This window comes from Lissotriton vulgaris, chromosome 10 (genome assembly GCF_964263255.1).
Source record: "Lissotriton vulgaris chromosome 10, aLisVul1.2, whole genome shotgun sequence".
Classification (NCBI taxonomy): domain Eukaryota; kingdom Metazoa; phylum Chordata; class Amphibia; order Caudata; family Salamandridae; genus Lissotriton; species Lissotriton vulgaris.
In genome coordinates, this window is record NC_141698.1 from 741,179,641 (window position 1) to 741,251,729 (window position 72,089).

The window sequence follows — 72,089 nt, forward strand, 5'->3', positions numbered from 1 at the left end:
GAGCATGCAAGAGTCTATGAGTGAGTCTGTAAGTGGGTACATAAGTGCTTGAGTGGATCTGTGAGTGGGTGCATGAGTGACTCAGTGAGTTTGTGGGTGTGTGAGTATCTGAGTGGGTCTGTCACTGGTTATATGGGTTTCTGAGCGGGTCTGTGATTGGGTGCATGTGTCTCTGAGTGGGTCTGTCAGTGGGTGAAAGAGTATCTGAGTGTGTCTGTGAGTGGGTGTGTGAGTCTCTGAGTGAGTCTGTAAATGGGTGCATGAGCATCTGAGTGAGTCTGTGAATGGGAACATGAGCATGTGAGTGGGTCTGTGAGTGGGTGATTAAGTGCATGAGTGGGTCAGTGAGAGCGTGCAAGAGCCTCTGAGTGGGTCTTTGAGGTGGGTGTGTAAGTGTTTGAGTGTATCTGTGAGTGGGTGTTCAAGTGTCTCAATGGGTTAATAAGCGGGTGCATGGGTTTCTGAATGTGTTTATGTCAGGGTGCATGAGTCTCTGAGGGGATCTCTGAGTGGCTGTATGGGTCTCTGATTGGGTCTGTAAGGGGCTTATGAGTGTCTGAGTGATGCATCTGGGAGTAGGTCTGTGAGTGAATGTGTGAGTGTCTGTGTAACTCTTTGAATGCATGCATTATTGTATGAGTGAATGTAGTAATATTTTTTTTAATTTGTTTTCGGCAAGATCCACCATTCTGCTGCGACCTCACACAGGTGGGCAACGCTGAACACTGTGATGCGGTTACGGCTCTTCGAGTGTAGAAAAAAAAAGTGTGCAGCATTTTCTAACTCATAAGGGATGCTCCACAAACCTCTATAGTACAGCTATGGAGTCAGGGTATCCCTACCCTTACCCCTTCTATGCATTTTAATCTACATTTTTATCCCTCGGGGCATCCTCCTAGTTGACAAAATGGCCAACGCAACTTTCTAGACAGGTTGCAGCCAGCCAATCCAAGTACATCTCGTGGCACGTGGGTGCGCAAACCTCCATGTGATCATTGCTGATCCTCCACATCCCTATATATATATAATAGGTTTTTTCCTTAATATCTCAAAAACTACTAAACGCATTTACGCCAATTTAGAAAACGGTCGCTTACTGGACCCACAGCTACCTTTCTGCCAAATTTAGTGTCAGTCTGTTCTGAAGTTCGTGCTGTAGTGATGTCTAACATCTCTATGGAGAATAACATAGTGAAAATGCGTTTTCGGGATCCACTTTTTATCAGCCCCCACTTGACAGATCACCCCGAAACTAGCAACACTGCAGCTTGAGTGAGCATCATACTAGGTTTGAAAATTTCACAAGAATTCATCAAACAACGCCAATGTTATTGGCAAATGAAAAAACGCTCCTCCTATGGAAACTACAACCTAACTATAACTACCTACTAGCGATCGTCAGTAGGTAATATATATATAAAAAAAGAGTAAATTGACGCTATGAGTATGTTAGGATAGGTACAAATGTAATTAAAAAGAACCACTTTCACCAGTTATAGTTTACTGGGGTAACAATGACTCGAGCACATCAATTGCGTAATTTCTGATGTCATCACTGATGTTACTAATAATGTCATAGAACATGTTATGAGTGGAGTAATATGTGAGGTCATAACCCGTGAATGAGGAGGGTGTGAGTTATAGTTAGTTCATTTGACTATAACTGGTGCATTCCCATGGTTTTTAGAGCTTAAAATGTTTCATTTTAACTGACATTTATACCTAACCTAATTACAACATCACTTTAATCTATTTGTTTGTGAATTACTGAGTTTTTTTTAACACAAAGTAACAGTTTCATTTTAAGAAAGGCAGACTAGAACATCAGAATATAGAAGGCAGGCCTTTTGACTTTATCAGGGGGGTCAGCTCATCAACATATATAAAGGAAACTCATTGTCTTTATCAAAAAGCCAGAATATGTATATGAATTTATCAGTGACCATAATCCAATAAATTCCTTATAAATACAAACATGGCATTGCTTAATAATTATATTTGATTCAAAAACATTTTAAATAAAGCCTTTTTATTCATAACAACCATCAATATGTGTTTCAGTCTTACTTTAATACTCTTCAGGCCATAAAATACAGCCATAGGACCAATAACAGGGACACAGTCAATCGCGGAGTGCTTTAAAAGTGATGGTAAACTTTCCCGGAGTCATGCACACAATGACCGAGGTAACCTACTGAGACATTTGTTTAAACATTCCTAGAAGGCTGCTGCGCTCCCTGCAGCCCCTACAACATTTAAAAAATTGGTTTGTGGTGCATCTGCCCCTTCTATGGGCACCACAAGGACAAACAAATTAAAACAAAAGCCCTCTCTGGGCATTTTGCGGGTGCTGCCCAGCAGGAACAATGAATATGAAATGAGTGGATACTCCACTAATTTCGCAGTCATGTCAGGGGTTATTTATTATTCATGTATTCACTTATTTATGTTTTGTTCCCATGGCCCTTCACAGGGCCTCCAATAACTATGACTAATGTTGGGGGCCAGGGGGGAAAGTCCATGGTCCTCGTAGCCCCGCAGTTTCCACCGCCAGCACCTACCCTGGGTGCTGGCAAGAGCCAGTATCCCTTTTTTTTAGGTGTTCCAATCGAACCCAGGGCACCCATCAACTCTATCTAACATAGCGTTTGGAGGCAGGCAATGGGGTCCACAGGTCCATTAAGTGGCTTACAAAGGGTGGCATATATGACTCACACAGACAGAAGGACACAAATGCAAAGTATAAAATTAACCTAAACAGCCAACGAGGGGGGGGGGGGACCAAACAGAGGGAAAGACAAACTATGGGGCTATTAACTGCCAAATTCGGCCCCTTTACATGTAGCACTTTGTGTGTTGTTCTGGGTGTACCCACGCAACACCCATGGAACCTGACACATTTCCAGGTTTATGAGAAATCGTAAACCTGGAAATGCTTCTGAATGCTACACCTTCCCAGTGAGGCGAAGGGAGGCACAACAAGGAGAAATGTATTCTTTTCTCCTTGTTTTTTCCTCTTTCAATGCGTGCTGATTTCTGCAGCACACATGGAACAAGGAACTCACCTCTGGCGATTGTTTATGTAGATGAAGGTGTCCCTTTCTGCACATAAAGAATTATTTAAAAAATTACGTATTGCAAGGTCTATGTGTGCTAATTCAGCACACTTATAAGTTGTAAAAGGCCATTTCAGATTGTTAATGTGCAGGAAGGGATCCCTTTGATTCCATCAGCTAAGGAAACAGTTACTCGGGCCCTGATACTTTCATGGTTTGACTATGCCAACGCATTATACGTTGGCCTACTGTGCTACCTACTTAACAGACTGCAGGTAGTCCAGAATGCTGCAGCAGGGCTGCTTTTTAGCATCCAAATATGAATCAGCGTAAGACAGCATCAGCGCATAATTCATTGGCTGCCTGTGGCCTAGCGAGTTAAGTTCAAAGCTGTGATCATGGCCCATCATGCCCTGCATGCCTCCGGTCCTATCTACTTGAGGAAGCGTTTCCTGTTCTACACTCCTGCTAGACACCACCATTCAGCCTCTCAGGTCCGAGTGCACATTCCACGCTTTCGGCATACGAGAATGGGGGCAGCTCCCTTGCTTTCAGGGCTGCTACCGCTTGGAATTTGCTTCCATTTGCTCTTCACAGCACCCAGGACTTCACTCTCTTCAGAAAAAGACTGAAAAAGGTTTCTCTTTATTTAATCTGCCCCTCTTCTCCTCTCTAGGCTCGCACTGGACACTCCTTGGAGTATCCGTGCATGCTACAAGCTCCAATAACATAACATAACATCACCGTGTCTGGTGTACCAACATGTTTCAGCCTATCATTGTTGCCCAACAGGGTCAAAGGCCTCCTCAGGATACAGATTCCTTACATCGTTATTACACTCACTCCTAGTCAATCAGTATATATGAGCATGAGGGAGAGTTTCAATGGCCATACATGCCCTTAGTAGACACACTGAATCTATGGGGGGGGTGGTATGCACACCGATTCCTTCTCTCGTTTTAGTCCTGGTTTCAAACTTTACTCATTGCGTGCGATCACTGGGCGTGTGCCTTGCCCATGGTGCACAAAATTTAACCTATGTTGTGGGGAGCGCTGTGACGCTCCACTCCCAGTCGCACTGCTGTGATGGATACAAGATCCTGCTGATAATTCCACTTTAGGCTTCCTCCTTATGAATCCATATTTATCCACTATTACAGAGTTTGGTTGGTGGAGTCAGGTGATTAATTACTTCGTTTTTTTGGGGGAGGTGCTGTTTGTTGGAGAGATTATGTTGTAATTAGGTGAATGTTTTATGCTATACAGAGGACAATTCAGTAATGTTTTTTTTTAATCTGTTAACTTGCAGTTTTCCCTGAGGAAGGGCGCAAAAAAAGCCTGAAATGCATTGGAATTTAAATATAGAACTGCTGTTTTGAACGATTCTTTGCATTTTGGTTCGTGTTCTTGAAGAGGTCTGGATGGACACACTTGGATATGTGAAGCATTCGAAATGCATGATGTCACACATATGGATTCATAAGGAGGAAGCCTAAAGTGGAATTATCAGCAGGATCTTGAATCCATCACAGCAGTGCGACTGGGAGTGGAGCGTCACAGCGCTCCCCACAGCATAACTTAGTAGACACACTTCATATGGCGTACCTATAAACATAAGACAAGGGAAAATTACAATTGTGATCTATCTCACTTGGAAACCACCCTATCACCTTTGCCAAATTTATTTAGCAAAATATATGGAGACCTAATATCACTCTGTGGACATCCACATATACCCAGATACACACCTTGTGTTTTGTGATGCACTCAATAAATTGCAAAAGGTGGCCCATTGTACTTTCCCCAAATAAATAATGTGTTGGGCCACAGCGAGTGGGGTCTCCAGGGCCATTACATGGCTTTGGGAGTCCTTTTCCAAATAAATACATTTTGTATCAGGCCCTGGGGTTTTGGGGATGGTACTCCCAAGGCCAATGTGTGACTTGGTCCAGGCCCCCTACCTTTTTTTCACTTTTTGTTAACACTAAACAATTCACTGACCCTTTAGGCCCTGGTGCAGTCCGGGAAGATTATAATTGAAATGGGTTGAAACACAACTGTTTAAAGAAATTTACTGTGCGACTGAATGTTTTACTTTTTTGTATTTGTGACCCCAAGGCCTGGGGTATGCGGGTATCCCTACCCTGCTCCCCTATATGTAATTTCTGTTTTCTAATACAACATGGAGACCAAGTCCCTGACTCCTAAAATGACTGCCAAAGATCTATGTAGATGTTTATACCAGTCAATCAGATCTTATCTTTTGATTTGCCATTCCCACTGTACTACTGTGGTCTGAAATAGCAATAACAGTCTAACCTTAATTTCTCAGAAAGTACTAAACGGATTTACACCAAATCACACAAACTATGCTTTCTAGGTAAAGAATTTGCATTCTGCCAAATTTGGTGACATTCAGTTCAACTATTTTAGCTGCAGCACTGTTCAAAATTCATATAGGAAATTGCATGGGGAAATCGCATTTTGGACACCCTTTTTTCTCATACTCCACTCAATGGATCACCCTAAAACTTTCCAGGAAAAAGCTGACGTGGATGAACCTTTTCTTTCTAAATGTTTCACTAAGATTCATGAAATGATGCTAAGGTTACTAATAAACCAAAAAATCAACTTCTTCAGGAAACGCAGTCCTAACTATAAAAACTATGTAATGTGTATGTATATATACATATATGTATATATATTAGATGTAGAAGTTATTTCATTTATTTCACATCATTTATTATGGGTGGTCATTTTATTTCCCTGTCTCCACTGTTTTCACTTTTGCATGAACTTGTTAGAGGCGGTGCTTGATGTACTCCAAAGCTGGGCGGGAGTACATTTGAGCCTCTTTTGTTACACCCTTAGGGTTGTTTTAACTTTAGAAGTGTAGTTTGTGAACAGCAGTGGTCTTACTCTTTTGTGGGTGTGTATAAGTAATATTATTTCTTATTTTCCAACCACTCCCTCAGTTCCTTTCATATTTACTCCAAAAATGTATCGTTATATGTGTAGAGATGTTTGCTATTGTGGCGGAAACTTCCAAACAGGAAAGATGGAAGAGACAGATGCAAAGGTTTACGGCTGTACGTTTGTGAGTAGCATTTTTGTAGTATGGGGTTAGTTCTACTATTGCACCACTTTATGCACTACATAATACAGTTTGTAAATAGTGCCTAAAGTATCTGCCAGGCGAAGGTATTAGCAAATCAATTATTTTTTATCCTACTATAGCTTTGCCCCTCACCTCTGTATTTGATGTGCATGAAACCTAAGATTTTTGCAATTGACTCAACTTTAAACTGTCAAATTCTGTGCATTTTGATTAAACAGATCCAAAGTTATTATCACATAAAAGCATGTTAGCCTTCCCTTTTAACTTTGTTCCCTTCATAGATCTGCATTAAACTTAACATACTTTTAGAAGACCTAACAAACTAAATATTTGCCAAATATCATATGCTGGCATAAATCAAAGGGTAGATGAGGCATTATTTCTTATCCTATATAAAAACTTGTAGTGTTTTTAATCATATCTGTGGTAGCCATACTGAAAGATAAAACTCTTTGGTATACCTCAAATTATTTTTAGTTTGGAATTGGACCCCAGCATTTATCCAATAATAATGTATTTGACACAGCAATATGGAAGTCAGTCTTGACCCTGCTGCTTATGAGCACAGTCAAGCCAAACTGCCAAGCTTGTCCTCCCTAAACAGGAGCAGAAGCAACCCAGGACCCGTTTTGCCCCAGTTATGGGCTAATCCACCAATTACAGCTTCTTTCCAGTGACACAGTGAGCATGGGACCCACATCTGGGCATACTCATGCCACTCAGGGCAATGCATGAAACACAAAAGGTGATGTTAGTGATGGAGCAAGTATACGCATGTGACGCGACTTGCTTGTATCAAGAACCTCGAATAACATTAATAAAACTAATTCAACATGTTTGTCTTACTAATAATTGCACTTTTATACTACACGGGGGTGTCCCAGCGACGCTTGCCTATGTGTTTACTAATAGTAATGAAGCTTGCTAATAATATGGTTGCTGCTTTGTGGGAATCTAGTCTGCGCATGCGTCGGTCATACCCACGTGATGTGACGCACTCGCAGTTCTGGAGGGAACTTGTCGCTCATGTGCAGTATTGTAAAATATGGCCGCTTTGTTTTTCACATGCTCCGTGCTTGCACTGCTGCTTTGGCAAAGCCGTTTATTCTGCTTAACTCCTAATGCTGTAGTTATTATAAAATAAGGGATGAAGTATAGCCATTCATGGGATACAGTGTATTAATTTTTTTCCTGTGTTTCTAAATTGTTTTCGCTTACTTTTCATGTACCATCCTCGGGGGAGCCTGGGAAGCACCGTTACTCCATCTTGAAGCCCGAATAGAACCAGTCGTGTGACAGGGGAAAAGAAAGTCATGCAGCAGTGGAACCCAGCCAGCTGGCAGCCAAAGCCAAGATGCTCCTGGGAACCTGCTCTCCGACCTAGCTAAAGAAGCTGACTTGTACCTGCAATTGCAACAAATGTATTAGATTTTGTGTACCCCATTGTCTGCTGAAACCTCTCTTGCCATGGGAACTGGAATGTAAGTGCTGGGTTCGAAAATGAATATTAAGTCTGAGAAAGTCTAAATTTTAGGAGGTACCATGACCTAACCTCCTCTCTTGCCCAATCAGAAATTAGGGAACCTTTCACTTGCAACATTTGTGGGTGGTACATTGTCCCGAAAACAGTATAATTTGCCTGGGTTAAGCTAGAGAATTTGTCCGACTTGTCCGAATAGCTGACCTGTCACTGACCCAACGAACTCTATAGGTGACTGATACAGAGAGCTGCGGAGCACTTTGTCCGTAATTTTCCCAGACTCAGTCAGAGTTTGGGAAACCTTAAGTGCTGGCGAAGCACTTTGCGGGGAGATTGGCAGATTCCTTGCAGAGAGGGGGTAGCGCAGGCATTGCATCCTAAGCTGCAGATGTTAGTCGTACCCTTTGATGAGCCCAGTCCTGATCCAAATCCTGAGGTTATCCTGTCCTGACTGTCCATGAGCTGTACCTGCTCGCCTACTGGCAGCCTAAGTCCTTGAGGGTCCTTTCCCGCCTTTTCCAACCGACCCGTGGCCAGGGTTGGTCTTCATTCTGTCCTAAGTAAATATAAAATTGCGTGGGTGTTAGTCTATCTAAGCTTCTCTTCCCTTTTCCCCAATAAAGCAAATTGCCTACTTGTCCTTTACCCTGTTTTTTTCTACAAATAGGTTTCTCGTATAAACTGGTGTATTAGTATGTTCCATTCTTTCCCTACCTTTAGACAATTTCCGAATCATATGCATATATAGTTTGTTCCATTCTTACCCTCCCGTTAGTAAATAAGAACATCTGGATGAATCAAATAAAGTTTCGTTTCTTATAGACAGTTAGTGATAACTGAAAGTCTGCTCTGACTAGTATGTTTCCTTTTCTTACCCGCCTTTAGTGAAGTTATGAAAGTCTGTTGATCTAAATATAGCGTGTTCCTTATTTTTTTCCCTTCCCTTTTTATTTCTAAACTTCTAAATGTTTCTTACTTTAATTCATTGTTATACTATTTTCTTAATCTTAGTGATAGATAGTTTGATTTGTATTAACCTGTGGCTCACGGAAACTGAAGAAAACGATAACTAGATACAGGTTTTTGAAACTTCCTGCGTTTGTGGTTATTATAAAGAGTACAAAGAAATTGAAATGGTATATGGTATTTGTGTTGTCTACTTTCTCCACAGCTAGCTCCTAGATCCATTGTGATCTTAGGTACCTGAGACGATGATTGGTAAGTCAGGTACACGGAAATAAACAGAAGGGAACCGAACTGCTGATAGTAGAGTGTGAGTTACCTGATTAAAGTATTACGAAAAATATTTTTATGGGCCCTAGTGTGCATATTTGGTAACAATGTTGGTCGGGAGACCTGCGCGCTGTATCAGTAGGAATGCTTGTAATTTGTCTAACCACTGGTAATCGCTCGGGTAGCATCCCAACCCATTGTTATTTTTGTTCACCATGTTAGTTTGGACCCAGCCATATGAAAATAAGTCTTCACCATGCTTCTCATGGGAAAAGTCCAGCCACAAACTGCCAAGCCAGGTCTTCCCTTAACCGGAGCACAAGCAATCCAAGACCAGCCTTGCCGCAGTCATGGGCTCATCAGCTGGTTACACCTTGGTTCCAGTGACACAGTTTGCATGGGACCCACATCTGGGCCTACCCATGCCACTTAGGGCAGTACATGAAACACACAAAAAGTGATGGTAAAGACGCTTGCAATTTGTCTAACCACTGGCAATCGCTCAGGGTAGAATCCCAACCCATCATTCTTTCTGCACACCATACCACCCCAGTTTGCACCCCGCCATATGCAAATCAGTCTTGACCCTGCTCCACATGGGAATAGTCCAGCCTAAACTGACAAGCCATGTCCTTCCGGAATCTTTTTGTATTTTCCTCTGGAGGAGCTGCTTAAATTTTCTGGTAATACTCTGCAAATGTTTAATTAATTTCTTTTTGACTGGTATGGACAACACACTACATTGTGTGGCTATCCCCAACAAGGCCGGACTGGCCGTAGTAATGGGCATTGGTCATTTCCCCAAGAGACTGGAAGGGTAGGGGCCGGTTTTGGAGCAGGGAGGAGTGCTTTTTTACTGAGGGACGTTTTTGCAGCGGTGCTGCAAATCAGTCCCCTGTAACAAAAGAAGCAGTGTTGGGGGCCGGTTTTGTCACTAGGGGCCAGTTTTACAGCGGTGCAGCAATATCTGCCCCGAGTTACAAAAGCTGCAGTGATCCTTTGGGTTACCGGTCCAACCCTGATCCCCAATTGGAGTTTCTAGTATTTTCCACTTTTAATAACCATGCCAGCTGCATGCCAGCCTGCAGTATCTCCTTCTACATGCTGCCATGCCACTTGTTCATGATAATATAACGTTTCCACTCTGTCTAACAGGGCCATATAGACACCCATCACTCTTCTGAGCTGTTAAGTGGTTTGCTGATTTCCTATGAATCTAACTTCTAGTCTAGTGTCAAAACAATGTCTTAATGCAATGTCCCCATGAAACAACCATGAAAGCTACTGTTTTTATCCAATGCTGAACTATCATATTTTGAAAAACAGTATCATATATAACATATATTCTAATTCAATATAGTTTTAAATGTTGTATCGAATAATGCCTCAGCTCACAATCCCCATGCAGAAATGTATGCTTGCCTTCTGCCTCATGCTATTTTCATTAAATGGGTTTTTGATCATACAGTGTTCATCCCAGGAACTCCCTTCCCTCCAGGTGCATCAGTGTGCACATGGCCTGCAATTGTCTGTCTCCTAAACACTGATTGAAATGTTGTGCCACTGTGAGGCACTTGTATCCTTGTAACGATGAAGTTGATCCATGCAATTAGGGACTTCTGACGCAGTTAAATGCCCCTCAAAAATACATGGTGCTTGCATGTATCATATCATGGTCAGTGTAAATGTATACATGACCACAGTTTTAATTAATTTTAGAGTGTACAGAGCTACTATTGGCAATGAATCCCCATCAGGTGCCCCCTCCACCACATCATACCAATTCTCTGGGTTTTTTACTTGTGTGCTGCAGTGCATGCAGCACACCTGGAGCAATCGATTTAGCATTCCCCTGGCATATGCACAATAGTTTGTGCCCTAATATTTGCCCCCACCATCTCCAGTTAGTTTAGGTAGTTCAAGGATCGTCAAGTGTGTCTCCTGCATGTACACTATGTGTATGCGTGTGTGTGTGTGTGTGTGTGTGTGTCTGCACTTAAAGTATGCATGAATTCTGTATCTTTTCATGGGGATGGCCATATAACATGTGTTCCAACTCAATATGTTGTATTTACCAATGGTGCCTCAATACCTGTCAGTCATTTCCCAAGCTGTTTAAATCACCCATATGTGTAGTCGATCAAGTCCAGCACCTCCTTCTAACAAGCTCAGTTGCTCAATATTTGTGAAATCGCAGCTTGGACCTTCAACCAATACAATCTCAACATGCTTCCCCTGATTGGAGTGACAACATTTACCTTGTCAATAAAATACAACATCTAACCTATTAATAGTAAATGTTTTTTCGTGAATTAGAGGTTATGTATAAGAACAGAGTACTTAAGGTTGTATGTTGGTTGGGTGTGTCCTTTACCCTCTCAGGTCCTGCCCCCTCCCACACACCCATCCCATTGCCTGATCTACACCAAATCAGCGCATGCACCACAATCTACACACAGGTCTACTAATATGCTTGTGTGGCACATAAGAGTCAGTGTAGTGTCAAATAGGACACCAGAAACAGAGTCCTTCCCTGTAGTGATTCTGAAGAAGAACATCTACCACTACTTGTGCTCTCTCCTTGGCTGCTTGTACTTTGGTGGGCTGCTTTTACCTTTTCTGATTTTATGGACAGTCCAGCCATTATCCATATCAGACCTGATTTCTGGGTAGGAAAATTTCCTGTGTCACAAGTCCCATCCACATGTCCGATGCCGGCTGAAAGAAATTAGTTTTGTTTTCACGATAACTCTAAGCATGGTCATATACATGAGAGCATAATGCAGACCCATCGATCCAAGGCGTTTCTTGACACCAAAAAGGATTCCCCTCAGCTTCTGTACTTTGTTGGTGCAGTCTGGAAAGACATTCCCCTTGCTGACCTGCACCATTAGGGGCCCATTGCTCCTTGAAATCTGTAATACTTGGCCTCTATCGTAGTAACTAAACAACTTTGCTACAACTGGTCTTGGCACAGTCCCTAACAGCACCTTGGCACACTGGGAGCTCTTTCAACCAAAAATAACTTGAATATGTTATCTTTCACAGCTGTTATTTCAGAAACAGTTCTACATGATCCTGTGCACATTCCAGGAGACCACCAAACCTGATGTTTTTGCCTTGGGAGCCCCTTACACATCTTCCACAGGCATCATTAAATGTTTTACATCACCTTTTGAAAAATGTGGGTTAAGTCTTTATTTCCAACACCATGGCCTTAGCGTAGCGAAAGACGATTCATTATTTGCAACTCTGCCCATTAGTTTTCTTCAGCAGTCCAATTTTGGTTGCTACTGCATCTATTATAGGTTTTAGGGTTGTTGTGTAGTTCCTAAAAATACATAGGATCTGCGCATTTGTTGGACAACATAAACTACGGTTTTGGTGTCTAGACTGATTCTGATAAACAAAACAAGTTGTCAACACTGCACAACTATTTGCACATTAGTTCAAGGTACAATGAAAAAAACAATTGCCCTTGCAGAACTGCCTTTTCAGTTAAATTTTAATCATCAACTTTTTCAAACATATTTAACAACACTTTTTAGGGCTCGCCTTTCCTATTCCGCAGGAATAGGAAAAGAGCCCTAATGCAGCCAAACCATACTTCAGGCCAAGCAAGGGCTCTCCAGCGGATTTTCAGAAGTGCACGCCTCGTGGACGAGCATGCCTGAGCCTTCCCACTGCCAGCAGTATTTCTCCACGGCCGCCAGGCCACATCAAAGGTTTCCCCAGCACTGCCCCGCCCATCAATCACCCCCCCACGCCAGCAGCTCTTCCCGGTCCGCTCCCTGCACTCCGCCCCCTGCTGCATCAAAGGCTTTTTTAGGTGCACAACTGTGCGCTAGAGACTCGTGAATGGCAGCTTGCCATCTGTGGGGGAATTAATCCTATCCCTCCTCTCCTGGTCTTCCCTGGCAGCCCTCACCCCTCCTCTCCCCTCCCCCAGCACCCACCGGCCCAGGCGCCTTATTTCTCAGAGCCCCGATCAGCATGCTGCCGTCCGCTCATACACTTCCAGCAGCTCCGGGCTCTCACCCTCTCCTTCCCAATACCCTCCTTCCCAATCTCTCCCGGCCGCCTTAGTCTCTCCTCTCTTCCTCACCTCCTCCCCCATATCTGACTAGCTTCCCCGTACTAACGTTTTCTCCTCAGTCACCTCTCACCCTAGTCCCCTCCCTTCGTCTCCTCTTCAGGCTTCCTCACACATACAGAGACCCCTTTCCCAGACCCATGATAAACCTCAGGCAGCAGAGCCTCCTCCTTGTTATTTTTTATTTACATCTTAAATAATTAAATAATGGCGGTCAAGCATCTAGTCCTGTGCGGCTTGTTTTAAATTTCTCTCACTCTGTTTGTGATCTCCCTCCTCCCTCTCTTTCCCCCCGCACTTCCCTCCTACTATTTACCCCCCAGGACGAATGTTATCTACATCTCTGACGGTGCCAGAGACTCTCGAGCAGACTGTAACATCTGGGCCAAGCAGGCAGTATTCCTCCCTCGCGAAACTGAGCCCCTTCTCCGAGCCGCAGGCCCGACCCTTCACAACCCCCCCACACACACAACCCCACACACACACATACACAACCCCACACACACAACCCCCCACACACACAACCCCACACACATACAGACAACCCCCCACACACACAACCCCCCACACACAGACAACCCCCACACACAAACACAAAACCCCACACACACACAACCCCACACACACAACCCCGCAGCCACACACACACAACCACACACACACAGCCACACACACACAGCCACAAACACACACAACCACACACACACACAACCCCACACACACAACCACACACACACAACCACACACACAACCACACACACACACACAACCACACACATGCACAACCACAACCACACACACACACACATACCCACACACACCCACACAACCACACCCACACAAACACACACAGCCACACACACAACCCCACATACACAACCCCCCACCCACAAAGCACACACACACACAACCAACCCCACACACACAACCCCCCCACACACACACAACCCCACACACACAGCTGCACACACAGACAACCACACACCAGAATAGCAAAACATAGCATAGCAAAACAAAACATAGCATAGCATAACAAAACATAGTATAGCATAACAAAACATAGCATAACAAAACACAATGAAACATAGCATAACAAAACACAACAAAACATAGCATAGCATCAGAAAGCATAGCATAGCATAACAAAACATAGCATAGCATCACAAAACATAGCATAGCATAACATAGCAAAGCATAACAAAACATAGCATAGCATAACAAAACACAACAAAACATAGCATAGCATAACAAAACATAGCATAGCTTAACAAAACATAGCATAACATAACAAAGCATAGCATAACAAACAAAACATAGCATAACAAAACAAAATCTAGCATAACAAAGCATAGCTTAACAAAACACAACAAAGCATAGCATAACAAAGCATAGCTTAACAAAACACAACAAAACATAGCATAACCTTCATTTCAATCTTTATTCGGTTTAAAAAACCTTGTAAGATACAATACATTAAAATCCTGGTACTTCATTATAATACATAGTAAATAGCAACAGTGGGTAAAAAATGTATCATCACATCTTATTTGTGCAAAATACGCAAAAGTCATCCACACCGGGATTGACTAGTTCCTGGTCGGTCCCCTTTCTATAAGGAGCACTAACTAAATATACACGAAGATAAAATAATAAGTTAAATATCTGTTATGTTTAAAAAATGATATACACCATAACAATGAGACAGGCAGCATTATACTGACAGACAGTCAATAACATGGTAAAATAGCCCCTTTATATTTAAGTTCTCTGATTTTTCTTTTTCCTAATCAAGGCAACACATAGGAAAAAACGGCTTAGGCTAAACACAATCGGTTGTGCAGTATCGCCTTTAAATATTCTTAGACCAACCTTTGTTTGTCTAAGGCCTAGCCTATTGCAAATCGGCTTGAGCCATTTTTTCCTTGCTTTAAGGTATGCTGGGCATATAAATAAAACATGGGACTCATCTTCTTTCACCCCCATTTCACATAACTCACATATGTTAGAGCCCGCAACCCCAGTCAACCCCTTATTGCAATTCCAGCTTGTTGTTCTATCTTTTAATAGCAAAATGCCATAGCGGAATTTTAAATATAGGCTTTTAGCCAATGGAGGGTGGATTTCGTCCATAAAGGGCTCTAGTTGCATGTTCATTTTAATTTCAAAAAATGTTGAAGTTAGAGTCCCTGTTCTGGGATTTGCAAGCACTGAGTCTCTAATATAGTCCCAGTACCTTTGCTTCAAGATATGTTTTGAACTACTTGTAAGGGAATCGGGGTCGAACCAGAAATCGCTTAACCCTAATTTTCCGAACCATTTTTTGACGTACTCTAGCCATGGCAAAGGCGTGGTATTCTTTATTGCCAATATCTCTTGCAAAGCTTCTCTATAAACAGCCAGCTCCTCAGTGGACCATAGACGGACCCAATAGAGTAGCGGGCGAAGAGAAGCATAGTCATCAGTACGCCTAAAATTAAGGTCCCATAATATGGGTGTCATTGGGGTTGACCCGGGTATCCCTAAGAGTTGCCTAATGAAGGAATTTTCCCTCACTCGGAAGGTATCCTTTAAAGCATAAGCCCAAAGGTCCGCACCATAAAGTGAAGAAGATTGCACTTTATATTTGAATAATTCAATAGCTGGTGAGACCGCTTTGTAATGGCTGTTCTTGTGTTTCCTTAAGATTGGTGCCTGATTTTGGGTTAGCCTTAGTTTTGAATTCTCCAGTTGCGTTTTCCATGTAACGTCACTGTCTAAAATAATGCCCAGGTATTTAAAATTAGGGACTTCTTCAATAGGTTCGTTATTTATTTTAAAAACCTTATTAAAACCTTTATGGGGGTTGATTGTCATGATTTTTGTTTTTGAGGAGTTAATTTCTAATTCCTTATCATGACAATACAAACTGAATGTGTTTAAAAGGTTTTGGAGCCCCCTAGGTGTCTGAGAGATTAAAATTGTGTCGTCTGCGAATAATAGTGCCGGAACGGCTTGCCCACTCAATTTGGGAGAGTCATGCTCGCAGCCCAAAAGAGTATCAGGGATGTCATTGACATATAGAGAAAATAAGGTAGGTGCCATTACGCACCCTTGCCTTACCCCTTTTGCTATTTTTATTTTCTCAGTGACTTCTCCATTCGGTCCCCATCTTACACGTGCATAATTGTTCTCATGGAGTCTAATTAAAATTTGAAGGATATTTCCAGGGACACCCATTTTATTTAATGTCTTCCATAGGGCTGCCCTAGGAACCATATCAAAAGCTGCCTTCAAATCAACAAAAGCCACGTATATATGGGAACTCCTTATGATGGTATATTTCCAGACTAAACATAAAAATCTAAAAACCTGGTCAACAGTACTTATCTTACATCTAAAACCTGCCTGATATTTTGTAAAAATAGAGTGCTCTTCAATCCAGGAGGTAAGCCGACCAAGAACCTGTCGTGCAAAGATTTTTTGTAACACGTCAATAAGGCTGATAGGTCGGTAATGCGAGGGATTTGACCTATCACCCTTCTTGAACAGAGCCACAATCTCTGCCCCCTTCCAGGTTTCTGGAATAGCAGCTCCTTGAGCGATTTCGTTAGATAATAAATTGATGTAAGGGGCCCAGATGTAATTTTCGTGTTTCCAAAGATCACCTGGTATTCTGTCAGGGCCTGGTGCTTTCCCTGACTTAACTGCCTTAATTGCGGAGATAGTTTCTGTTAAAGAAAACACAAGAGGTGCATCATGCGCTACCAAGGGGGCCTGCAAACTATCCCATCCTCCACTTTCACCTGAGCTTGTGCAAGAGTATAGCATAGTAAAGTGCTCGACCCATATTTTTTCCTCTAAAAATTTATCTTTACATTCTGTCGCTCCCCTGGTGCCTCTAGCAATGAGGCTACAGAAGATGGTCTGATCTTTGCATTTACATGCATCCAGTAGATCGGACCAAACCCTTTCGTCCCATTCTTTCTTGGCCTTTGATAAAATTCTTTTGTACTGTGCTCTCTTAGTTCTCACGATGTCCGTTGAACCCCCCCTGACCGCTATAATTAAATCTGTCTTGGCTTTCCGGCAGTCCTGGTTATACCAGGTAGCCCCGGTTTGTTTGTTCTTTTGGGCATTGTGTGGTCTTTTTATTGCCCTGGTCAGGATCCCGCCAAGTTGGTTAGTTAAATATTCATGGGATTCTATCAAACTGAGATTTTTAGTGACCGTGCTATTGCCTAAGAGAGAGGACATGTGGCTCACAAAAACATTATAAATTTGGCTAATGATTTTGGAATTGTCTAGTACTATTGGCCATTTCAGGGATCTGCGGTTGTTTGCCACTAGAGGATCTTGTGGCAAGGACATTGTACTATTAGCATTTTTATCAGGGGTTTTAAAAGTCTGGGTTTTGATAGATAAAATCAGAGGGTAATGGTCGCTTTCCGTGCGGTCGTCTACTAATAGATCGATAGTCATAGGCCACAAGTTCAGGGAGACTAGTAGATAATCTAAGTGGCTGGAGTGTGCCCCTCTAGTAAACGTTGGTCTACTGGGACAGTCTGAGGGCAACCGCCCATTACATGCACGTAAGCCTGATTCTAATGTCAAATTCAGTATTTGTAAGGCGCTCACTGAGCAGGGTGCTTTGTAATTTGTATCTACTAAGGGAATGTTGTTTACCATATCCTCATCCCTGTGGATATCTTCTAGACCTATTATGGGTTCAAAACCTCTGTTAAAATCACCGCCTATAATCACTTGTGCATTTTGATCAAATCCTGACACAAGGTTGCTCAGCTGGGTTACAATAGTTGATTCTTTACATGACCGATGTGGTCTATTGTAAACATTGATCACGTAAGTGCAGCGGCCCTTTGTATCTTTTAACTCGAGCAATAAAATGTCGGGATTATTAATATCAATTTGCTTAATGGATAGGCCACCTGTGATTTTTACCCAAATTGTTAACCCGCCAGAGGGTCTCCCCCCGTTTGTGTTTACTGCGGGTATAAAAAAAGATCTGTAGTTCACCTTATAGTAGTTTTCAAGCCCCCATGTCTCCTGGAACATAATGAGATCCCCACTTGAAATGTAGTCGTGCCAGGATGGGTCTAAAAGGTTTTTTTTCAGACCTGCTATGTTCCAGCAGATGATTTTTATGCTTCCTAAAACCTCTTCTGTTTCTGCTACCTGACAAGGTGGAGTTGCCCTAGGTATCTCTGGGAGCAGTTGTTGTGTTGTTGTTTCAACAAGATGTAATGGCTGTAGCAAGATTGTATTAAGTACAGTATGCTTTGAATTGGTTTCAGGACATGAGCTAGAGTATGTGTGGTAAATGCTACTTGGCGTTGTCAGGGCCCTTCCCTCAAGTCAGTCGCAGTCAGCTAAACCAGCTAGAGCTGCAAACCTATTCGACGTGCTAACTCCCCAGTTGTAGGGTGGGGCCCCAAAGCCCCAACCATTTACAGGGGCATTCCATCTAGGTGCCGGGGTAATGGGAGGGGGTGGGTTCTGAAAAGAGCCCAACCATCCTCCGTTAAAGTCAGCATTACCTATGGGTGCTGGGGTATTAGGATACAGTACATTCTGCTGCATGCCTGGCCATCCTCCATTATATTTAACATTTCCTGTAGGCCCACAGTTATTGGTTATAATGCCAGGCCCTCGTCTGCCCATTTGATTCCAATTTTGCCCTTGGGTAATGTTTTGAAAAATATTGTGGTGATTTGGTAGCCATGGGCCTGCCCTACTTTGGGGAGCGTAATTCATGTCAGGGGCTGATGAACCCCCTCCCCAACCATGATCTCGCATTGACCAAACAGGCTTCCGGGGTTTTTGGTTGTTGGCTTTTTGTGAATCAGTATAGAAAAATTCTAATGTGAGAGGGATTATAGAGCTACTTCTTTTTTGTGGTGGAAGGATATTTTGCAAAATATCTGGAAGAGCAGCTGCGGTCGAGAAATTTAATATCACACAGTCACCTTTCCATTTCTTTTGCTTATTTCCTATCCAACCTACCCTCCTTGCTGTTTTGATTTCATCAGCTAACCTCTGTTCACCCCCCTGTGCTAGCCTCATATTAATTGAGAGCCAATATAATGCCTTACTTTTAAGTGATGAGACTGACTCAGTTTGGTCCGGTAATAGGGTTGGTGTATTGGCTAACACAAGCACTAACGGTGCAGCTTCAACTACAAATTGTGTCTGGTTTTCATCAAAACTAGTGGGCGCTGTAGCATGTGTTGAATCAATTTGTCGGGCAGTTGGGGCTTCTAGTGGTAAGTTGTTAACATTTTGGCTAGAAGTTTGTGGGTCTTCTGCAGGAATTACTCCAGGAGGAATAACATCTGATGTTACCCTAGATTCACTATCATTCCCTGGGGGATCACTGCCTTTGTTGACATTACTTAAGGCATTACCTATTGCATTTACTAAAACATTTTGAGTGCTTCCAAGTTTCTTTATCTCTGCAGAAAGTTTGTCAATCTTGCTAATAAGTGGCTTGACAATTGTCTGTATTTTTATTTCTAACAGCTCCGCTATTTTTGACATTAAGTCCTCGTCCAAAAAGTCCCTCAAATTATTAACCTCCTTGATCTGGCAAATGTTTTTGTCCTTTAGTGGTGGTATAATCTTGTTTTTTCCAGAACGTGCCCCCCACGTTTACTTTGCAATCTACGACTGGCTCTGACTGCCCTTGAGGACTGCTTGGCCGGTGGATCATCCTCCGCATCTTCTTTGTCATTATTTTCTTCATCCTCAATGACTAGCTGTGCATCTGAGTCATTAACCGCCTGTTGTTCAGTGTCCCCCACATTCACTGTACTGACATCAGTGTTAACAGTTACTGGGGAGGCTAGTGCATGTAAGTCGTTGTTAGAGTCTAGCAACAGTGACTCATTGATTTGCGAGGAGGTGGGTGGGCTCATAGGAGGAAGAATAGGGGACTGGGACAGACCTAACGATTGTCTGCGTTCGCTGTTTATTTTGCTAACCACTTGGACAAGGTAGTTTTCCATGGTGTTCTTTGGTATTTCGGGTATCGTGTGTGGGTTTTTTTTGCGCATAATTTTGCAAGATGTGTGAAAGTCTTATACCCACTGTTCAGAGAGTTAGACAAATGTCGCTCCCAAGATTAAAACAAAATGTCTTACTTCAAACTTGTGCAGATATCCAGCTGACTCCTTTCCGCGTTCGTCAGTGTGGTGGCGTTTCACGTGGACCCCCTTCCCAACCCAGGCTCCTGGGCGATTCGATAGAAGCTGTATGGCCTGCTTACCGACCCCCGTCTGGATAGCCTGGGCACAAAGAAGGCGGACAACCAACGTCTGGAACACCACTGCTGCTATGATCACTCACACGATGATTTCCTGATGCACAAGGATGTAATATTAGAGGGGTGGCCTAGCCTGGCCGTTTTGTGCCGATGAGGGCCGTAGAGGGCCCGCCCTTTGCCCGGGCTTAGCCCCGGGCGTCCCGCTCGCGTCCCGCGGCGCGGGGGCTCTCCTCCCTTTGAAGGGCTCTGGCGCTCTCAGCAGCGCGACCCGCGTCACTGCGTACGCGCCGCCGCGAGGCCTGCCGGGATTTGTGGTCTCCCGGAGCGGCGGCGCGGAGTCCGGTATCCTGGGACTCTTGGCAGTGGCGGCGGAGATGGCGGCGTTCCCTGGGGCCTCTAGGCTGCTCTTGGCTGCTTACTGACTCGTGGCGGTGGCGGCAATCAGGTGCGTAGCTTTCCCCCGCTTTGCCGGGGCTCTCCTCCCTTTGAAGGGCTCTGGCGCTCTCAGCAGCGCGACCCGCGTCACTGCGTACGCGCCGCCGCGAGGCCTGCCGGGATTTGTGGTCTCCCGGAGCGGCGGCGCGGAGTCCGGTATCCTGGGACTCTTGGCAGTGGCGGCGGAGATGGCGGCGTTCCCTGGGGCCTCTAGGCTGCTCTTGGCTGCTTACTGACTCGTGGCGGTGGCGGCAATCAGGTGCGTAGCTTTCCCCCGCTTTGCCAGGGCTCTCCTCCCTTTGAAGGGCTCTGGCGCTCTCAGCAGCGCGACCCGTGTCACTGCGTACGCGCCGCCACGAGGCCTGCCGGGATTTGTGGTCTCCCGGAGCGGCGGCGCGGAGTCCGGTATCCTGGGACTCTTGGCAGTGGCGGCAGAGATGGCGGCGTTCCCTGGGGCCTCTAGGCTGCTCTTGGCTGCTTACTGACTCGTGGCGGTGGCGGCAATCAGGTGCGTAGCTTTCCCCCGCTTTGCCGGGGCTCTCCTCCCTTTGAAGGGCTCTGGCGCTCTCAGCAGCGCGACCCGCGTCACTGCGTACGCGCCGCCGCGAGGCCTGCCGGGATTTGTGGTCTCCCGGAGCGGCGGCGCGGAGTCCGGTATCCTGGGACTCTTGGCAGTGGCGGCGGAGATGGCGGCGTTCCCTGGGGCCTCTAGGCTGCTCTTGGCTGCTTACTGACTCGTGGCGGTGGCGGCAATCAGGTGCGTAGCTTTCCCCCGCTTTGCCGGGGCTCTCCTCCCTTTGAAGGGCTCTGGCGCTCTCAGCAGCGCGACCCGCGTCACTGCGTACGCGCCGCCGCGAGGCCTGCCGGGATTTGTGGTCTCCCGGAGCGGCGGCGCGGAGTCCGGTATCCTGGGACTCTTGGCAGTGGCGGCGGAGATGGCGGCGTTCCCTGGGGCCTCTAGGCTGCTCTTGGCTGCTTACTGACTCGTGGCGGTGGCGGCAATCAGGTGCGTAGCTTTCCCCCCCATAGCATAACAAAACATAGCATAGATTAACATAGCATAGTAAAACACAACAAAACAGCATAGCTTAAAAAAACACAACAAAACATAGCACAACAAAACATAGCACCACAAAACAAAGCATAGCATAACAAAACACAACAAAACATAGCAAAACAAAACCTAGCATAACAAAGCAAAGCATAGCATGGCATTTCATAACAAAACACAACAAAACATAGCACAGGATAGCATAACAAAACATAGCATAGCATAACAAAACATAGCATTACAAAACACAACGAAACATAGCATAACAACACATAGCGTAACATAACATAGCATAGCATAACAAACAAAACATAGCATAACAAAACAAAATCTAGCATAACAAAGCATAGCTTCACAAAACACAACAAAACATAGCATAACAAAACATAGCATAGATTAACAAAACATAGCGTAGCAAAACACAACAAAACAGCAAAGCTGAAAAAACACAACAAAACATAGCACAACAAAAGATAGCACAACAAAACAAAACCTAGCATAACAAAACAAAGCATAGCATGGCATATCATAAGAAAAACTTAGCACAGGAGAGCATAACAAAACATAGCATAACAAAACATAGCATAGCATAACAAAACACATCGAAACATAGCATAACAAAACATAGAATAGCAAAACAAAACATAGCATAGCATAACAAAGCACAGCATAACAAAACAAAGACTAAACCTAGCATAGCATAACAAAGCACAGCATAACAAAACAAAGACAAAACCTAGCATAGCACAACAAAACATAGCATAACACAACATAGCATGGCATAACAAAACAAAGCATGGCATATCATAACAAAACACAACAAAATATAGCATAACAACTAGTGCACTCTCTATCACCATCACTCCTATCTATCTATCTATCTATCTATCTATCTATCTATCTATCTATCTATCTATCTATCTATCTATCTATCTATCTATCTATCTATCTATCTATCTATCTATCTGTCTATTACCCTCACTCTAGCTGTCTGTCTATCTATCTATCGCCCTCACTCTATCTATTTGGCTATCTATCTATCACCATCACTCTATCTATCTGTCTATCTATCTATCGCCATCATTCTATCTATCTGGCTATCTATCTATCGCCATCACTCTATCTATCTGTCTATCTATCGCCATCACTCTATCTATCTGTCTATCTATCTATCGCCATCACTCTATCTATCGCCATCACTCACTCTATCTATCGCCATCCCTCTATCTATCTATCGCCATCCCTCTATCTATCTATCGCCCTCCCTCTATCTATCTATCGCCCTCCCTCTATCTATCGCCCTCCCTCTGTCTATCTATCGCATCACCACAGCATCACTCAGGGGCACCACAACATCACTATACGCTACCACAGCATTACTGAACACCACAGCATCACTCAACGCCACCACAGCATCAATCTGTGCAACCATTCAACAACAACTGGTTCAAATATGTTCTCTCAATGTTTCAAGCTTTATTACAAATAACACAATTTTTTTTCTGTTCCTGGATTTTCGTCACAATAAAATACACTGAACATAATCTTCACAAAAGTTATTTACAAAAATGTAAGCTATTGCCACTATAAATGACAATAACTTTTATTTAAGTATTCATTCTTAAAAAAAAATTAAAAGCCATTGTTATTTAATACCAATACATCTAAGTCACGTAAATACAACATATATTGCATTACAAATGCTATAGTTGTCACATTTGCGAAAGTTATAACTATTGGCATTGTAAATGACAAAGCTATTAATTTCGCTGTTTTTAAAACCAACACATAAATAAAAGATTTGTCATTTACAATACCAATAGCTCAAACTTTCCTAATGCGAGACCTATTGCATTGCAAATGCTTGTTCTTTTGTTGGGGTGTCTTTTTTGTAAGAACTAATCAAACTTGCAGATACAAATATACAAAATTGCTAACAATTCTCATTTTAATTTTATTGGAGCCCCATTTTGGATTAAGCGACACATTGACTTTCTAAAATGTGACCTATATTCACAACATATATACGGTGACAGACTCATACATTTATTATACTCATCCTCACATCCATCCATGTGATCACAACCCATACATACAAAAGTTCCCACCCTGGGGTAACCTAACACAACGTTTTTTCCGTGAGCACACTATTAAATCTTAAATACACGACGAAACCTTATTTATACAACAAGGCCATCTGCCCAAATGAAACTTGATCCCAATTTCACAACTGAATATATTCAGTTTGGCCTAAGAATACCAATGGTCTACGCATTTCGAATCTCCTGCATTTTGGGGATTCTCCTCAGGACCAACAAATTCTGAAAAACAAAAACAAAGACTGTCTTACTTCATACATTCTGCAAACCTCCATCATCTGCCCAACTCACACAGTACTCAGCTTCTTACCTCTTTGTCTGTGAAAGGTTGATTTCTTATCAGTGTCTGTGGACATAAAAAAACTTTATTGATTTCCACTCTTAGCGTTAAGTTGCCAAAGTGGTATATGGGGAAATGAGACTTTACTCTAATTGTTTAATAATGTGTGACAAAGGTACTGCTTGACGGCGAGCTTCACAAATGGGTATAGTCCAATTCCTGTAACAATATTCAGATTGGGTTAGTTTCGACATCACCTTCCATATCTGGTGAAAAAGTCCCAATTTTTAGGATGTACCTTCTTAATATTCAGACGCCTTTCGAGTCGGCGATATTGTCTTTATGTAAATCATCAATGTTTCTTCTTTGTGTAGTTCCTAAAAATACATAGGATCTGCGCATTTGTTGGATAACATAAACTACGGTTTTGGTGTCTAGACTGATTCTGGGCACTCCCACAAGATATGTCAGCCTATAGACCAGCTAGCTCACAGTGCCACTATAAGCCCTGGAACCTTACCAAGGAGTTAATAGTTTCTGGCAACCACTGAACATGACCACCCTTGACCCTTTATTGATCGTGGAAACAGTACAAAACTTTTCAGGCAGTCAATCGGGCTCACTTAGGGCCAGATGTAGGTAGCCTAATACCGGTTGGTAACAGACGAAATTAACTAAATTTCGACCGTTACCGACCGGTATTAGGCTTTTGAGATGTAGGTGGCCAATTAACGGATTCGGTAATTTACCGAAACAGTAATTTAAGAAATCAGTAAATTACCGAATTCTTAAAATACCGATTGGGTAAATTGACGAATCCTTAATGTAGGGAGCACTCAAATGAGTGCTTTTCCCATTTCAGGATTCGTTATTTACCACTAACTACAAGTTGGTGGTAAATATCTAAAACCCTAAAAGAAGCAATTTTTAGCAATTTATAACAGTGCCATGTGGCAGTCATACATGCCCTTAGGGCATGTATGTGTGCCACATATGAACCCATGCACTATTCAGGGGTGCAACAGGGTGTCAAAGTGACACCCTGCCACCCTTGATTGTGTTCCCCTTTTTAGCGAATCAGTATTTTACCGATTCTGTAATTCCCATTCATTCCTATGGGCCTGCAGGCCCATAGGAATCAATGGGAATTACCGAATTGGTAAATACCGATTTGGTAAAAACCGAATCGTACTGATTCGGTAATACTTACCAAGTTTTTACCTACATAACATTTCCAGATTCTAAAATATCGAATCAGTAAAATTCGGTATTTTAGAATCGGTAAATGTAGTTTACCTACATATGGCCCTTAGTCTCAGAGAGGTACGAGATAAATGTTGGGGATATTTTCAATAAGCATTCTAGTATATAACATGTTTGCTGCGACAATGAACAGACAGAAGCAAATGTAAAAGATTATAAGCACCAACAAAGTAAATACAAGGTAGATTTCTACCATGGTGCTAAAACAGTGAATATGTGCAAGCATATAAACATTAGGATAAGCAAAAAATGTCTCAACTGGTGTTATTGTAGAAGGCGGTTAAACAAGTATACTTAAAGTATTACGCGCACAGAAACAAGGAGACTCAATTAGCTAGATCATTTTCAAGACAGACATGGCGAGTCCATGCTTTCCCTCGCTGTTTCGATCAGCATGAGGTTCCTTTAATACAGGCATCGCCCACCAAACCTCTACTAATGAGACTTACGGGGGTATTCACCCAAAACAGTTTCCCAGCACCCACTTAGAGAAACCCCTCCATAGCCAGGTTCTCCCAAGACGCTAATCGCCCAACTCTACCGTGAGCCGTCCTGAACCCCACAGCTCCTTTCAGCACTGTTCTTATTTACAACCCGGTCCTGAAGATGATCCTGACCAAAGAGGATTGAAACGTCGTCGACCGTTCAGCGCAATAGAAGGCACATCCCCCAGTGTGGCTGTATCAAAATAATGAATCAAATCTTCCAAGATTTTCGCATTATAATTCATTTTGAGCCACATTGTTCAATTCATTTACTGTATATATTCAAGCACCTTGACACCATGCGCCGTTCCTGATGATCACAATTGTCACTTGTGTCGGCACTTTTAGTGTCACTTACACATGCTGAGCACCAAGTCCTATTCGGGTTGTTTTGTTATTTATTGACGTAGAGTGCTGTTACAACTGTATATTCCATATTTCTTTGTTCTTTAATTATACGATGCCATGAGCACGTTTCAAAAACTAATTGAGTCTCCTTGTTTCTGTGCGCGTAATACTTTAAGTATACTTATTTAATCGCCTTCCACAATAGCACCAGTTGAGATATTGTTTGCTTATCCTCATGTACCTACCCTAATCTTAACATGGTTTATGGGTCATACTCCTGTAGTCTTTTACAAGGCATATAAACATGAGCATACTCCTACGAGTAATCGAGCATACTCCTACAATGCAGACCCTACCTAAGTGTACTTAAGTGCACCTAGCATGTATGTGGGTGTAAAGCCAAGAATCCTCTAGGAAAGAGCCAACCCCATTACCTAATGGGGGATAATGAAGGACCCTGTCTTGATCATGAGTTGGGCACCCCGCAAGGCTGTCGGGCCACTGGCTGTTGAAGCTTCAGTGTGCAGGGACCTCCATGTCTTGTGTAAGCATCTTCTCTGTCGACCTAGTGAAGGTATGGTTCTTTTATATCAAAAGGTATCCTTTGGGGTTCTACTACAATCGATATGTTGTGTGTACGATTATGTAGATGAGCCTAAATCAATAATTGTAACAATGCAAAGTAGCCCTGTCACCATAGGATGAAGATAGCAATGACTTTTGAACATAGTATGTTAATCCTATTAAGTACGTCATGTGCAGGGGATTTTACTAAGAGTCCTATTTGGGTGAAAAATCAGTGCTAGAACCGTTATGAAGAGCAAGGTAGGACATATGTAGGTAAAAGGTCACTTTGCTACAAAGGCCAGGTTCAGGGAACATAAAACCCACTCCTCATCTGAAGGTTGACAAGGTCAACTAATGCTCAAATAAACCCGCTATAAAGCATAAAAACATTGTCATTAAACCAATGTATAAAAACATGCCAGATGTAAAAAAGAATGCTTATTAAAATTTAAAAAAGCTCAACAAGTCCCCTAAAGAATCAAAATATTATTCGACTGCCTGAGCACATCGAAAGTCATGGTGCTCAGTGAGGGCAAGAAAAATAGAACAAAATGATGTTTCTCATTCCAATTTGGTTTTGTTTTGGAAAAAAGTCAGAATTGTTCCCATCACCTGGAGAGGCAAATGTTTATGTGTCCTGTGTTGGATACAAAACATTACTGTTGCTTACATTCACAGACGACGGCCCCTGTAACACCTCCTGTATCAGGTCAATGGAGCAAAGGTGATCTTCTCCTGTTCCCTCAGCAGCAGCTGAGGAAGCAGTCCACACCTGTGAGCCTGTCGTAGAGCCGTTGTCCATTCCATCAGGAGCTGAAGCATCGTGTGGAGGCTCTAAGAATGCGGACCTCATCATAGGAATATGCTGAGGACATTAATACAGGTGGGCCTTTAAGGGGTCTACTGGTACGTCTATGTCTGCATTGGTTTCTGCAAAACAGGCAGCAGAACACAGACAAGAGGCAGTAAAACCAGACTGGTCTTAATGATAGGAAACAATGCTTGCTTAGATCCTGAAGCCGTGTTGTGTCCAGCTGAAGCACCATGCTTTCACGACAAAGTCGCACCAGCAGTGCTTTTTCCATCTCTCGATAAACTGGGATGTCCATTGCAAATCAGGAAAATGAAAACCAAAGTCAACTGACTGAGAGGATAGCGGTCAACAGAGGGGTACTCCAGGGTTGTGTTATGGCCCCGACCCTGTTCTCCCTATTTGTCAATGGGGTGGTGGCCCATTTGAAGGAGGACGGGGCCGACGCCCCAACCCCAACAGGGGAAAAAATCCCCACACTGCTCTTTGCGGATGACACCCTCTTGATTTCAAAAAGCCCCATGGGCCTTCAAAAACTACTCGACCGCTTTACCCAGTTTTGTGATGCAAGAGGTTTGATCATAAATACATCCAAAACAAAATTAATGGCCCTGGCACCATGGAAATATTTCAAAAATAACATCCGACGGAATGATTCCCCCCTGGAACTCGTTGAAGCCTTCACTATTTAGGAGTAAGGATTAATAGTCGGATGAACTGGTCTTTGCACCTAGCTAAGATGCTCCTCAACCATAAACGAGTATTAGGGGCTATTGTGAAACATCAGCGCCTCTCCTATAGTCGACCTGTGGCTCCTGCCATTAAGGTCTATGAGGGAAAGGCCTTGCCCTCATCCTTGTACGGAGCGGAAATGTGGGGTTTCGAGAAGGTTACAGACCTAGTAAGATCAGAAAACAAGTTCTTCAGAGACTTAGTCTCGCTTCCTCCATCGACCCCACTAGTTCCGCTCCGCTATGATCTGGGGAGACACACAATAAATGATGTGGCAAGACTGCGCCCCTTACTGTTCTGGACACGCCTCAGAAGTTCCCCAGAGTTATGCCACTATGCTACTGTATTGTCTGTATTGATAGAACTAGACACCCGCCACAAGATAGCATGGCTATTCAAATTGAAAGAGCTAGTGGGGGACATCGGGTTCGGAGAAGCATGGGTGAGTCAGAATCCGCCGCGCAAAGCAGTTGTAAAAAAGACCTATTGGGATTGGGTGGCCGAAGCTGCATCAAGAAGCGGGAAGTGTGGCACCCTGACAGAATTGTACTTGAGCATCAAGCCTGCCCCCAAACTAGAATCCTTCCTGGACCTCATTGAGTCCCCGAAAGATAGGGCCCTATACCTGAAGTTCAGGTTTGGCATCCATCCAGTGAACGATTTCAAGGCAGGCTGGAAATATCTGAGGGCGAGTGACCTGGGGTGCCCAGGCTGTGCCTCCCCTACGGAATCGGTCGCCCATTTCCTCTTCGCCTGCCCAGCGTATGGCCAGGCGAGGAGGAAATGGTTGAAACCTGTCTGTTACAATCTGGGTTGCAGAGACCGTGGGGCGGCGCAGAGTATTCAAGCATCGGAGACTTCGATCCCCAGTCTAATTTGTGGGTTGGCCAAATACCTGGGTTGTGCCTGGCTGAGGAGGATGAAACTTCCTGGGATGATCCAGGCACAGACTGTGGAACCGCAGATCACCACCCTATATATGATGTGTATTCTGTCTTCTTATGACAAATCATTTTTTACTTGTTTAATCAATATATGATTAATGTGTACCATAAATGCTTGTATCATATATCATGGATGGACTATTCTACATATTATACTCTTGTACATATTGTCCAATGTATTTTTTACTGGGTGGAGCTTCCCCCCCCCCACCCTTTTAAAATGTTTTTAATGTTGTTAGACTTTTATGATATTGTATATCGAATAAAGTTATACATACATACAAAAACCAGGATAACCACTACAAGTAGTAGGACCATCTGAAGCCCTCCAAAAACTCTTCCTAATATGGAGTGTATGAATGCTAGAATGACACAGAAGATTGTCTGAATGGTGCTCAATAATCCAGAACCTATGAGTTTAAATAGCTGCACGAACCCCTCTCGTATCAGACATGTTAAAAATACGATGAACCATTTCCCCGAAATGGAGTGGGAAGCTCGTACAGACTAGTGCCCGTATCTCAGATGAAGACCTTGCAACCTGGAGATCAAATGTCTCTCGGGCTGAGGTTAAGGCAACATCGTTTTTTTTTTTTTTTTTTTTTATTACGAACCCAACACAGGCAGAGCCAGACAGAATCTATACAATACATATAAAACAAAACATTACAGATTCATTAAAAAGAAAAGGAATAACAGAAATACTTCGTATAACATTAGAGCAAGCAGCTGGAATGGAGCGAACTAAAAGCCTTATATAGTCATAGGATTATGTTTAGATTTCCAATTAGTTATCGGAAGCCAGAGTGACTCCCCATGTTTCCTTGCTCTCTTTCCCTTTGTAGTATATATAGCCGTCTCTATGCTTTAGATTGCTAGGAAACGGGATAGCCACATCTGGAAACTAGGAGCTTCTTGCTCCTTCCAGCGGGCTGCCAGAATAATTCTAAAGGCAGCGGTCCCAATATATAGTATTTTTTGCTCTGTTTTAGTCAATTTTAGAGTAGAATCGAGTCCTAAAACAAAGAGTGTATCTGAATGTGGTACCCTATGCCCAAAAAGCTCTTCCCAAAAATTTGAAAGCATGTTCTTAATTAAAACAAGTGAGGGACAGCTACTAAACATGTGTATCAGGGTGGCGGGACCTTTCGAGCATCTTGGGCAGATGTCATTCTCCCTTTTCCCCCATAGAAACAGCTTGGCGGGTGTATAATAGAGATTGAAAACTGTTTTATATATTTGGGCTTTTAAATTACTGGCCATAACCAAAAGTTGGCTCATCTCTAGTATCCTATTGATATCCACATCAGGATTATTTAATTTTGTAGCCCAGCTAGTTTCTGTTTTTTCCAAGTCATCCGACATATTAATTAGTAGTAGCCTATAATATGCTCCAATTCTATTGTTTGTATTGTGAAGGGCTTCAATTATCTCTACTCTCCCCAAATAAATAGAGAGACGTTTTGCTCTTAAATACGCTATTACCTGCGCAAATTTAATGTAGTCACCATTTGAGAGTAGATATTTCTGTTTTAGGTCGTTAAAAGTGGTTTCAAAATCGTTAATCAAGAAATCGCCAATTGTGATTATACCCATCCTTTCCCATTTTCTTGCTATCACATCATAGGATGGTGCACCAAGAGTACTATGTTTCCATAATAGCGTATACCTGTTAAGTTTCTTAAGTTGTATAAGTTTAACAACCCGTTCCCAGACTTTCCAAGCGCTAGACATAATTTCAACCTTGCATTTCTTTTTCATATACTTAGTGTCAATTGCCTGGAGGAAAAGCCCCTTTACTTCTTTACCAAGAACCAGCTCATATATTGAAGGAATGTAGTTAATATCAACATGAGTAGTTCCATTACTATTAAAAAACATCGGAGTTGAGAGTTTTAAGATCGAGGCCCAGTGGTAGAGCGTACAATTTGGAACAGCAAGTCCCCCTCTTTCTATAGGAAGAGAGAGCAGTTTATGTGATCTCCTAATCTTTCTGTTCTGCCATAAAAATTTCAACATAAGTGAGTCGAGTGTTTTTAATATCCTTGAGTCTACTACTAACGGTATTGCACGAAATAGATATAAACATCTGGGTAAGACATTCATTTTAAGGAAGTTAGCTCTTCCTATGATCGTGAGGTGTAAATTGTTGACCCGATCTAGGTCTTGTTTAATCTTGGCAATGAGAGGGTCATAATTCTGAGCTACGATATGCTTGATGTCAGGGCTTAAAATGACTCCCAAATAGGTAGCTTTAGGACTCCTTCTTTGATCGTTACACACTGTATTGGCTGTAGCCAGTATAATAGTCTTTCCCCTATTCAGGGAGTAGCCTGAATATGAGCCAAACTCCAAAGTTATTGCTTCAATTTCACGCATGGCCACTACTGGATCAGCAGTGATAACCGCGATATCGTCCGCATAGGCTAATACTTTAGTCTCAAATGAATGACTCAGGATGGGGGTAATAAGTGTATGCTCTAAGAGTTTTAATATAAGCGGATTAATATAAAGCGCAAATAACAATGGTGAACAAGGACAGCCTTGTCTGGTACCACGCGATATATTAATCTGTCCAGATTCAGAACCCATAATTTGTAATTTTGCTTTGGGGGACGTATACATAGAATTCATAGCTTTTAAAAATTTGGGGCCAAAATTATTTCTTGCCATAACCGCCCAGAGAAATTTCCATGACACCCGGTCAAAGGCCTTCTCGGCGTCCAACAGGATCATTGACATCTGCCATCCCCTAGCAGCAGTGGCATCAAAGAGGGCTAGAGCTCTGCAGGTATGATCAGTAGTCCCTTTACCTGGGACAAAACCATGCTGCCAGGGGGAGACCAGATGTTCAATAACCCTGCTTAATCTACTGGCAATTACTTTAGCAAACAATTTGGAGTCCGAATTAATAAGGGATATGGGGCGATATGAAGTAAGAAGTACGGGTGATTTTCCTTTTTTAGGAAATACAACTATACTGGCTTCAGACCAAGATGCTGGTGAAACTCCGTTCCATTGTATGCCTAGAAAAAGATCAAGCAAAATTGGGGCTAGTTGTTCAGATAAAATTTTATACAGATCTATTGGAATTTTATCAGGCCCCGCTGCTTTTCCTGCTTGTAGTGCAGTAAGTGCTGTTAATACTTCTTCGATGGAGATTTCCCCTTCCAGATCTTCACGAGTAGCCTCATCGAGAACTTTCTCTTCATTATAGTTATCCAAAAAGTTGTTAAGAAACACATTTATTTGGGTGTCGGTGGTAACTAAATCCTCAGTGTATAGGCTTTGATAGTATTGCTGAAATAGTTGTATTATATCAGTCGCTTTAGTAAATGTTTGACCACCCTCCTGAATTGAACTGATATTACTGGCAACATTTATTTGCCGGGTGGTTAGAGCCAGTTGTCTGCCTACTTTCTCTCCGTTCTCGTACAGATCTTTTCTATGGGCCCTATATGTTTGCGCCGCTTTCTGGCTAAGAGCTGTGTTAATCTCAGATTTCAATGTGATTACTTGATCCATTAATTGCTTGGCATCCTGCCCCAAAGAGATTAGCCTGGTGTGATCTGCTTCAGCTTTAGCTAGGGTGGATATTTTCAAGTTATGCTCATTAAGTTGTTTTTTTTCGAATCCTATTTTGATAGCTAGTAGTTTCTCCCCTAAGCGCTGCCTTATAACAATCCCAGACAATATTTCTTGAAGAACTGAAACGATTCATATCAAAAAATTCTTCTGTCCATTTCTTGATATATATAATATAATCAGCGTTAACCAGAAGTTTACGATCGAATGACCAGTGTCTAGGTTGTTTTTGTGAGGAGCCAAATTCAGTAGAAAGGATGAGGGCATTATGGTCTGATATTATTTGGGGACATTTAACAATCGAAGACTGAGGGGATAACTCCTGGGTAACAAAAATGTAATCTATACGTACGTGTTTCTGATGTGGGTGCGAAAAATAAGTGTACCCTCGGTCTTGTTTGTTAGTTTGAGCCCAGACATCTGTTAAACCAAAACTGTTGACTAGCCTTTTAATTGCTTTATAAACTTTGGGTTTTCGGCCCACATATTTTGTCATGAAGCCGGTTTTAGGTGAGTGATTAAGAGAAATATTAAAGTCCCCACATATAATTAAGGGTCCCTGCCAGGTGGCTAATTCTGCTTCTAAGTGTTCAAATATAGCAGGATCATCATCATTGTATCCATACACATTGCATACAGTAATACCAAGTGTGAGCTTGACTATAGCCCATCTGCCGTGGGGATCGGAGAGATAGCGTGATGCCTCCCCCAAATGTGTCTTAGTTAATATTGCAACCCCTCTAATATTTGACGTCTGGGTTGAAGCTATTGCTAAATTATAGCCCCTTACATTTAACAAGGATTTCCTATCCCAAGGCACATGTGTCTCCTGGAGACATATAACATCCACTGGATTTAAACCAGTTAACTCAGCCAATCGCCTGCGTTTCTCACTATTTAGGAGCCCTCCAACATTCCAGCTTTTAATACTCAACCTACCCATTGTCGTATAAGATAAACTGAACTGGTGTAAAACTTATTCCTTTATTAGAGTTAATACTTGATATAGTTTCTTTCATTTCTACAATTATCTTCATTGCAAATCCTATGTTTATTTGTGAAGCAACTGCCATCCGGCTAGGTTCGTATTTTTTTATTTTTTTGTACACCCCCTCCCTCCCCCCCGCCCCGAGTAGCCCCGTCTACCCGCTGCCCTCCCTCCTCCCCCCAATCTGTGAGGCGATCAGACTCAATTAGAGTCTGGGTGATGGCTGCAGAACAACACCAGAGCTTCCGCTATCTTCATTTGAAACAGAAAATGCTAAGTGATAATAATAAACAGAGTGTCTAAAAAAACCAAAAAAAACAACATGTAACGTGCAACGTATTAACTACCATAACCTATGATTACTATATTAAATTCGGACAAGATCACGAGGTGAAAAAAAAGAAAATGAAACCAGAATTCTAAAGGCTAATATCCTGTTGCCCTACATATGGGCAAATCGCGCCCAACTAGTTTATAGGTTGGTCTTACTATTACTGGTTAAAGAGATATGGTTAAAGAGATATGGTTAAAGAGATATGCTGCTTTTTTCAGTTGATCATAGTCCCCATCCTTAACGGACTGTAAGGCTAAGATTTAATACAAAGTCATGCAGAGTTGATTACTTCATCTGTTCAAGGAATGCCTGAGCTTTGATTTCGGATACAAAAAACTTTGTCAGGCCCCCTTTAACCACCTTAAGTTTTGCAGGATTGTTTAAATAGGCCTGGGCTCCTTTCTCCTGAAAAGGCTTGATTAACATACGTAATCGCCAGCGCCTTTCAACCGTGAAATATGATATCTCTTGAAATGTCACTTTATGATCTGGCCTGGATTTCTCAGCTATAGTTTGCCTTAACAAAAAGTTACCAAAATAAACCAGTATTGCTCTTGGATAAGGGCCTGGTTTAGCGGGAGGATTGAACGGCATTCGATGGGCACGCTGGATTTCGAATTCCCAGTTCCAATCCTTTAATTCGGGCAATGACTCTTTAAATAACCTAATCACAAAAGTGCGTACATTTTCCCCCTCCATTTTCTCTGGAACTCCAAGTATGCGCAGGTTATTGCGGCGTTGACGATTTTCAAAGTCCTCGAGCTTCCATTTAACGTCAGTTAGCTCGGCTGCTTGAAGATTTAAATTTTCCGTGTTAGCCATAGCCTCATTTTCTGTGGAAAGAACCCTTGATTCCACTTCCGCCATTCTGATACCAATCTGCTTACATGATTTCAATAGCTTTTTAACCACACCTTGCATTTTGCGGATAGCCGCCCGTGATCGCCTGCTATCCTGAGCAGTCTCCTCTCTGTGGGCGGCAATGGCCTGTAGGATTGTCTCTACGGCAGTGTTAGAGATACCATGTATATTGGCTCCTCCAGAATCAGGGTCTGAAGCCTGTGCAGATGGGTGGGGTAAGGCTGGTGCCTGCAGTGAACCCCCTGCTTGGGTTAGTCTAGTCATGGGCTTCAGCTTGGATCTCATGGTGTTGGTCCTTGCGTCTTCTTCCTCACTGAATTCACTACTGATGACCCCCATAGACTCCGAGTCCACTTCCTCGTCTTTATCACCATCTTCTGACTCTGAGCTAGACCCACTGAGACCCAAATTGCCTTGACCTTCCCCACCAAATTCAATATCTAATCCTGCCTCATCAGTAAATGAGTAGAACTCACTACGGTCCGTATCAGGCTCTAGGGTAGCCCCTTGTAAATTAGAAGTATTATGCCCCTCGAGTTGCATCCCTTTACCTCCTGCGTTAGTGAGTTCAGTGAGTTCATCAGGGTACGGAGCTGCGACCATACATACAGATGTAGTTGAAGCTGTTAAAGAGGTTGTTGTAGCTCCAGCCGGCACAACAGATAAGATTGGTACTGTTTCACTAACGTCTTCCTGCGCCTCCTGCACCCCCATTATATTCGCGCCCACTCCAGAAAAAGACATAGATTGATTTTCAGCTATCTGGATGGTAGTAACATCATCATATGACTTCTCCTGTCCTTCAATAAGTGGAATACTCACAGTTCGATTGTTTGGGGTCAATATGGCAGTCTCTGCAGTCGTTGCTTGTACTTCAGCGGTAACGGAGATAGATTCCGAATTGCGCCCGGAGCCTTCAGGATTTTGTAGCGTTGATTCCTGCGATTCTTGCGAAGCCAGGTTTTGATTCTCTACTGTGGTTATTTGTATGCCGGTCGTGGGAGAGGCAGGAGAGGCAGGAGAGGCAAGAGCACCCTGTTTCCTAAATAGCATATCCATAACTGTATTGCCGGGTAGGACTATGGTCTGAGTATTTTCTTTATTTATTTTCCTTTTGGCAGCCAGGGCTGCTTGCCTTGGCGTGTTCTCCCCAGCAGGTGGTCTCTGAGTTTTGGATTTGGGTTTCGACGGGGGGTTAGTATTGCTCGAGGATTCCCCCTGCTGCATCTCCTCCTGCTCTGCCTCACGTAGAGCTCTAGCGGCTTTTGCCAACCTGGTGCGTGCTGCAGCTGCAGATGCAGCTTTAGAAGGCATTTCACAAGTAAATGTCAGTGTGAACAATTCACTGCAGACTAGCAGCAGCTGGGTTCTAATTCGGCTCCAAACTCTCTGTCCAAAAAGAGGCTGTAACACTTCAGCTAAAACGGAGCAAAATATATTTCTGTCTGAATTTTCTTCACTTTCTTCGTTTCCAAGCTGAAAGCAATGCTCTCCCTGCCGCTTCTGCTTCCATTGTAGCAGTGAGTCAGGCAGCGCTTGGCGGGAGAGAGGACAGCTGTGCGAGTCAATGGTCACACCCAGCACCTTGCCTGCAGTCCACCCGAGGAGCAGGCAGCGGAGCTCAAGGAGCTCAACATATTCGGCAATGGATTCTTGCCCTGCGCTGCGTGACATGCTGTTCCCAAACAGATGGGTAGATGAGCAAAGGAACAGGCGAAGGACGTAGAGAACGCTATGAATCTCTGTGAAAACTTAGGTGAGACTGCCGTTTTTTTCCCTTTTGCTCGGCATTCGCTTGTCAATGTCCATTTAGTCTCTTTTTAAAAACTCATTCTACCGTGGGGGCTTTCCGTTCACAGAACGCCGATAAGCTAGGTATGAATAGGTTACACTCTGCTCAGCTCAGCGGAGCTCCGGCGTAGTGCTGCATCGCGGTCTACGGCCAGACTGCCATCTTGCCTCGGGTTTTCATTCGAGGTTAAGGCAACATCTTTATGAAAAAGCATGGCATCCGTCTGCTCAGAGAATCAAACGTATAAAGGAAACATTTAATGAAGGTCATAGCGTTGCCTCCCTAACTGTGTGAGTTGGTGGAAACAATACTTGCATACAACAAGTAACCCTGGTACTTACTGTGACCAGATATACGATGCCTGGTACCATCCCAAAACAGCCTTAATCATTCAGCATCAAATAGCTCCCATTCAAGAGCAGCTCGAACACCGGATGAATAACGGCAACCGGGGAACCCTTCAAGTAACAGAACAAGTTTGCAACCGAAGCAATACAAGTCCCATGAAAGGGAATGTCTTTGCAAACTAAGGATCCACTTAAAGCACTTTCACACTTTGAACCGCTGAGAAAAACTTCAGTGTCCCCCTTCCTGCATTAATATCTGTAAGGTAATTCCCAGGACTTGTGTATGTACCCTTCTCCTATCCCTTCATATCTGCCTACCTGATGGTATTTGAGACAGTATTGAATTGGAATTGCATGACTGGCAGTGTAATATAGCCATGGATTAACCATTCTGTGGAAGGTGACTCAGCCACGGTGAAAGGTAATTGGTCCAATATTTCAATGTGCAACATGATATAGTTTGTATCTCTGTGTCCCATAACTATCTGTCTTCCTGTTAGATTGTATAAAGAGAACAGAGTCGTGCTGTTGATGTATCGCCAGGGCACGTGGCCAGAATGCAATGATTGTAGCGTCCAGCTTAATAATAGAATGGATCGTAATTGAGATTTTTCAAGTTTTAAAATGTACAAATCCTGTTCCATTATAACTATTGCAGAAGGCACAGTGTTACCCAGAGAATACATTCTGGATGATAGTGTGGTCATTCCATTGTCAATCACAGCCAAGGTCTTTTCAAGGTTAACCCTATCTATTTCATGTGGTCTCTCAGCAGCCTCCTGTTGAGTGATTTTCCATAGCTTGTTGTAAATAGCATACAAGAAGAGCTTTTTACATGGCTTCTGGGAACCTAACAAAAAATCCCTAATATCCATGTCATCTGAGGGAATGGAGAAGTGTTGTTTCACTTGGGATAGTGTTGAGGTCTTTAGCCACTCTAGGCATAACTTCACAACACTGTAAGATGTTGCCACCCCAGAGTCTTCTAATTGTACATAGTGCTGATCAGGCCAATGGATACTAAACCCTTTGGTGGTACCCCTGAATCTTGACTGACACCTATTTGTGTCAACAGGCCAAATCAACCATCCCTCCCACTTGAGGTCTGAATAATTGTAAGAACCAATATGTAGCATGGCATTTAATGTAGCCCCACTGTGTATTGTATAGTTTTGCCAAACCTCAAAGTGTGTAAATGAGGAAATCTGGGGTGAGTTCAAATCCTTGATATTAGCTAGCTATTAGAACTGGCTATTTCTGGCTGGCTAAGGCTGACGCCAAAGCAAGGTAGAAACCACCATTCTAGTCAGGGCAAGAGAGTCACACGCCAAGATAACCCCTGCTCACCCCCTTGGTAGCTTGGCACGAGCAGACAGGCTTATACCGGAGGCAATGTGTAAAGCATTTGCGCCAGCACACAACAGCAACAACATCATAGGCACACCACAAAAGGAACTCCACACAAGATTATATAAAAATAACTTCTGTATTGTAAAAACACATCAGATAGAAGTCACACATGTACATTGTGCCAACTGGCACAGGCAATATTCACAAGGGATTATTTACAGGACAGGGCCACATGGGCCACTGTCAGAATCAACACTTTTAGAAATAGCACTTCTAGAACTTAGAATAAGTATAGCACAAAATAACAGTTATAGATCACATCCAGTAACTACTGGGAACAGGTAAGTACCACCTACGCAACCCTAAACACTTTAGGAGAAATGTCACGCAGGGAACCAGGACCTCACTAGGACCACCTGCACTAGAAAGAACAACCACCTAAGTATCACAATACAATTAGGGGTATAAGCACGAACACATTACACATGATGCATCACAACATTCAGAGGTGTAGGGAAGGAAAAACACATGATGCATAAAACATACATTCAGCGGTGTAATAACAAGGCACATGATGCATCAAAAACACATTCAGAGGTACAGGAAGGAAAAACACATGATGCATAAACCAACACATTCAGAGGTGTAACATTCAGGAAGACACATGATGCCCAAAAACATTCAGAGGTGTAATTATAACTGTGATGTCTGTTTGTAGATCTTACACTACACTGTTTAATTAGACATCCTTTTTTGGCGAGTCCATTAACTCGATTGAAATATTGCCCGCTATAAAATGAATTGGTTTGAATTCTATAATCTCGCTAAATATAGACCACTGGTCCCGCAATTCACAAGCTTAATCATTGCTTAAATACATTAACAGTCATTGCGGGAACGAAACCAACTACAGTTCCCAGCATGCTTAGGAGCAACGCGATCGCGATCACGTGCTCGGAAGCTTTCCCATGGGCCTTTTAAAATGGAGTTTTCCCAGTGCTCGGTGCCTCCCCAGTCAGCACAGACGATAGTGCGGAGACACCGACGGAAAGGTATTTAACATCAGAAACAGCCTTTGTAAAGAAAGTGCGACGGGATCTATGTCGCGTTGATGAGTGAGCTCGACTTCATTGGCAAATGTGGGCGGCATATCTCTGTATTATACTTGGATGCCAGAGATCAGGTCGCTGTTTGAGCGTATACGAAGGCATCATTGTACGCGACTTACGCTTCATGCCGATCACCGGTCTGGGTTGGTGGGTCTAGTTCTCCATCGTATTGAAACCACCCCTATGATTGTTAAAGATCAGATTCAGTGGCCTCTTGTCCTGTTTGAGTGTGGTACATGGTACTAACGTCAGTGATCTAAGTACTCTTTTGAGTTTGCTGCCCCTCTTCTCTTCCCTCCCCCATGCTTGGCCTAACGCGGTTATTGCAATAGAGACGTGCATTTATACATCGGAATTCTCAGTCTCTTCAATTACTGCGTATGCACTTGTAGTGTTATCAACATGTTTAAATACAAGCATGGCGATGATACTGTTTTTACCAATGGTGCAATAGTTAGAGAGCGGTTTTCGACTGTTTCTGTCAATTATAGGATAGAGACATGATGTTTGAACCGGTTTGAAAGAATAGATTGACTATGCATACTATCTAATAATCAAAAATTATGAGCACTAATTTGGTGACATAACAACTGGGAATGAAAAACATCTACTGTCATTCAGGGGGTCACGTCCTTAGCGCAAGGGTCTTTTTGGACTGTGAGATCAACGTATTGTCTTTCTGTGTCTAATTCTGAATTTAGAGCGGTGCTCCTATCAACCTGAGCTGCAGCCAGGTGGGGTGAAGCGCCATCACCACTACAAATGGGTGAGTGGCATTTAAAATTAATGCTTACCATGCACCTTATGTTTGAAGTACAGTGATGTTTACATTAATACACTGTCTGTATGGTCATCTATTATATGTGACATAATTTTGTCATTTGTTTCATTTACATGTCTTTTTCTGTGGATGTCGCACCAACAACACAATACGGTAATAGTATGTGGTTGATCACGAAACCTGTAATTACAGGTGATTGTTTTTATCTCACTTCATAAGCAGTAGTTTACAACAGGTCCTGAAGAAAGCATTGGAACTATTCCATCCAAATGCTGAAACATGTCGACCGATATTGCTTACAGATATTTTGTTAAATCTGTATTTTCACTATTATTTTAACATTTGGGCTTTTGAGAGATAACATTAAAATGTATAATCTACTCATCTGATCCAATTTTATCCATACACTCACACTTATTGTATTGTTTTGATTCACTTCTCACACTGCTTATTCAGTAACCACAAAACTTGACATTCCTTTTGGATATACCACCCTTATTGTTTATTGACACATTTATTTAACATCATGCATAGTCCTAGGAATACATCATTAGGCTATGTTGTTTTGTCTTGTCTCCTGGGCAAGGAGACCCCAAATGATGTCAAAAAGGGCGGTATCACATGGTTACTGATGGGAACAATTGCCCATTGTTTGAGTTTTTCACCACATGGTATATTGTTCTAGGTACTTTTGCATGTATTCTGTTGGGGCTTGTGTCCACAAGCGAGTATTTTATGTGACCTCTAGATACTGTTGTTGTTAAAATGTTGAATTATTGGGGTATGTATCTAGTTTAGGTCGTTAAACCTACCCTCGGACCCTCTTCTAATTGTTTTGTGTATGCGCAGCTGAGGACAATCCCAAGTGCCTAAACGGTGCAGCTGCCCAGTAATTGCTGGGCAGCTGGGAAATAAACTGTGACAGGGGCTCTCACTAGCCCGTAGAACAAATCTGCGCACATTGAAACTAAAGGTACCCACAACAGGGGCAAGAACACAGGCTCCTCAGGCCCTCGGGACCCCCATGGGCCCTGCGACACATATGGCCCAGTTAGAGCCCCACAGGCTCTCTAAACAGTTGAAGTACCCCCAAAACTGGAGCCCTCAGGCTCTGTAAATGCACACGTGCCCGTGAGCCTCTCAGGTTCCTAAAACAAATGTGGCGCCTTCTTGAGCCTCTCTGGGCTCTCAGAAATAAATGTGCCCCCACGAGCCTCTCACAGGGCTCGAGAACAAATATGCGAAGGGTGGAGCCTCTCGTGGCTCGAACAACCATCCTCCTCATTGACACACGGGGCCGCTCTGACACAGGGCCTCCACCGGCACCACAAAAATCCATCTGCTCCCTCGCGGAGCAGCAACAGAACTGCCCCCGCATCACCCGGCCCAGCCCAGACTCACAGGACCTCAGCGGCGCTTCTCGGCGCAGGCGGCGCGGGACATCTCTGCTGGGGATCCCTCCAGGACACGGGAGCCCCGCAACACCTTCTTGACTGGCGGCCCCGGGGCTCTCTCCACTTCACAGGAGCCCCGGGCCGCGGGAGGATGTTCCTCTACTCTTCCGGCGGGCGCACTTCATGGTTGGCGGCCCCGGGGCTCTTCACAGCTACGGGAGCCCCGGGCCTCGGGAGCACGTCACTTCTCCTTTCTCTCTCGGGGCTCCCTCAGCACACGGGAGCCCAGCAACACCCCGGCACATCTCCGGTCTCCCTCCATCGCATGGGAGACCGGCAACGAAAAACAAGGCTTCCCTCTCCGGCCGGAGGGCGGGATTTCTGGTCTTTCTCCTGGGCCGGGATTGGCTGGCCAGCAAGCTGCTTCCGGGTCGTCGCGGGCAGCGCGGCGGCCTGTCCAGGCACTGTAGGCGGGGGCTGAATTAACCGAGGGGTGGGGTCCCTCGAGTTAAATAATAACAAAAATGAAGCGAGTTGGGCACTCGCGTTTCCAGCAAACAAAGTGCTCCCAAGCGCTATAATCAGGAATAAAGCGCTCCTAGCGCTAAAGGCAGAAATAAAGCGTCACCAGGCGCTAGGGGTGAAAGCAAAGCGCTTCCAAAGCTAGGGACAAGGCAGAGCCCATCAAGCCCCCAAGGCAAGGACTCCCATAGCAAAGGGGTCCCAGCAGGCCTGGCAGGATAAAGATGGAGCAACACAGCTCCCAGTAAGGAAGATCCATCAGCCTCCAAGTCCATCAGATATCAAGGGGCTGAGTAGGGCTCAGGGAGGCAAGCCTTCCCCTGAGCCCTTGTTGTAAATATTCCCCTGAGCCCAAGCAGCAGCATGCCCCTGGCAGGATTCAAGTCAGAAACAAGAACATTTTTAGAGTCTAAAGGGTGCAGGCAGTGTGAGAAACAGCTAGAACTGGTTATAGGGAATTCCTTTCACTGACCATGCTAGGGACATCAGACGCACCCCAGGGGGTGGAGCCAGCATTGTGTGGGGAAACCAAGCCTCATTCAGGACCCTCAAACCAGATGGTCAATCCACAAGCAGGCCCAGGCTCACTCCTCCCCTCACATCAGCATGCTAAACACTCCATTCACCACCGGGGCAGACCCTCCCAGACTCTTGGAGGCAGGCTCACCAGCCAGCCTCAGCCAATCACACGCCAGACACAAACTACACAAATATGCCAACTTCTAAAAGTGGCACTTCTACACTAGATACAATCATGCCGCATATACCATTGCGCAGCATTCAATGTCATGAGTTTGCTCATACCAAACTCGACCCTGCACTCCCCACACATCAGGAACCACCATGGGCATACATATTCCCCGTTCATTCCTATGGGAGGGCAGGTCACTCACCACACATACACAGAGAGTACAAATGGGGGTGGGGTCGCACACAACTCACACACCGGCGGTGTCGCCCCTAAGGACTCTGGTTAGTGTAGTTACGTGTTCGCGATGCATCGTCTTCCGATCTTCCGCTATCTTCTCTGTCTTCGCCATCCCTGGACATGTGTTTCAGGGTATTACCCCTCATCAGCAGGGATAGGCCGTGTTCTGGGGTTGCCGATGGCTGCCAATATCTGCCAGGTATAGTACCACTCGGGTGCGTAGGTGCGGGATCCCAGGCTCGTCAGCCAAGAGCTCAGGGATGGCGAAGACAGCGAAGATAGCAGAAGATCGAAAGATGATGCATCGCGAACACTTTACTACATTGACTATAGTCCTTAGGGGCGACACCGCCGGTGTGTGAGTAGTGTGCGACCCCACCCCCATTTGTAACATACACAGAGAGCTCACGCACTTTACACTGTACCACAGTGAAAAAGTGCGCAGAGGCCTAAAATCACCACCACCAGGTTCCAGAAACAGGCTAGGAAAAAGCAAAAAGTTTCGGGGTGAACCTGCCAAAAGGGCCGGGTCCAACACTAGCCCAAGACAGGAAGTCTGTTGCACTGTTTCATTCAGGAAAATCACGTGATGTTCTAAAAGACATGCCCTAAATAATGTCTTAGTTTTCTGAACTTGCTAATCTTTAGTCCACCAGACAGATTTTGTATGTGTAGTGTCCATCCAAAATTCGAAACCCTGTAAAGACAGTTGGCAAATAAAGGAAGCAGAGTATAACAGCTAAGTGTTAGTGAGCATATTTTTCTTCGCAGGGATAGGTGCACTCCTATAGTAATACGAGGTCAGGTCTGAAATGCTAAACCCAGAAAAATAAACAAACTTCTGTGTAAATGTTGTTGAATTACCTTTCAGCGGTGTTGTGCAATGTTTCCATTGATGGTAGGTAAAAACCTAATGTGGGATACTTGTTTTGTGTATAAGACGATGACCTTAGTGTTGGTAACAGAACATGTAACCAAAATTTGATGTACCATCGTACAATTCATCATTTGAAACTGCAGCAGATTGTTCTAAATCAGATAGCATAGTATGCATAGTTCCAATGTCCCAATCATCTGAGAGAGTACTAGAGATGATGATATCACTAAGAGAAATTTTAAATAAATGCGGTATTCTCAAAAGTTCAGTATGATCATATACATCATAGGAAAGTCTGTTCCATACTACTTCTTCAGGAACTGGAACTGCTGTAATGTTCACTAAGGACAGGTTCCTTTGTTTATGATATGATGAAGCATGTGGTTTCAGGACCAAGTTCACAAGTTGTACTGCGTAGCTTTCTGAGAGGTACTGCCCATTCAGAAGTAGGAAAAAAACTGTCAAAATACCAATCCAAAGGACTAGGAACAGTAGATCTATTGCATTACAGAGCTGTAGCCAGGGAAAACCAAAGTAAGTATTTTTCAGCCAAAGGTAGAAATTACGAAATCGTTGCTGGGAACAGGCGGTGGCAGTAACTTTGGTTCACTTGAATCCGATGAGAAATCTTCAAAATTGATGAAGTAGCTAGCCACAGTCTGATCTATCTTTAGTAACTCAGCATGTTTTGTGGAACTGGCAGATGCCTCAGCTCAAGACATATTCACATAGATGTCAGTATTAGGCCGAATTGAGATCTGTGTTCTATTTGTAGTTTGATGATGTTCAGTTTCAACAGGTACAAGTTGCATTCCTTTGTTGGTAACTCCTTCAATCCGGTGAATGGAGTTTTCAAAAGTTATAAATCTTTCCATCTGAACTTCCTGTATAGTAGCGAGAGGAGATGGGTGGCTACCCAGGAGCCCACGCAGCCTACTGTTGAGGACTGGCCACATAATGTGGTTTAATCAGATCAATTAAGACGAAAATCTTGTCTTTGCAGCCGGCAAGGGTTGGAAGAGGTACATTTCTTGTTCCTTTGACAGCCAGGACAAGTACAGGTGCTCTGTAAAAAGGCCCACTATCTTTTCTCTGACCAGGTCCCCAATATTCGGGACCCAGGCAGGTCTTGCCGGGACATCGCTCTCTTCTCGAGTGGAGGTGCGTTTTACTTGGACATTGCTTTGTAATGCACAGAATTAATTGAGTTCCTGTAGAAACAGCCAAAGTATCATTGCTGTCCAATCGTTTTTCACCCGCCACTGTGCTGCCACAGTCGAGATCTGGTACCCTCATTCTTTTTCCGAACAGGACTTTATATGGAGTACAGCCCCCCCAGGGATGTTCTTGCCATGCTGTTAAGGGCCCTGTGGACCCCATATAGGTGATTGAACCAACTGCCACACCTATTACCTTAGTTGTTAAGGATTGCTTTAAGTCTCAGTTCTTCCTCTCCATGATCAAATTTCCTTTTGGATGAATTGGGGAGGAGTACGGCAATGCTACACCCAAACTTCCCATGGCTTCTTTGTAAGCCTGTGAGCTAAACGCAAGGTCATGGTCAGAATGTAACGTGCTAATTGTATATGTCCCTATGAAGACTCCCAAATCCTTTATTACAGTTTGGGCATCAGCCGAGAACTGAGGCCAAACCCACAGGAATCTAGAGCATGAATTCACTGTCACCAGGATGTACTTGTAAGCCCCATCTGTGTGTAGGGGGCCGCAGTGGTCCAAATAGACACATGTAAGGGGTCTGTCTGATATCAGTAGTGGTGTTTGAGGTGGACGTGCTACAGTGGAACCTTTCATCTACTGACAGATGATGCCCTTTAAGGATAAAAGTCTTGATCTGTTTAACAAGACCTGGCCACCAATAACACTGTTTCAGTAGTGAAACAGTTGTAACGATACCTGTGTGTGCTGAACCCTAACCCTTGTGTGCAGCTAGAATTAATCCTAATCTGCGATCCTTGTTTGGTAGCAGTCTGCCCCCCACTCCTGGAATTTGAGCATACAGAATGTTTTGCACATCTAACTTGTAGGGGTACTTGAGTAGAAAACCTTTTAGGCAAGGCTGAGCTGTTGCGCATAGTGTTTATAGCTCTCATTATTTGGCTATCTATCCTCATGCTTGAACAAGTGATTGCAGCAATGGCAGCAGTTTGCTCTGTCGCCTTGTCGGCTTCACCAGCCAATGAATTTCTTTCAACTTGCACGCCAAAACGTTGATGACTCAATGTGTGAATTACATGATCCCACGGCAAGCATTCTTTCAGCTTCGCCACATGTTCCCAAACCATCTTATGCTTGTGCAACCTGGAATGTCTAAACCCATTCTGGCCCCAATAGTGAAGATATTCATTGTATAACTGGACACAATAAAACAAATCTTACAAAATGAGTGTGGGGAATTCCCATCTGTATTTTGTAGTACCAGTATCCGGGCTTTTAGTTCTGGCAGCTGTGCCCTGCAATCTCCTAGAGACTGCGTCTGCGTATTGCTAGGACGGAACTTGCAGTCCTGCATACGTCCCTTCATCGCACATGTTATGCTGTATTGCTGTTTACTTCTTACAGCAGGCTGGGAAGATCCGTCAGTCTAAATGATCCACACCCTCGCAACAGGTCCATCAACAAATAATGATGGACCGTATCCAAGGATGCAGACAAGCCCAGCATGATCATAGCGGCCTTACCTCCATGGTGAAGTACAGCCCTAATCTCTTCTGTGGATTTTAAGAGAGCGGACTCCATGCTATGTCCCTCTCTGAACCCATATTGCGAGGGAGCCAACACTTGCGCTTCTTGAAAATAAGCACTTAATTGTGTATTCATTCTTTTCTCAACCAGTTTAGCTGGAAGAGGGAGAAGCGAGATTGACCGAAAACTACAATTTTTAGGGTCTAGACTGGGCTTTTTAAGCAGTGGTAATATTGGTGCCGTTTTCCAGGCTTTAGGGAAGTATCCTTCTGGAAACATTGCATTCGTCATAGAGGTAAGCGTCAATACAATAGGTTCCGGGGCTTGTTTTAATACTGCAACCGGACACAGATCATAAGGGGAGCCTGGTTTAGCAGATATGAGAAGCTTAGGTGTGTCCATAGTGGATAAAGGTGTGAACTCCTCAAGGACAGGTTGAAGGCTAGAATCTGGTTTGTATCCCTCCTTTTCATCCAATGTCCCATCCTTTGTTAGACCTTTGAATGTGGAGTAAAGGACCTCCCCTTTAGCAAAGAAAAATGTAGATATTTCATCACATAAATCCCCACTCTTAGGAATGCTAGGTGCCTCTTGGTGTCATTACCATTTTAAAGAGTTCTGTGGCTGAGTTTTTAGCAAAGTCAATTCGGTTAGGAAAAAACTCTTGCTGCATTCTGCCTATTATTTTTTTATTGTTTGTTATCCCCTTTTTTTTAAGAGAATCGGGTGCTAGCTTCGAGTTATCCTTTTCAGGATTACCCATCACTTGTGATATCCCAGGTCTAGCTCCCAAGATATCTCTACCCAGTGAAGCATAGGTTTCTTCAATAATCTTAGGTAGTTTTCGCTCCTGTTGTGCAGGAGTGAATTCCCTCAGGCGTTGGCGTATAGCCACCTCTGCTGCCTCCCCTTTCATGTTACCTAACATAATTATTGATACCTGTGGAAAATTGCCTATCAGTTTCATCCCCAAGTACGGGGCAGGCTCTTCCCCGTACTCATTCTGTACCCTTTCAACATAATCTAAAATGTATGTTCTGTTGAAAATTTAGGAATCCTAAAATGGATTGTCCACCTTACAGAGTCTTCAGAGGTTAAAGCAGCGCACATTTTTCTAAAACATTAGCTGCCAAGCTTTTCCCTTTACTTGATAGCTTGGATCCCAAAAAACAGGAATTGAGGTGGGCAATTTTTGATTTCTTAAAGTTAAATTTGTAGCCAAATTGGCGAACCTTTAGAATTATGGTTTTTACCCTGTCCAAGTGTTCTAATAACTCATTGTCCATCAGATAAATATCATCTGCGTAGAACAATGCCTCCTCTTTACAATTTTGAAGTAACTCTGTTACTCTTGCTGAGAACAACCCAGGGCTATTCTTATACCCTTGTGGCAGTCTACAGAATTGGCGGTGAAAGCTGAGGGCCAAGAATGCTGTCAAATGTCTGCTTCCAGGTGCTATATTTTGGCAGAAGAAATCATTCGAGATATCTAGTGTTGTTTTGTATTTTTTTCACGCAATGTTATTCATTAATGCGGCACTGTGTGCATTTTGTACTGCAAATGTTTATGTGCATGTGTTCAAATGCCTGTAGTCTAAAACTAGATGGTATGAATTGTCATGTCCATTACGGAAATCAAAGATGTATTCATGGAAGAGGTGCAGTGTTCAATCATACCTTGGTATTCAGGTTGATCTAAGATCTCCCTGACTCGTCTCTTTACGCCATATGTAACTAGGCACTGCCTCTGTGGAGTAGGACTAGATTTTAATGGGATTTCATGGTGAGGTGTCTCAGCATCCCACCCTACATGATTGCGGTAAAGTGCGGGAGCTAGCACTAATGCCCAAATCTGCTTGTATGAATGGTTAAGTGTCTCTGGAACAAGGTGGAGAAAGCTGGTTAAATGACATCTTCCCAAATAGGGCACTCCATAACAAACTCAAGCGGCTAATCTCTTTCAGCAAAAAGGATGTTGTATTCATATGTTAGGTTCTCCCAAAAGAGACATTTCACTTTCCTGGCTATGTCCACCTCCATTTAGAGTGCAATTTTGTATAAACAATGTGGGACACTTACCATTGTATCCAGTGTCTCTACTGTGATATGTTTATTTAATGCTGTGCTCACCAGAAATTCCATCAGGTTTTGGTGAGCCATTGCTACTTATGCTACACTGTCTGGCTTCGTCAGAGCCCATTTCCCGTTCAAAAGCATAGACCTCAGTAGCCTGGACATTTCTAATCTTAAGGCCAGCTACCTTCTTCTTTTAAAATTGAGGTTTAGTTTTGGGCCTATCTTCTTGTTTGATAAAGCAGTCTGAAATGCGTCTTTTTTCTGCTTGATTTGCTCTTCTGATCTGTGTTCTGACCGGCCTTCCTTCTCCGAGTTCTCCGAGTGATTTGATGAACTCTGAAAGGAACTAAAGGAACATGAATCAGCATCCTCATACCTGTCACCTTGTTTAATATTATCATGGTTTTGAAGATAATATCTTTTTTTCAGGGGGCTCCTGTTGAGGAATCCCACCCTGTGTTGGTTAATGTTAATGTTAATATAATTTATAAGTGCAAACTGATACCCAAGGGTGTCCTGGAGCTGGCTACAGATGAAGCATACAAGTGAGACCAGGGTTACACATCAAAAATCCAGGTTTTTAAGGCTCTCCTGAATCCCAGTAAGTCAGTACTGTTTCTAAGGTGAAAGGGGAGGTCAATCCAGGCCCTGGTTGCACCGGCCCCAAAACTCCTGCCTCCCCAGCTGGCTTTTTTCATAAGTAGGGACTATAACCAACTTTGCTTCAAGGGAGCGCAGGGGTCCTTTTGGGACATATCACTGAAACTGCTGCTTCAGGTGGTCAGGACCTATACCTTTAAGGGCTTTGTAGACAGTACAGAGTGATTTTAACTGCACACGTTTTTTTACGGTTAGCCAGTGAAGTCTTCTAATATTCCAGGATACCGAAGAAAATTTAGCAGTCCTGGTGAGCAGTCTGGCGGTCGCGTTCTGTAGGAGTTGGAGTCTATGCAGAAACTGCTCCTGAATGTTAAGGTATAGACTATTACAATAGTCCAGCCTTGACATTATTAGTGCAGCGATTACTGTGTGTTGACTATCCTTATGTAGATAAGGTAAAATTGTTCTCCTCCCCTTCTGAGAACTTCATTCTCGGGAGGGGCGATAAATGTAGGAAGCAGTTCTTCTCCCCCATGGGGGCTCCATCTGTGCTTCGTTTTGAGCATGGCTGGACAAGTTTGCATAAAGGCACTGGGGTGGCAAATGTTAAGACATCAGGCAAGTGTATGGATACAGGAGGGGTGCATAGTCTTGGCAGTCTTGGTGGTACAGCGGCAGCGATAAAAGACACTCAAGCACCCAAAATAAATAGATATACCCTCCGTGCAAGGGCAGTTTATGACCCAAACATCAAAAAATCTGTTTATTTTCCCTGTGTTTCCCCTTCAATTTCTGAAGTGAGGGCTCTCAAAAGACGGGCAGACCTAAGGGGAGCAACACAGATGAGAAGTGTGGCTCAGGGGTTAGAGGCGGCAGACCCGGAAGCTGAGATCGGCCCTGGACCAGGGTTCAATTCCCCGCCCCGACAGGGGTTGGGCTCAATAATTTCACGGACTCGATAATTCTCACTCCGGTGCCTACTCGACTCATGGGTTCACACTCTGCGACTCTGGGCAATAGCTTGCTTAATCTCCACAACGCCCCCTCGCGGCGGGAGGCCTGGCTTTAACCTTGTGGATACCCTGCCGGGGTATCTCACAGGGGAATACCAGGACGGGTTCCCTAAGCAAGCGCATAGATGCCTGCGATGTGGGCGATTTGCGCTATATAAATACATGTACATTTACATTTACATTTACAGATGAAGGTACCGAGTTTAAGGACAAAAGGGGTCACATTTCCAAGAGAAAAGGAAGGGGCAAGAAGGGGTCCCCCTCCAAAGTAAAAGTCACCCCCTCGCTCAAAACTTTCTATGAAGTCATGTCCACTACCACCACTACCACATCTTCTTCCCAGGATGCCTATGTAGGCGATACTTTAAAGTGCACGGGTCCAGGCAGCCCCCCGGAGGTTCACAGTGCCTTGAGCCCTCCAAAGGAGAGGGCAGCTAATACGATATCAGATACAGCTCCGGTCATGACACATCCGGCAGTAAGTCAAAAAGGTATTTGGCATTGGCAATTAACAAACCTGAAACCTTGTCTATAGAATCATCTAAGGCTCCCAATTCAGTACCCTTCAGCATTATAGATGACAACACAACCACAAACAGAGTAGACATAGCAGGAAAAACCGACACAACATCACACTTTTTGGCTGATATACTTCTCGTGATGAACGATGAAATCGCCAGCAGATTCACGGTGTCAATTATCAATTCATTACCTTTATTCGGTTTTCTTCAATTTACAAAAACCATAAAAGTACATAGATAAAAACATATTTAAAAAGAGGAGAACGTATAAAATATCCTTATCATCGGATGTTAAAAAAAACTATCAAAATGAATTGACAAAGTCAGTCTAACAGGTACATATATACATACATATAAAGTTCAGTGCTAGAAAATAGAGGACAGAGCTGTTGATCTTTCAAACAACGTAAGGAAAAAAATCTTAACCTAGACAATCATATCCTGTATATCACAACAGTGCTACTCCAGGTTTTTCCTGTGCCTAATGCAGAGTTTTAAAAAATGGGCAATATTTTTTGGCGTACACTCTGCATCCAAAAACTGTAGGGCAAGAAAAGCCGGTCGGCAGTATCTGATGCTTAGAATCCTTAGAATGGGTGTTATCCAGCAAGTCCTAAATTCCTTGTAAAATGTACAAAACAGCACAACGTGTAGGGATGACTGCACAGAATTATCGTCAAAGGGGCAAGTTGACAATATTTTCACCCAATTGTTCATTTTTGGGAAGGATATAAGATGGTGAAAAATGCTCAGTCTAAACCGGGTCAAGACAAACCTATCATAACTACTTAAATCATATGTCAAGTATGGTTGAATAGTTAATGTCGTCTGAATTGTTTAATTCTGTTGGACTGAACATTTGTTTACTTCCCTCAAAAGAAAGAGCCCTTCCAGGTGGCTCATGCACTGTTTTTTAAACAATCTCCTGGGAATCTGTGCTTTCAAAGTTGGGTTGTAATAATACTTTTCATGCCCCAGATTGAATAGAATTTCTTTTACGTACATGAGCCACTCGATCTTGTGTGAGTTATCAAGGCTGAGGCAATCTTTCAAAAGGTCCTGATTTAACATTGTTTTAGGGGTTGACCAAATTCGGTGCCATAATAGAACCGGTTGTGATTTAATTAAATCAGTAATATAAGTAATAACCAGTTCTGTATGGCAGTTATATGTAGCGGTACCGCATCGAACTGCCAATAGATATCTTAAAAAGGTATTTTTCACTTTCTGCAGTGTCTCTACCCCTCCATACCCCCAGATACCTGCCCCATATATCACTGTACTAAAACATTTAGCTTTGTATACCTGGAGCATCTCAACTGGTGACCTCTTTCCTAATCTTTGTAAGAAGTTAACCAGTGAGGTTGTGGCCCTCATAAAGAGGGTTTTTCTGGCACTTATTGCTTGTTTCCATGTACCCTTATCATCGACTACTATCCCCTAAATATGGGTATGTCTTGGTGGTATCTAACTTTACTTTGCCTATGAAAATATCTTTTTGTTTCTTTGATCCAGTCCGGCAGTTCATAATAAATGTCTTTTTGATGTTAATTTTTAAGTCTAGGTTGGCCATATAATTATAATATTTATTGAGGGCACGTTGTAGCTCGAGGGAAGTACGAGCCAGGATCACAGCATCATCCGAGAAGAGTAAGGCGGGTATTGGGCGCTTCTGAAGCAATGGTAAGTCCTGACAACCCTTCAACATGGCTTGTTCTAAGCCATTAGTGTAGAGTGTAAATAATAAGGTGGCCAGGACACAACCCTGCCTGACCCCCCTCTCCACATTGAAAGGTGCCGTGAGTTCCCCCGCCTTACCAAACCTGACCCTAGCCGTGGAATTCGAGTACAAATTTCTTAGAAAATTTAGTATGGGTGTCTCCACACCCATCTTTTCTAAGAAACGTCAATGTTGATCATGACTTACACAGTCGAATGCAGCGCTTAGATCGACATACGCCATATAGAGCTTCCCTCCTTTGGCTTTAGTGTATTTCCCCATTAGAAGAGCTAGGTTAAGGCCTTGCTCCACGGTGCCCAGTCCCTCCCTGAACCCAAATTGTAGGTCTGGCAGTACTTTGGTATCTTCCGCCCAAATCTGTAACCAGTTTAAGATGATTCGGCCTGCTACTTTTCCCAAAGAATCTAATAGTGATATGGGACGATAGTAGGCAGGGTTCTCTCGGTCACCTTTCTTAAAAATTGGCACCAGGATTGATTCAGACCATGATTTAAGTAGCCATTAGGACTCTTGTCAATAAAGGGGTCCACAGATCCATATTATATTTAAAAAGGTCTACGGGGACACCGTCAGGGCCTGGGGCCTTACCACCTTTGCTCGCCTTTAGTACCTGCTCAACATCAATTAGGGTAATCTCAAGAGGGATAGGGCAACTTTGGGTATTTGAATAATCATTTATCATAGAATTGCCAGTGCTTACATGGTGAGTCTCATCTATATGTAGGCCAAAATTACTGGAGAAGTGTTTTACCCAGTGTTTCTCTTCAACGGCAATTTCTATTGTTGGTGCATCACTCGTTTCTAAGAGAAACTGAGCTTTGACGGCCCTCCAGAAAGCAGTATTATCTTTATCATTGCAGCTTTTATGCAACGTCTCCCAAGTTTCTTTTCTAATTTCTCCTTTCCTAAGCTTGATGGCCTGATTATATTCTTTTCTCAGCCGACTTATTTCATTTCTAACCCTCACAGCCTTATTTAAGGTGGTTTTTAAGTTTGAGTATGCTTTTGTACATGCCTTGTTAAACCAGCCTTTAGTTTTACCCTTTGTTTATGGTCAACATAGAGAGATTTATTTATTACTTTGGTTATTACTTCTTTTTTAAAACTTTTTTTTTGGGTTATACAACATGTATAAGAACCCCCCCCCCCACACAATTGGCATCAATACAACATGTGTAGACAGTTCGACAACCTCATTATGGCACTGGTGGGCACAGGTATCATCGGGACAGGTAAGATCCATGAGGAGTAACAGAATAGCTTGGAACAAAAAAAGAGAGCTTGAGGAAGCAGCCGAGCACCACTCAATCCCTTGCAATAAATAAGCCCTAGTAGTCCCCCTCTCACTCCCCGTCAGACCCCGACCTCTCTGGCGAGAACAGTTCATCACTCGTCCCATCGGAATCACTCTGAGACGACCGCCCCCTTTCTGCCAGTCCTGAAGCACACATAACTCGCCAAGCGAGTAGATCATCCTGCAGTTTCTCATTCCTGTGCGTAAGCTGCATATGCGTTTCCTCAGCCAGGGACCATTCCCTCACATCCTTAAGCCAGGCGGGTACCTCAGGGGCCCTCTGTCCCATCCAGGTATTCGCTACCCTACGCCTAGCCAATACCAACATTAATTGCAATAGTTTGTAGGAAAGGTTCCTTTTATTGGGCTTGGGGACCAGGGCCAGCAAACAAAGAAGGGGATTCAGGACTATCTGAAGGCTGGTGGTGGAGACTATGCGTCCCACTACTGCCATCCAGAAGCTCTTGACCAATGGGCAGTCCCAGGCTAAATGTAGGAATCCCGCCCCTCCCACACCACATCTGGGGCAATTGTCCCCCCTGTCTCCGGAGATGCGTTTCAATGATATCAGAGTCAGATATGTACGATGCATGAAATTGAAGTGTATTAATTTGAACAGTGCGTTGCACGATTCCTTGCGCGTGAGGCTCCCTATACACTTCCGCTGCCCCTGTTCCAGGGCGGCACCAAGATCTGCCTCCCATGCCCCCCAATAAGGCGGGACCGGTGGAGTTGAGTCCTGTTTCATAGCCGAATATAGCAGGGAGATTAATCTATGCCCCCTACCGCAGGAAAGAAGGACGTTCAGGGTGTGGGACATCGGGGCATGTCCGGGTACTGGGGCCAGGCAACCTTCACCACATCCTGGAGTCCCAAGTAGTGTAGGTATTGCCCCCTCCAAGCCCAAAGGTCTCATCCGCCTGCTCAAAACACAGGAAGGACTCGTTGGGTCTCGCAGCCTCCCGCCCTCCAGTCGCGAAAGGACATGTGCTCCTCCATGGCAACTATAGGGGCCAGGTTACAGATCGGCAGCTCCCTATGGAAGGGGGTACGCCGTAGAACCCTCTCCACAAACCGCTGCCAGATGCCTGCAGTGTGGTGTACCACATATGGCAGAGTGCCGTCCGCTACCCGTCCCTTCATCAGTGCAACCTGTAACGTCCGCACGTTCGTTCTCCCAGCTGTCCGCATCCGCAAACCACCGTGCTGCAGGCTGTAGTTGTGCCGCATAATAGTATAAGTCAAATCGCAGTGCCTCCAGACCTCCCTTCTCATACCTCCGAACTACGGTATGAAGGGCGAACCTGCTGCACCGTCCCGCCCAAAGCAGAGACGTAAGCAACATGTTAAGGGTGCGGAAAACTCGCGGGGGAGAGGGCACAGAGAATTCTGGAGGACGTAAAACGTCCTGGGAAGCATTACCATCTTAGCGACGGCTAGCCATCCCATGAGAGAAAGCAGTAAGGAGTCCCAAAAGGACACCGATTGCTGTATGGACTTAAGAATCCGATCGACATTCAGGATCAGCAGCTGTGCGTCCGTTGGGGCCACCTGAAGTCCGAGATAACGGAATGCCTCCTGATCCCAGCGCAGCCCAAGGTCCGGCAAATCTGTCAGTGGCACCGAACCATACCCCGCAAGCGGGAATATCAAAGACTTGCCGCGATTACGCTTCAAACCCGAAGCCTCGCCGTACCGGTCCAGGAGGTGTAGCAAGATTGGCAGCGACTCCTGCAGGGCCGTCAAATAAAATAGGGCGTCATCCGCATACAAGGAGACAACACTGCACGTGTCCCCCACCGGTGGACCCCACTGCGCCATTTCCTTACGGACTCTAACAGCAAAGGGTTCGATGGCCAGGGCAAACAGGAGCGGCGAGAGGGGGCACCCCTGGCGTGTACCCCGTCTCAATTGCCACTCCTCTGATCGTGCCGCTCCTAGTCTCACCCTGATACAAAAGGGGATGATGGACGGAGCGTTTGAGAAAATCACCCCCAGTCAACTGATCTGGGTTTAATCCATCACCATTCTTTAGCTCACTCAGCCACCCCAGTTCAGACATGGCCATATGCAAATCAGTCTGACCTTGTGCCTCATGGGAACAGTCCAGCCCGAACTGCCAAGCCATGTCTTCCCTGGAACGGAAACAAGCATCCTGAGACCGGTTTCAAATTCATAATCCTCATCAGCCAGGCTATCTTGAATCCAGTGGCCAAGTGAGCAAGGGGCTCACGTCTGAGCATACCCTGCCCAACTTGGGGCGAACAAAGCGATACAAAAGGGGGCCTTGTATTGGATGCGAATCCATGGACAAAAGTTAGGGCCCAGCCACACCGCCCGAAGGACCTCCAGCAGATACCCCCAGTCGACCGTGTCGAATGCTTTAGCGAGGTCGACCAACACCAATACTATCTGTTCCTCCCTTTCGCAAACCTTGTGCATAATGTGATTCAACCGCCGCAGGTTCATGGCTGTGTTGCGTCCTGGGATAAACCCGCACTGGTCCGCGTGGGCCATATGTGGCGCCAGACGAATGGCCAAGAGTTTGGTCAAGATATTCACGTCCGTGTTAATCATGGTGATGGGACGATACGTTGAAAGGTCATACTTATCTCCCCCCGGCTTCCGGTTCATACAAATTTCGCCCTGATTCATACTTGGTGGGAGAGTCTTGCATTCGAACGCCTCAAGAAATACTTGCAATAGGAAAGTGTATTCTCAAATGCCGGATAAAAATCGGGGGGGAAGCCATCATTCCCCGGGGGTTTAGCCCTTGGCAGGCACGCCATTGCCGCACGAACTTCACGCAGCATCAGGGTTTCATCTAGTTCGTCCTATGCCGCCCGGGGGAGGGACTGCAGGGTCAACCCCTGGAGGTAAGGGAGGTAAGAGATCTCAGTGACAGCGGGGTCCGTGGCATATACCGACTGTAAGTGGGACTGGAGAACTCAGAGAATGCCCACTTCTGAGTGGACCATACCACCTGTAGGTCCCCGCAGGGTCATAATCTGCTCCGGGGACTGCTCTCGCCTAAGGATCCAGGCCAATAGGCGGCCCGATTTATCGCCTTCTCTGTGAAGGAGCTGCCTAAATTGGCCAAGGGTATACTTGTCTAGTCGGTCTATGATGTCATGCACGCAAGACCGAGCAGTTTGGTCCGCCTCTTGGTACAAGTCATCAAGGTCAGCCGACATTTGCAAGCGTAGGAGTTTATCCTCTGCCTCCTGTAGGTCCCGATGAAGATGTCTCCGGACCCCATATGTAATGCCCATACACTCTCCTCGTATCACCACCTTCAGGGCGTCCCACCTAGTAGCGAAGGTAAGTTCCGTCCCCTCCCAATTGAGGTCTACGTAGTCGGTAAGGGCGGTCTCAATATGGCTCCTCCCCACTTGGTCCTGAAGGAGATCCGCCGGCAGCCTCCAAGTCCGAGGGCGGGAGGGCTGACTCTCCCAATCCAAGACGCATGCCACCGGGGAGTGGTCGGACAAAAAGTGGGCCTGATTAGTAATCTCAAGGGACATATTTGACTCTATATTCGCAGCCAGCACCCTGTCCAATCGACTATGTATGTTGTGAGTGGGGGAAAAACATGTGTACAGCTTCTGTGTCGGGTTGCTCAGGCGCCAAAGATCAATAGCCCCTAAGTTCCCCATAACCTCCCTAAGCTGCGCTGTCATATGCAGCTTTGTGCCCGCGCAGGGCGGAAACCTATCCAGAACGGGATACAGAACACAGTTAAAGTCTCCGAACCAAAGCAGAGGTGCCTCCAGGTCGCGGATGAGGACCTCTTGCAGGGTCAGGAAGAACCCAGGGTCATCTATGTCGGGTGCATATGAATTCAGTATGGTAAGATCTGTGCCATCCAGCTTCGCCCGTAGGAGCAGGTATCTGCCGTGTATGTCCGCCTCCACATACTGGATAGCAAATGGGACCCCGGAGGCCATCCATATCAGGACTCCCCTGGCTATGTGGAAAAGGAAGAGAGAAACAACTGCCCCACCACTTTTTCCCCAATTTTTGGGCACCATTGTCATCAAGGTGAGTTTCCTGGAGGCATGCAATGAAAACTCCATGCCTGCGAAGGAAGGACATGACCCTATATCTCTTAGTGCATGTGCCAAGCCCCCTCACATTCCAACTTAAAAACTTATACCCCATGACTGGTGACGTGGCCCACCCGGCCCTACAACTCTACTCCCGGTGCCACCTCGACCCCATGCCCTAACTGTGATACACACAATGCCTGTAACATTTCCCCTCAACAGTCCCTCCGAAAGCCCCAACCACCCCCTGCTGTAAATGAATCTCGGACCCTAGTATATATTTCCCTATTCATTCCCTTATATAGGTATACTTTATCATTTCCTTATATAGGCATAGAAATCATTACCATATTTGGCCTAAACCATACATCCCAAATATGGCATGGATACTTCCACTAAGCTCCAAGAATTAACAACGTTTTCTTGGAGGCGCTAGGGGGCGCACAGCGGAATGGCTGTGTGACCCGCAGCTCCGTCGGACGGCCGCCAACATCGCAGTCTGTGGCTGCCTAAAACCCGCCGATCTACCGTCACAATCCAGTGGGCTGTGAAGCATCCAGGAACAATCGGGTAAAAGATGAGGAGCCTAGAAGCACTACAGGAGCCACAAATCGACATGGGTCGGTAACGGGAATACGTGGCGGCAAAGATGGTGGCGAAAGCAGCGACTATCCCATGAAACGCTGCATCGTCCTGTAAGTGAGCGACTTGACTACTCTATCGGCGCTGCCGAGTGTAAAGCGGCGCAATCACTGTGGTATCTGCAACGATCACGCTTATGCAAGTCGAGGTACGAGCCCCGACCGATAAAACACTCCAGAGCTTTGGTGTATATGTGGACAAGATGGCGGCGCCCAGCTAGCCGGAGCCCGAAAATCACTGCGATCATCCCCGATCAGCAACAGCGCTGGGCAAGTGAAAGGAGGGATTACTGCTGCTGTATATACACTGTCAAGCTCAGCACTAGGAGGTATTTAAACTGTTCTTTCCACATGCGCATGTGATATGGTGTCCGATCAGCGAGAGCAAGACGGCAGGAGAATTGCAAGCAAAAAAGGCGCGAATTGGTGCGACATGCCCACCGACATGAACACGCATCCACTGAGCTGGAACTAAATACCAGCGGTGATTGAGGAGTGAGAACCACACGATGGTCGCTAACATCCGCGCGTCACAGAGACATTGAGAACGCCTTATTGAACACGGTTCAGCTCCACGGGGGCATCTCACATGTATACAGGTCGCAGGAGCACACATTCAGGACAACTGGTAGGGGCGGTCGTAAAGCGCAGGTCCACTGCGACCAGTTCAGGTGAGATCTGAGTGGGGTGAACGTCTCGAAGTGGGGCTCTGAGCTTGAGCCAAAGTGATAGAGACCCCCTGCATTTCTGCCCTAAGTGCAGCCTCCAGAAACATATCTCACCCCGGCAGTCAAGACGGCTACGCCAACCAGGACCGCCAGGTCCTCAGTCCAAGTGCCGAAAAAACAGACGCCACGACCTCTAACGATGGTGAAACCCAAAAAGCAACAGCAGAAGATATCATTTGAAAGCAGAAAAACACCCAAATCTACAGACATAATGGCGGAGGGTGGCGGTCCGGCAGACCCTGCGCCCGGCAGCAACATGGAAAAAATATTGCTGGCTATACAAACAAATCTGCAGGACATCAATGGCAAGTTGGATAATCTAACATGCAGGATGGACAGCATGTCTGCCAAGCAGGAAAAACATGGTGAGAGGTTAGACACGGCCGAAACTCGCATATCGGCGGTGGAGGACGAATCGCGCATTACTACCACCAAATGTGCAGGCATGAAATGCGTCATGGAGGTGATCAAGGCGAAGGAGGAGGAATTGGAAGCGCGCTCAAGACGCAACAATGTACGCATCGCAGGCCTTCCAGAGTCGACCAGCACTGGCAGAATGGAGGTATACGTGGAGAAACTATGCAAAGACCTCTTCGGAGAAGAAGCGTTTTCGCAAATCTTTATAGTAGAACGTGCACATAGGTCACTCGCGCCACGTCCGCCACCTGGAGCAACACCTAGACCGATAGTGCCGAGAATACTCAATTACCGCAACAGAGATACCATCTTATGACTTGCCCGCAAGAAAGGAAAGGTAACCTACCAAGGGAACACTCTGGAATTTTACCAGGTCCACACCGTGGCAGTGCAACAGGGGAGAAAGGAATATACCTCCGTGAAGGCCAAACTTAGGGACCTCAACATCACTTATTCCATGCTGTACCCGGCCAGACCACGCGTGATGTGGGAGGGCAAACCTGTGCTGTTGACCTCTCCTAAAATGGCACAGGACTTTGTGAAAAAAGTGGTGAAGTAAAATAGAACCTATGCTCAGGAGGAGAGACAGCAGGATTCAGACTGAATGTACTAGTGAAGACTTCTAGTAACATGCGGTAAGATATCGAGGGGCTGGGTGATAACTGTAAAATACCTCACGGTTGATAGATGTCACTCCCTACATCGAAATGTAAGAACAAGTACTGCAACGAACATTGTGTTGTTCTATACCCACTAATTGACACTCCTTCTGCTGGAGAACCGTTGTGTTTTTCATTATTAGTTACAAATGCTAAACACCGACTTGAACTGCCTGCTGCTTCACATTCATTACCCCGCCCAGGGTGCCATTGGCTCCCCACTCTCAGACTGTTTAACTGACACCTAATGTGATGTGATGGGCTCTGGGGGGGGACTTCTATTCACTGCCCGTACTAGTGGGGGTCACAAGTGAACAATGCCATGATTATGTAAGGTTCGGACCATTACAACACGACGATGGTGACCTTCCTGCTGTAGCGTACACCCTACATGTTTACAGTCCACTAATGTAACTTTCACATGTGTCTGCATGGTCTACAATTCGTTACCAGTTTGAGTTGTGAAACTAGGCGTTGGGTGTGGGGAGCTGGGGGGGGTCGCCTAACGTTGCTGCGGTATTTCAGATGTAATGCTGTGATTTGACGTGAGATAGATATTGTTGATTACAGTCTTTATCCAAATTGTTGTTGACGTTGGTTGGGTGATGGCAGACAGACGCACAAAACATGATTGAGTAAATTGCTGATAGAGTCGTCCGCATCCATTAAGTTGGATGATAAGTTGCGCCCCCAGCGGACCTTCAAGAGGGTATCCCCAACAAAGTTTTGTTCTGATGGGAGATGTCCTGGAACTCTATGGTTTGCAGGGCACATTTGTTAAGGGTAAATGGCTTCGGCAGAGTTGGGTTGCTGGAGTGGGTTGGGGAATTGTTCATGTTAAGAGACCAGTAGATTCCGAAGCCAGCAAGGTCATGTATATGGGTTGGCAATGGGCCAATCGATCACATACGAACGCTCACATGACGGTGGGCCTGTATTCTGAACCTGTTCTTTATCTGCCATTGTCCAGTGCTGAGCACCCTTTCAGATGACACAGGGTAGTAGTAACCGTAGTAGAACACATCTAAACTTCCTGACGTGGAATATTAGAGGCTTCACACAACCGAAGAAAATACGACAAGTGTTTACTTTCCTGAACAGATGGGAAATTGATGTGGCTGTATTGCAGGAAACACACATTGCTCCTAACACACGGCAACATATAGGCAAACGGTGGGCGGAATCATCCTACACGTACTCTTCTTACTCGAGAGGGGTGATCACACTAGTCCGGAAGGGAGTGAACTACACAATAAATAAGGTGATCCAAGACCCAGGCGGGAGGTATGTTATAGTGTCGGGTACACTACGTGGACAACGGCTGACGCTCCTCAACATATATGGTCCAAATGTGGATGCGCCCGAATTCTTACAGGAAGTGTGGAGACATTTGCAGACATTAACTGACACGCACATTATTTGTGGGGGAGACTGGAACGTGACGAGAGTAGACGGGGTGGATCGTTCACTGCACTCATCAGAGCAACACAAACAAGCAAGGTCTAGACTAGATCATATGATGACAGACCTATCACTAACAGATATATGGAGGCACAAACACCCTCTCACACCAGGAGCCACTCACATTTCAGCGCTACACAAAAGCTGGTCGCGTCTGGACTATTGGCTGGGCACAGATAGCATTGCTTTATGGACGCAAGATATATCCGTTCTACCGAGAACACTATCGGACCACAACCCTGTACTGTTGAAACTCACGATACCACAATACACTCCACCCCCATTTCATTGGAGATTTAACTCACGTGCTCTAACAGACACTGTCTACGCTGACACCATCCACAAAGCAATTAAGGAATACTTTCAAATTAACGAACCAGTGGTTGAAGACCCAGGCCTGCTGTGGGAGGCCTTTAAGGCCACTATAAGAGGCGTGTGCATGAGCACCACAATAGGCGTACTGAAGGACATCAGGCAACAAATAAGACGCTGCGAAACACGCTTGAAAGAGTTAGAGGTGTCCTATGAGTCCATTCAAGATATTACACTGCTGGGGGAATTACGCCACATATATACTGAACACCAAACATATATCGAAGATGAAATAAAATACCTAGATCGAAAACACACTACCGGATCTTTCGGTGGGGGAGGCAGACCTGGCAGCGTACTTACGAAAAAAAATTGTGAAGGCAAAGGGAATACGACTATATTGCGTGTCCAATCGGGGGAGGGCATACTGCAGACACAGGCTGCGGGCATTCTGGACAGTTTTGCCGCCACATACGAGACACTATACAGGTCACAGAGTATAGAACAGGAGGAGGAAATCCTCAACTACCTGAATGATGTAGCAATAGGTTGGCTGTCAGATGGCCAGAGGGAATATTTAGCCTAACCTATTACGGTGGAAGAAGTTACTGATGTGATCAAATCGCTCCCCAATGGGAAGGCGCCGGGCCCCGACGGGTACACAAACGAGTTTTACAAACAATACGCGGAGGTTCTCGCTCCCTACATGGTGGAAATGTATGGGGCATCTTTCGAACAGACTGAGCTGCCCCCCACTCGCCAGGAGGCGGTGATAATCGCCCTTTTAAAACCTTCTAAAGACCCGGAGATGTGTGATTCTTACAAACCACTATCACTCATTAACGTGGACTCAAAAATACTCGCGAAATTACTGGCGATTCGGCTAACCCCGCTGATGACGAAGCTGGTCCTCCCAGACCAGGCGGGATTTATCCCAACAAGGACCACGTCCCATAACACCAGGTCGCTGTTTGCCCTTTCACACTATCTCCAACCTTCCATGAAAGCAGTGGCAGTAATGCTCGATGCTGTCAAAGCCTTCGACTCCATTGAGTGGAGGTATCTGATTACCATTTTAAACAGAATGGGTTTCCCCAAGCGTTTGGTCCAATGGGTGTCATTGATTTACACCAGACTGTGTGCCCGGGTTCATGTGAATGGGTATGTGTCGAATGTCTTCCAGATAGAGCGAGGCACGAGACAGGGGTGCCCACTATCACCCTTGATTTTCGCGCTGGCACTCGAGCCACTTGCTTGCATAATAAGACAGAACTACAAATCTTCAGCTCTGCAGTTCCGCTATAGACCACTTCATATTTCGCTCTATGCGGACAACATGTTATTATATGTTCGCGACCCTGACACTCACCTACACAGTCTGCTCAGAGAGTACATCAAATTTGGAGGTCACTCAGGTTTGGCCATAAACTGGTCCAAATCCTCCATTGTCCCGCTAACGGATACGACGATTCCAATTGATATTGAATATCCACTGGAATGGCAGCGAGATCCCGTATGATATCTGGGTGTGATGTATCACAGGGACCCTGCAGAAGTGATAAGGACAAACTATGGAACGGCAATCTCCAAACTAGAAGACAAGGTACAACGTTGGATACAACTGCCATTGTCTCTGGCCGATCGCATAGCGATAGTGAAAATGAATGTATTACCTAAACTATTGTACCTATTTATTAACATCCCTATTACGCCCCCGGGAGAGGTTTTCCACAGTATAAAATTGCTTGTACTTAAACTAATTTGGGCGGGCAAACAGGCCCGAGTGGACCTTCAAACTCTGACTCTTCCTTATACTCGAGGAGGCTTTGGGGTGCCAGATTTTCTATTATATTATCTGTGTGCTCAGGCGCAATACGCTGCTTACTGGTATCGCGAAATACCGTACTTGACCCATACTGCTATTGAAGAAGGAGACGCAGAGCCGATTCCATTGACAGCGATACTATCACATGTTAGGAAGCCTCTGCATGCCCAAGACATCAATACCATAGACACAACAATCAAAGCCTGGCGGAAACTGGGACAACTGGCGCATAAAACCCCGCTATATGCACCTGCTATGCCATTGAATCACCATCAAGAATTATCAGTAACAGGGTAGAAAGTGGGCATGTCACTACTGCAGCGTGCAGGCATCGGTACAATGGGGGACCTGTTCCATGAGGGCACGTTTGTAGACATAGGACAATTGGCGTATATCCACAATAAAACGCCCATGTTCTGCTTCACTTATTACAGACTAAAACACGCGTTGAGAAAACTCTATCCCACGTTCCCCGTCGAGCCAGACAGTCTACACACACTTCAGATGATCATCACAACCCAAGATTTATCGCATTTAGTGTCCAGGCTATACACCACATCGCAGGCTGAAATCCCACACACCACTGACAGGGCCAAAGCAAGATGGGACGTAGCATTAGTAGACCCATTGACAGAGCAAGACTGGCAACAGACATGCACTCTAACACAGCTCCTAACTCCTAATGGCAACCTTAAACTCATACATTTTAAGTTCATACATCAGACATACTACACACCTACGCGCATGCTTAAATTTGGCTTACAGGATGAAGATCAGTGCAAAAGATGTTGCAGAGAGGGCGCAGACTTCATACATCTAGCATGGTCCTGTCTTAAGGTGCAGGAATACTGGGGGGAAATCACCACCATGCTCTCTACTATGCTGCAAGCGGAGATAGAATGCACGATCAGAACATGTTTACTGGGTATCACACCACGACTCAAAGCCACCAAACGTGCATTTTGTGCGATAGCCCTGTTGCTGGCCAAGAGGCAAATTGCCCAATGTTGGCACAGTAGGAAGGTTCCGCAGACATCTAGGTGGCTGAGCGACATCTCCAGCTGCACAGATAAATTAGTGACATTTGAAGAAGAGCTACCAGCGAAATCTAGACCTAAAGATGTCTGGAGCTACTTCACAGACTATATGCTTACACTGCAAACAGACACGGATGAATGACTTGGCGGCTCTGCACGTTCTGCTGTTGGGAGAGTGGGGCACTATACTGTCCAGTCGGGAAGGACAAGACAAGACTTGTAGGATTTAAAATGCTAGTTCAGAATATGTATACTGGTATGTTTCTTAGGTCTCTAAGTTGTAATTAAATGTTCATTGTTGCCAATTACAAAAAGTACAAAAACTGTAAGACTTCATTTAAACGGTAATGCCGCCGGACCTAGTGTTGTCGGCTGAAGAGCTGTGTAACTCCTATTCATAATCAAATTCATTCCTCGCAGCCAGCCCCAGGGTTGTAGGCTCATAGGTGTGTTAACTTATTGACAATACAATAAAGGTCTTACAAAAAAAAACAAAAAAAAACAACGTTTTCTTGGAAAAACCCGCCTTCAGCAGCCCGGGACTTCCCCCTACAGGAATATTAAGTTCTCCTAGAACTCCTGGCGTTTTCCAAGAAATGAGCCTTTGAGTGACGGTATTAAGTCCAAACATGCGTCAAACTCGGCACCTTCAAAGTAGAAATATGCGTTGATTTGCCTAAACAAACAGACAGTGGTTTGGAGCAGATCGACTATCTCCTTGCCCGACGCCCTGCAGCAGCAAGTGCCGAAGGAAGTCGACCCTCCAGCAGACGCGCTGCGAGACTCTGTCATTTCTCCTGCCGAGAAATCCAGCTCTAGTGTTTCCAGGCTACCCTTGCGGGTATCTGGGAAATCGAGTGCCGAGAATGAGATACAAGACCTCCTTCATTCTAGAGCCAAAGGTACGGAGCTGATTAGACCTCTTAGAGAATTATTGGAATCAGATTCCTGGCAGAGAACTCCTAAAACTTAAGCTACTCCTCTTATACTTCCTCCCTCGTACTAGACCTAGGTTAGGTACACCGGGGTAGGCGTATTTAGGAGCACCAGTTGAGTATTTTAGTCATCCTTTTATCATTTTATGTATGTTATCTATTTTATACATGTTATGCACTTTATGGCTTAGAAACCATATCATGCTTTTACAGTACTACTTTATAATACTGTTCGTATTATATGCATTGTACTTCATAGTAATCTTTACTATTGTAGCAGTTAATTTTCAATGCTTGAGAAGAAAGACTGTTCAATAAATACCTTTTTATTGAAAACGCCCGTCTCTCTATTCCTCTTGCACCTCTGGTGAAACTAAGTATGCACGATTGACTGAGGGAAATAGTTATCTATTGTTTCTGCGACTCTAGAGATTTGATTGCTTATTCTTAGGAAACAAAGTTGTCATGTTTGAGGTGGTTGTCAGAAACTAATCCCTTCTTGTTCATTCGAGAAAGTTTCTAGTGACCTCTGAGCTAGCTGGCACTCACAATTAAGTCTAATATAACCGGTAGAGACCTAGTAGACCTCAGTCCTACGTCTAAGCTACAGGATATATTATTCCAATGCGCAGAGCTTATTGGGAATATAGGATCTACATTACACCCCCTCCCACGAGCAATATTCGTGCAACAACTAAACATGCTAATATGCCCTTCCCCTGCTGGTGCCAGGACGTACAAAGTTCCCCATATGCCCAACAGGGCTAAACTACCCAACAGGTAAAGAGAAGAGTCCCCTCCCCCCCACCCAGCTCCCAACACAACCAGCTAACATGACATTAACATGTGACTCAGACCCTTAGAGGTGTACATGTTCATCTGCCAGAAAATCTGCCCTGCTCCGTTATTACTTTAAAATTACGTAGGACCTCAGTTGGTGGGATTAGAGAGTCCAGACATTTTAATATGGAATCTAGGGATTATGATATTACCGTTTGGGTAATTATTTGTGGGTCAACTCTATCCCATCGAGTACCCGTTTACTTTGTCAATTTTCAAGTTGCTTTGCCCGTACTTTCTCTCCAAATTATTAGAGCCTCGTCCAGATGGACATAGTATTAAAATACTATTTGGGTTGTGATCACTAATCGCAATTCATGCGTACTAAAATTCTTCAAGCGGGAAGCAAACCTACTGGAGACAAAAATAAAATCGATGATTGTATTAGCTCATCTTCCGTTAAAAGTATGTTTAAAAAGTGAAGGGGGAGACGTCAGTTCATTTGCAAAACTCAATTCCAATAAACTTAGTGTCCCATTTAGACATTACCCACATTGTGAGTGTGAAAAATGTGTTAGATTTAAATCGTTTTCATCTAACAAACCACAGGTTGAATTTCCATTTGAGCCACAAAGCATTAAATTAAAGTCCCCTCCCCATATGATACAAACATTTTTGGAACTTTTGTGCTGTAATTACAAGAGAAGCCTAGCGGATGTCTCTTAAGTTTTTAATCAGGTTGTCTTTGTGCAAATTATTATAAAAATTTACCATGAGGAACCATTCTTTATTACTCATATCTAAAATTATAATTTGAAAATGTATTTCTGATTTAAAGAAAGTTATCTGGTTTATCACCAAGAGATTCGAGATATAAGTAATCAAACCGCCCTTCGCCCTTCCGCAATTTGAAGGGGTGGCAGGGGTAAAATAGGTCTTATATCCCCCACAGTGTATTTCCGCTGTAGCCCAAGTCTCTTGAAAGCAGAGTACGTCAAATTTCCCAGTGAAATGTGACCATAGATCATTACTAGTTTTAGATCTCAAACCCGCTATGTTCCAAAATAAAATGTTTAAGATTTTCTCATTACTGCTACCTGTCTGAGTCCCATCAAAAACATTCAAGGTTATTTTTTTGTTACTATCCGCCTGACTCTCGTGTACAGTGAACCGCAAATGGGCTTCAGTGTTCCTCCAAGCCCCCCCTGTTCCCTGTTTTTTCTCCAAATGTATGTGCGATTCAGGACTACTATCCTCAGGTTCCTTATTTAATTGAGAGAATTGTCGGTCGGGTCCACTATTACCTACTAAGTCTAATACCGTGGTATCGATACATACAAACTCAGGAGTGGTATATTCTGTCCTAAGAATCGGAAATGAACAGTGCTGTTCATCCAGTCAGTCTGTGTCCTCGAGCCCTGGCAGGGTAGAAAATCTGTTAAAGGTAGGGTATTTATTCCTATATTCTTCCATTACCTCATTACTTATAAAACTTCTCTATCTCACTGGGACATGTGTCGGGGGATAAAAGAAACCTAAGGGAAGTACATTCATCTCTTTAGCTGATACAAAATTAGTGCCTGCCATCCAAAGAATTTTTTCTACTAAAATGGATTTCCTACTCTTACCCACCCACTGGACCCTTCTAGCCATCTTAAATTCAGCAAATAGTTGTTCAGTCAGCCCAGTTTTTCTTCCTAGCCAATGTAATGTTTTATTTCTTAATGCTTCCCATGATTCATTTTCTGTGGGCTCTAATTTTGGGGCATTATCCAGGATAATTTTATAAGGTGTTGCCTCAGGAGGCAAATCTAGCTGTTGATCGGTCTTCATCCTAGAATTCAAATTTTTGTGGGTTTGGAGAATCTCTAACTGTGTCGGTGCCGGTGCTTTTCGGGCAGTTGGTTAGGCCGAAAAACAGTTGGAGTCTCCAAAACCCTCCTCCCATCCCCAACCTCAGCTATGGTGGGAAAGTTGCGGTGCAGACTTTGGTGAAGATATTCGTTCCTAGGGGATTTGGCCATGGCTGAATATAAAACCCCGCCCCTTTGTGTGTGTTCAGAATCTACCCTTATCGAATTAGGATTTATTCCATTACCGTTATTACGATCAGTAGATGGCTGTTTAACATTTTTCCCCTGGTCTGTGTGCTTAGCCATTGAGGCTTCAATAGTAGTTAATCTGTCACTCATCTTATCTAGTGTAATTCTCAGATAAAGGTCGAGCCTTTCCACTAATGCTGTTAGACTCTTAACGTCATTGCCATGTGTACTGGGACTGTTATGTACTACAGCTTTGTTTCGAGATGCACATTTTCTCTGGCCTGCCCTTCTTTTTCCCTGACCACCCTGGTTTCCTTGTTTTGTGCCGCCACTAGGCAAAATCTTTAGACTCTTATTTTTACTACAATCGCCATCTTCCACGGTCGTAGAGATTGGATTTTTTGATTTTTCTGGGGGGGCTGCACTGGAGAATCTAGATTTATTAATATTTCCTCAGCATTGTGTTGAATACAGCCATTTCCAGACGTCTTTGTTTTTAAAGAACACGTGGAATCCCATTTCCCCGAGTCAGTAGTAACACAAGACGAACCAGACTCAAGTGATTCTTCAACAGATAATATCTGCTTGTCTAAGGCCCCCATTGCCCCTGTTATATAGCTCAAAAGTGTTTGTTGAGTGTCACTAGCGAGGATTTTTTGAGGTGAGGGCTTGTTACTAGGGAGTTTTCTTTTACCCATTGTTCACTAGAGTATGCTATAAAATTCTTAAAGTCTATAATACCAAACAGGCGGGGTACAGTAGGCCCATAGCAATTTTTAGATTCCCTCGAAACACCTGGCTGGGTCGAATTCGCAACACCTCCTCAGGGCAATAGAATTAAATGTACTAGATACAAATTAATAATCAAAATCAAAACAGCTCCTTATTAATATTTTAAAGTCCCACAGTTCCTCAGTACACCATCGATCCAAGAGGGTGGGCCCAGCCCAGCCTCATCCGGGCACAGACGGGCAAGGACGGGCCAGCCCTTGGCCCGGGCTTCAAGCGGGCAAGCCCGCGCATGTCCCGCGCCACGGGAGCCCCAGTTAGCGTTTATGCACCCGAGGTCCGATGAAGCTGCCCCTCACCTCTCCTGAGACCGCGCTGCCCTCTGGGTGTTGAAGTCTGGGCAGCGTGCGGTCGGCGGTGGAGGAAGCAGGTCAGGAAAGCAGCGGGCCACAGGAGCAAAGAGCAGGAATCCCTCGCAGTGGCAGCAACAAGGTAGGCAGAAATATAGAAGGGCGTCCCGTGCCGCGGAAGCCCTGTTAGCCTTTATGCTCCCGATGTCCGATGAAGCTGCCCCTCACCTCTCGCGAGACCGCGCTGCCCTCTGGGTGTTGAAATCCGGGCAGCGCGCGGTCCACGATGGAGGAAGCAGGTCAGGAAAGCAGCGGGGCCACAGGAGCAAAGAGCAGTAGTCCCTCGCAGTTGCAGCAACAAGGTAGGCAGAAATATAGAAGGGCGTCCTGATTCACGGTGTCTGAAACGAATCAAGCAGAGATGACCAATAGATTCCTAATCTCAGAGGCTAACCAGGCAGCAATCCAAGCCTCCTGTGAAGTATTAACAAAAAGATTTGATGAGGTTACACTAAGAACCGAGGCAATTGAGCTGGAAATCCCCAAAATCAAGGACACCGTGCGTACTACCACAGCAGAGCTAGCTAAATTATCAGCCCAGAATAAAGAATTGATAGAAGACCTTGAATGCCTAGAGAATCACTCCCGGCGGAATAACTTAAGGCTTTTAAATGTTCCAGAAGCTCCCGAGAGACCTGACATGAAGGGGTTCATGATATCTGTATTAAAAAGGGACAGTATGAAAGAATGCGCCAGAAGTTGACCTTGTGTACTTCTGATACTGGTCAATTTTTTAACTTATTTAGTTAAGGAACAGATTCTGTCTTCTGCTTTAAAAGAAGGCTTTATATCCATCAACAGCTCTAACCCCTTCTCTTTTCAAATAAGATCAGACTTTTCACACACAACTGCAACTAGACAGTGGGAGTTGGGGAAAAAGTTGGAAGAGCTGAATAGTATTGGGGCCAAGGCACAGTTAAAGTTCCCAGTGCAACTTTGTGTGATGTGGAATAACCATATGTATCAGATAAAATCTGGCAAGGAAGAAGATGCCCTTATAGTGAAAATGGAAGCTGAGCGGGGGAGGGGGGGGAGTAGGGGGTTAGCGAGTAAAGGGAGCTGCTTTTGATTTTACTTGGTAGTATGACCCTAGCAAGAACTTAGTAATTATAGTAGTTTTTTAATCCCAAGGGGGAGAGGGGGCCGAATAGGCTTGCCTATTGGAAGGGAGGGTTCTTCATGGGAAGAGGGGGCATTTGGGGATCAGTGAGGGGGGGAGTGTGAGGTCTCACGGGTGGGGAGCAGCGGGTAAAAAAGAAAAAAATCACCTTAGTTATTAGGATATCTCGCCAAGCAGGGGTGACAGTTTCACAGGTAAATGGCAGGAAACCAAGGCTCAAGGGATAGAAAGACCATCTTTATTTCGTGGAAATAATATTTGCAGGTAGGTACATCCAGGAACAGACACAACTGTTAATAGATAACATCGACCTGACTATTGAGAGATCTGATCCTTTAGCCATAGTTGCCTTGGACGCGGCCAAGGTGTTTGACAGAGTCTGCTGGGTGTACCTTTGGGAAGAATTGGAGGCAATGGGATCTGGCCCCATTTTTATCCAAACTCTGAGCAATTGTTACCAGGGAGCCTCTGCTCAGATTTTCCTGAATGGTTTATTGACCTTAAGTTTTAACATTCAGAGAGGTGAGGTTCCGTGACAATTGTAAGTGGTGTTTTCGACTCGCTTGAATATGGTCGAGTCTGGTATCTATGAACCGCAAATGATGAGTTTAGTGGGTGTACGCGTTTTCGCTGTGCTAACCCAAATCGTTCGTCTGTTTCGTGGGTTTCTTTATCTGAACCCACGGGTTCCATTTTAGATACGGCATCCATTTTGTTTCTTGCCCTCAAGTAGCCAGCGAACGGACACTGTTTGCTTCGTGACCCTGGGATTCCCAAGCTCTTGCAGAAGACATGTGTTCCTTTGAGGGTGTCTTTATGACGAGGGGGATGACACTGCAAGGCAGATGGCCCAGCTTGAGGCTCATCTTGCCGTGCCG